Consider the following 56,179-nt stretch of genomic DNA (forward strand, 5'->3'; position numbering starts at 1 on the left):
AATAATCAGGCCCCATCTTATCTTAATGACCTTGTAGTACCATATCACCCTATTAGAGCACTTCGCTCTCGCTCTGCAGGCCTACTTGTTGTTCCTCGAGTATTTAAAAGTAGAATGGGAGGCAGAGCCTTCAGTTTTCAGGCCCCTCTTCTGTGGAACCAGCTTCCAGTTTGGATTCAGGAGACAGACACTATCTCTACTTTCAAGATTAGGCTTAAAACTTTCCTTTTTGCTAAAGCATATAGTTAGGGCTGGACCAGGTGACCCTGAATCCTCCCTTAGTTATGCTGCAATAGACGTAGGCTGCCAGGGATTCCCATGATGCATTGAGTTTTTCCTTTCCAGTCACCTTTCTCACTCACAATGTGTCAATAGACCTCTCTGCATTGAATCATATCTGTTATTAACCTCTGTCTCTCTTCCACAGCATGTCTTTTATCCTGTCTTCCTTCTCTCACCCCAACCGGTTGCAGCAGATGGCCGCCCCTCCCTGAGCCTGGTTCTGCTGGAGGTTTCTTCCTGTTAAAAGGGAGTTTTTCCTTCCCACTGTCGCCAAAGTGCTTGCTCATAGGGGGTCATATGATTGTTGGGTTTTTCTCTGTATCTATGAAGCGCCTTGAGGCGACTTTTGTTGTGATTTGGCGCTATATAAATAAAATTGAATTTAATTGAATTGTCCTTTGCCAGTATATCCACTATTCCTCCTCTGCACATGTCCAAAGTATCTAAAGGTTACCACTTTTACATTGTCTCCAAACCTGAGCTGTCCCTCTGCTGTGCACATTTCTAATCCTGTCCATTCTGGTCACTCCCAAGAAAAATCTTAACATCTGCAGCTCCTGCCTCCTGTCTTTCATTAGTGCCACCATTTCCAAACCATACATCTTAGCAGGTCTCACTACCGTCTTGTAAACCTTCGCTTTCACTGTTGTTGCTTTCCTTATCTCACCAATCAACCCTGATACTCATCTCTGCCCACTCCACCCTACCGGCATTTGACCCCAGGAATTTAAACGACTCCTCGCATTCCACCCGCTCCCCTTCTATTCACATGCATATTCTGTCTTGCTGTTACTGACCTACATTCTTCTTCTTTACAGTGCATACCTCCACCTCTCTCTACTCTCACTACAGATCACAATGTGGTCTGTTATAGTTATACTCTAGGCCTGACCTAATCTGTCATCCTGCAATCAAGAAGGGCTTCAGAGCTGAAAGTTGAAGGCTTTTATGTCATCATTATGGTAATACAGTTCCCTTCTTACTGGAATACCAATAACAATAATTATCACAGGGATCTGTGAGGGAATTCTGCTCATTTTATGTCACACTTATCTATATTTACTTTAAAGAAGTCAATAAATCCTTTATTTTAAAAGAAAAAGATCCTTTTATAAATGTTCTGTACAATTTTCTATTTACACTGCAACACAGAAGTCAATACAGTAAATACTTTTCACATTTCAGAGTATCATAAGCTTATCGAACATGTGCATGAGTGTGTTTGAGGTTGACACGCAAAAAAAAAAAAAGTATAAGCAACAACAAACACTGACATGTAGGCTGGCCATTTAAAGCATGAAATGCCTCTCCAACAATCTATGAAAGTCCATAGCAGGAAATGTGCAGGTGCTTCCAGTACAACAAGACAAAATTATTAGTACTGTTAACCCATGCGAGGGCTGTAACTGCTCAGTACCAAATGCTATAGCATGAAGGCGGGGTCATATAAGCTGTGATCCATCGCTGTTGCACTGGTCCCATTTGCTTGACTTAAAGAATCATCTGACAAGAGAGGCGTATCCACTGTTGCAGCTCTCGGGGGCGCACTGGAGGAAATCACCACCACATAGCGATCGCTGCCATCATCCTGGTCATCCGCCACGCTCCCGTGAATGTCCGCGGTAACTACTGTATTTTCTGCTGCCATGCGGCTGCAGCAAGGTGAGGAGCTCAACACAGGAGGCTCTGCTTGAAATGCCTCTCGATCGGGGTCCTCCTCAGGAAAGCTGGTGTTGATATAAATGATATCATCCCTGCTGGAAGACTCTGGAAGCTTTTCGGCGAGCTTTTCCAACATTTCTCGCAGCTGGGGAAAGAAGGGTCGGTCTAGCGGATCGGCTCTCCAGCAGCTGTACATGATTTCATACCTAGACCCCAAGTATTGAGAAATAATTAGACTGGAACCTCGATTTTGGTACATTTCAATGCGCATATTTTCAAGGTTGTAAAATTTAGCAATTTATTTTTGAGGTTTACTGTTGTGTTAATATGTTTTTAAAAAAAGCTAGCCTCCAATATAAGATTTAGACCAACAATATTAAATGAAACTTTTATAGCGTCAATATTGTTACTTTCAAAGCAATCAAACCCAAAGTCAACATCTGTGTGAAGAACGACACTCACAGTTCATCCAAACAGTCTGGGGGCTGCTTCAGTCTGTGTCCTTCAACTAGATAATCATAAATTTCATGGTTTTGGACTCCAGGGTATGGCGTCATGCCTCTTGTAGCAATTTCCCACATGGTGACACCAAACGCCCACTGCGTGAGAACAGAATTTCAACTTGAGATTATATTTCATCACAAACTGGTATTTTCCTGCTGATAATACATAGAAATACCATGTATTATCCCAGGTTTAGCTGTACGATATTCTGCATTTTTCAAACAAAAAAGTTTATTTTTTTAAATCTTTATCTGACACTTAAGATAAAAGTGCAAAAGAGGGGGAAAATCGTACAAGTTGAACACACTGATAAATATTGAGACAGAGACAGTGCCCTGTGTAAGTCTAAGACCAAACCTTTTAAAATGCCACTTGTAGCACAAGAGAAAGCAGCAAGAAAAACAAAGAGTGCAGAAAAGTAGTCAGTTCTTTTAGTGACTGGATTTCATAAACAGGTGTGTTACTGGTAAAGCTATGTTTCTACTCACCACATCACTCTTTACAGTAAAAACTCTGTCTGCCAGACTCTCTAATGCGATCCATTTTACAGGCATTTTTGCAATTCTTCCCTGCCTGTAATAATCACCACTGTAGATCTTCTTAGATAGTCCAAAGTCTGCTACACACACTGTCATGTCATCACGCAGCCTGTAAGACAAACAAGGCGTGGACTTCATGACTAATGGAAAAAAAGCAAATTTGATAAACCTCTGAAATAATAAATCATAGTTCTTTTATTTAAGAAGGCTGCGAATGTTGCCAGGAAAAGTTCAATCAATGCCTGCTCTACTTTGAACATAAATCAGAGGAAGGAACCTACATGCAGTTGCGTGCCGCCAGGTCTCGATGCAGAAAGTTACGACCACTGAGATACTCCATACCCGAAGCAATGTCAACCATGAACTTCAGGAGTGTCTGAGTGGGCAAGAACTGTGCAAGAACACACAATACAGCAGACAGTTTAAATATTGTTTAGTCTAATCATAATCTATTCGTTTCAGGGTCGGGATCTGGAGTGTATTCAAGCTCACATGGGGTGTATTTGTCCAGGTAACAGTCCATCACAGGTCTAACACAAAAAGACTGACATTCACACACTCTTACATAAACGCAGACAGGCACCAGGAAAACATGCAAAATCCACAGAGAGAAGTCCAGCCGACCATGACATTTAACATCTATCTTTCTTACGATAAGGTGACAGTGTCAACCACTACACCACTCTGTCACACTCTAATAAATATGATATTGAATTTGAAAGTTAGTGTTTGGGTAAAATCTTACCATTGGAGTCTCTCTATGGCGTGAACGCAGCAGGAAGCTATGCAGATCTCCGTGTTTCATAAACGGCAGAATTACCATGGGTTTAGGAAAGTGTGCTGAGCCTACTTCCAAGCATACACCTAAAGACAAGAGGATAAGTCAGCACAATCAAAAATAAATGCATGGATATACAAAAGAAAGCGACTAAAGAAAGAAGCAAAGAGAACGTGCAGTAAGATAAGAGGAGATCTCCTACCGAGCAGTTTGATGACATTAGGATGGTTGAAATCTTTCATGCAAGCGGCCTCATTCAGGAACTCTTCAATCTCCCTTTGAGAAAAACTATCCACTGTGTGGTATAATTTTTTTTACATATTTGTTAGTTAAGACATATTTTTTAAAGTTAAGTTAATCTTTACATAACACAAGCACTTACATTTCATTGTCTTCACGGCAACCTTTTCTGAAGTGCCATCTGGTTGTGTGAAATGACCTTCCACCACTGAACCAAACTCACCTGGTAAAAGTTAAGACCAGTCGTAAACCTGCGCACATATACTGCATTTTACTGTAATCGTTTGAACATGTCACTGTAGTTATGGATGCCTACAAATTTAGATACATGAAACTAATTACTCACCCTCTCCAAGAACCTTCCCCACTGAGAGCAGAGTTCTCATTACCATCACATCCTGAAGTTTGGCCTGCAGTTCCTCACTGATCCCAAGGTTCTCAACTGCAGACCAAAGACAAGAACATCATTTTTTTGATAACACGTACATGTTATATGCGTGTTAATCTTCCTGTAGTAGCATTCAAGAACATACGAGTGACTCCTATGGCTGATCGGTTGTAGGACCTCTGTTGCGTGTACTGTATGACAGGCGGCAGCATTTCTTCATCTCTGCACCGCTGCCTGCAGGGGGAGACAGGGTTAAGAAAAAGCAGGAAATGTTGGTAATCCTCTGTCTGATGCTGTAAGAGGTCAGAAATAACATACAGGCTTAAAAATTCAACTAAAGACAAGGTCATAGAGAGGAAACCCTCTCTGTTGCCTTCCAGACTTTGAGGTTGGAATAATGTTTTTCTCTCTGAAAAGCTGCCTGTGAAACATTCCTATCCATATCCTGAGTGGAAACAGTGAGTCATGGACTTCATAATGAAGAATTCCAGAGAATTGACAGCTGTTTGTTGTCCATCTCTCCAGCTGCACAGTTATTACATGACCTACTGTGCAGACTCCAATGACTAAGAGGAAGATAAGGAAGTTTACAAAGTGAATCCGGAAGTTACTACTACTGAAGAAAACATATATCGCAAAGCAGCAGTTTACTGTTAGCTGATTAAAATCAAAGTAAATACAGTTGTCTCATGAACACACTAACCAGCAGCAAGTTCAAAGATCAGGTTATCATACTAGGATAATTACTTGTTAATTGTTAAGCCTACCCAAAACAGGAGTCATAAGCCTTGTTCCGAAAATAGAGAACCCCAGAGAGGATGATCAGCAGGACAAAGACGGTACAAATCACAATCCCCACAACATGGTTGGTGTGTGCTACCGCTGTCTCAGGGCCGGATGAAGGGCGTACGGTGGATTCTGAGATAAGAAGAAGAAACAAAGGAGAACACTTAGAAATCTGACATCCAGCAATTTAAGTTAAGGATCAGTTATCTGAAGTAGAGTTCGTCAGCTCACGCAACACATCCAACATTTTTTATTCTGTGATGATAGTTTTCAACAGAAGTTCTTATTCAAATGTTTCCCCCTTTTTTGAAACTTTAATATATTCAGTCAGTGTTGCATTGAGATGAAAGCTAGCAGCTCGTTAGCATGCTTAAAACTGAAACACCAGAGTCTTGATTTTTGCCATGTTCACAATTTATATTTAGCACTGATCCCAAAGTACACCTGCACCTGATAGTAAAGTCAGTACTTTTGGAGGATTTTGGTCAACATTTTGATGAGATGAAACTCTAAATTAACAGCTCCACATGAAAGACCAGGAAGCCAAAGTTATTTAACTCTCTAGGGACCAAAAGTGTGTGTACTGTATTTCATGGTGATTCATCCAAGAGTTTAAAAGATTTTAATCTCAGATGAAAGTAGCTGAAAAATAGGCAGTATTTCAGTCCTGTGAGCTTTCCTGCTAGTGTTTCCAAAAATACTGCAACCATAATAGGCACTGGTATCTATTCATAAGGCAATAATGGTATTTTAGTACAGTAGTACGACATCAGCTGAACAATGCTGTGCAATTTATCAAATTATCAGCTCAAGATGAGGAAATAAACAGAACGAGCCACTTACTGTCCTCTGGCACAAACAATTCAACTCGTGGGCTGACCATGCCTCTTCCTGCCTGCGTGCATGCGGCCACCTCCACACTGTAGGTTTTGTTGAATTCCTCCACAGCCACACGTGTCCAAGTGGTAAGACTATGGACCTGAAATAACATACAATAAAAGACAAAGTGAATTGCGTCTACTGTCATAGCTGACTGAACAAAAAGAAAAACATGCTATGGTAAGGTTAATCATTATCACCTTGGAGAGAAAAGTTCAAACAGAAGGCTATAGTTCACAAGAGTTTGAAAGTTACATTAGGTTAAGTTGAACTAAAAGAAGAAGCAGATTTTAAGGAAAATAAAAGCTTGTTGGTGCAAGAAGACGCTGAGGAACGTCTTGTGCATTTGTGCAACAGCACAAAATCCAGCTCAGCAACTTTTTATGCATGCTCTCATTTTCTCTCCTTTTTTTCCTCATTTCCACTAAATGCAAAAATTAATTGATTAAAAAAACCCATCCCAAAGCGCATGCATGCTGATTTCACAGAGCTGCTCCCCTTTTGGGAAATCCAAAGGGAACCGTGTAGTAGTGATTACTGTATATAATAAAAGTCCCCATTTAAAAAAAAGGGAAGGACACAAACTTTCAGGATAGGCTCATGTGCTCAATGGGAGGGAGCATGTGACAGACTTAACCCTGTATTTCACAACACCATACGCTAAACGGTACATCTCAGTCTGCACTGTTTTGTGCTGACAGGCAGTTCTAAACCCATGATTAACACCTCTCATGTCTGTGACAACAAAAAAGGGCAACGTGAGGTTAAATATTCCTTCAGAAATAAACAATCAGAAAATGTTAATCTCAGATTCAAGAGAAATAATTGGCACCATTGATTTCTAATGCCAAAAAAATCACAATTACGAGCATCTATTTATTCCTCTGATTTAAAACTGATTGACATATTTTAACTATTTACCCTGACTTTGTCTATCCTGACAGCGGATTGGCTGTACTGTGTTTGTATGTATTTCCAGTCAAAGTTACAGTAATGACATAATCAACTGAATGAACAATACATAGGAATATCTGGAACTCACATTCACGTCCTATTGTTTTCATACCATAGTTACTTTGTGATGACTCACGGGCACATGCCAAATGGAGAAAACTACCAATGGCCAGTTTTTACACCCTCAGCTTCCTTTAACTACAACACAGACGGGAAGGACGGAGTCACTCTATTGTAGGTGAGCGCACTAATACAGGAAGAGAAGTGTGACTACATGCAAACAACATTATGAGCTATTAAAGCTGATCTAAAGAAACTAGTTTCCTTCGAATCCCTTTCCCGGCCTCGATGATGCCTTGTGGCAAATGAATAAACTGTTGTTCGCAAATAACTGACCTGTGGTTCAGTAGAGAAGACAAAGGGAGGGTCAGCTATTCCCAGTATGCAGCACTCATTCTTTTCATATTTTCATACATTAGTCATTGTTATAAAAAAAAAAAAACACCCTCTTAAATAGGAGCATCAGAGATAACACCTTATGTTTTCAATATGAACCTTACATAAGCAATTCTTCATAATATTTCATATTTGTATTGTACGAGGAGAAAAGGCTCAAACAGCTTCTACATCATTAGACTCCTGAATGAAACAATAAACACTGCACAAGCATAAATACAATCTCTTCTCTTTAACTCTTTGATCTCTTTAACTCATTTCATTGTTTGCACATTTATTACTTGGACTTTCTCTTGGATACTTATTTTGTGTTTGTGTGTCTATTTCTTTCTTATTAGAATTTTTATTCTATGTTGTTTATTATATAAAAATTCTTATGCTGGAATTGTTAAAGATATGCCCTCTCTCTGAACTCGCTGAAAGCCAGGAGTAGAAAAACATATCAGAAACTGAGCATGAACCAGAGAAGTCTACTCAAATGCACACTTTGAAACTATTTGAAACTGTCTAGTATGAATATATTCAACACTGAAACTGTAACAGTCCATAGAGTGCTTAAAAAATTCTTTAGAACACCTGTCATAAAATAGTAAAATGTAAATATTTTAGAAACATCTCAAAAACCTATATTATTAAATTAACCAATATTGTTAATTTAGAGTAGCTGTGGCATAAACCTTACACTGGGTGGTGGTCTAATAATTTTTGAAGCGCTGTAAAAGGAAAAATTAAATAAAATAAGGAAACACATGATGGATCCCTTGTAAGATTTTCATCACTCGTAGTTTTCACCTGTTTTTGATACAGTTTACAGTTAACCTTAAGCCTGAATGACATGCGTTTCGGAAGAATCCTTTGGTTGTATTTAATGTGAATGGTTGGGAAACAGAAAGTGGTAGAAAGCTTAATTTTTTAGGAATGTACAAAATACAACAGCCTTTCCTTCATTCGCGTAAGCACATCTTTAATCCTTTAAAGCTAAATATATCATTTTTAACATGTGATTTTTGTGAGTTTTTGAGGCTTCTACATCATTCTTCTCATTCAATTTTTTATTTTTTTTCTTTTTTAAAAAGCCACAAATTCAGGGTTTAAAGGTTTAAACTTTTCTTGAGTTACCACTTTAGGTACAGGTGTTCTGAAAGAGCAAGTTTAAAGTTGAATGCGTACATTTCTTTTCTTTTTCTTAAAATAATAATAACAGTTAGAAGAAGAATAAAAGAAACGAGAATTGTCAGTTGTAAAACAATAAAAAATAAAAGATTATATTTAATTACTTTATCGCAGATAAGCTCACCTTTTTCTGGCGTGTGCCATATCTAACAATGACATCATAACCACTTAGGATCCCGTTTATCTTATCGCTGGGCGGAGGTTTCCACTCGATCACCAAGCTCGAGCCTTCAAGCTGCACTGTGACATTTCCGGGATGAATTGATGGCACTAAGAACGCAACGAGAAATGGAAAATGGGATTATGACATAATTCACAGTCATTGCAAACCTATAAAGTGAAAGAAAAATTAGTTGGACTACTCTTCAAAAAAAATCTTTGATTACGGTTTGGTATGCGGTCACTTCTGGTCACAGCATATCAAATCATTCAACTAAAATATCCCCTCTGGTGGATTTAGGAAGGAAGTTGAAAGCAGCTCCACCCAGTAAGAACTTTGTGTTTTCTCAGTGAAACCACCCCTATTTCCTATGTTACTCTTCAGGAAAACAACAGAGGTTTTTAGTGGATAAAACATTTTTTCTGAACAGGGCTTGCTGTGGGCAGATCAGGTAGTTGTGCAAGTGCAGAAAATTCCAGTTATTATTGCACTGCAACTGTGAGCAAGCTTACATTAAGCACATTTTGGATAGTAAAGTAGTCAGTTAATTACACAGTGCTCCTGAAAGCTAAACAAGAATGATGGGAAGGAGGCAGGAGCACAACACACAGGTCCTGTATTGTAAATATCATCATCGTTTGTAAGACAAACACAGACTGAGCATTTTTATATGCTGGGTTTTAAATGCTGGGATGAGTTTAATTTCATTTAGGAATACTTTGCATTGTTAAAGTTTTCTTGGTGTGCATTATAATTCAACCTTCAAATCGTTCCTGTAGCATCAACACACCTCCTTCTGTGGTGTTGCTCTCGACCCACTTGCTGTTTGGAGAGGCGCCCTGTTCGTTACTGCAGGAAACACTCAGGTTGTACTTCGTCATAGCCTGCAGTCCAGGGACTTCACTGTGAAAAGGCGGCACTGTGACGTTGATGAACCTGGTGGTCGTCACTTCCCCTTCCCTCCGACTGACCTCTCTAACCTTAGATCGGAGAACATGTGATCAGTATGACGCTGTTAAACAATGGCACAGTTTGGATTAAACATGGGGCTTACTCTGATTCGGCACGTGGTGAGTGGAGAGAAGCCATCGTGCCCAGGAGTCCAGCTCAACGTCAGCTTATTGGACTGCCTCTCTGTCACAGTAACATGAGTGGGAGGTCTGGGATGAACTAGAAAATACCACAAAAACCAGCATCAGCTACCATCTTCTAAAGCAGAAAAATCATCTGGAATATTATTAGACCTGGAAGCTGCCAGTTTTACCTTTAACATTGACGTGTGCTTCTCTGGATGTGGTGATGCCCTTTGTGTTGTTAGCTTCACAGCTGAACCGAGTGTATTTATCCACACCTGCAGTTGAGATTTTTGAGTGAATCATGTAGCACTTCAGGGCAGCGTGAAACAAAAACAACCAGTCTTCAAGGTTATGACAGCACTGACTCAGCCCTGCTGTTATTAATCTATAACACAAAGGCAGAGCACAAACCAGCAACACACATCGTCACCACTCTCAAACTGATTTGTTTATGTGTCAAAGATGAATCTGGGGCAAAACTGGCATGTCATTCTGAATCAAGAAGTGAGAGTGAGGCCCGGCTGAAACATCATAGGAAAAAAAAAGTCTCATTTAAGAATGATTCACTCCTTTATCATAATTCCAAATTTCACAAAGAAGTGCCTCTTACAATAAAAGATCAAACTGAGCCTCTCCAGTATGATGGACTGTAGTAACAATCCTTTTCGATGGGTCTGTTTTCCTCAGCACACAATTTCTGTCTTTCAACAGCAACAGATCTGCCCAGTTAGAAAAGGACGGGGACATTGAGCGATAATGAGCCTTTTGTGCTCTGCTTCCATCTCAGAAACTTTTCCACAAAGCAATTCACAGTCCAGCTTGTGAGAGATAACTGGAACTGATGTGAGAGGTTGCCTTTCTATGCTCAGGAGAACCAGGGTTAAGTGTGCTTCACTTATCACCTAAACACAGGCTACAGTAGATTTGTTTGCAAAAAGACAGAGAGCTGTACTTAGATTAAATTAAATAATCAAGTTACACGTGAGTGAAAATGCGCAAATCTAATTTTGACATAGCGCACTGCAAACTGCATGGCATACAGACAGTAGCAGCATAGTAGGAAGTAAGCAGGTTCAAAACAACACGTGCTTGCTGTCTATACTAACCATATGAGCAATCAGGAGACTTCCCAGAGGTTTCATGTTAACCAAACATATGAAAAAAAGTATTGGGTTACACAGCAAGGGCATTTCATAAATAACAGTGCAAACTAAATGTACACAATAGGTGTGTATTTGCTGGAAAGGGGAATTGATTAAAAAGGTGGAGAATTATCGTTTCTGCTTTTATTCTACTTGGAAATAAATCAAAGTGAAAATCAGCAACACAATAGGAAAATTAAATTCAAGAGGAAATGTAAAGTTGCGAGTGGGATGGAGAAACCAAAATGCATCATGTAAGTCCTGCAGTGTGGTTCTCCCAACCTCTATTTATCCGGTTTGGAGTTGCTCCAGGTTACTGAGCTGTATGAGATGTATGTTATTTTTCCAATTTCTTCTCAGGGAGTAAATATAGCCAAAAGCCACTCTGCCAGACTGCAGCTAATCCAAGCATTTCACTCATTATTGCTTTGTGTGCCAGATTTACTCCCTCAGTTTCTTTCAAGCTGAAGTGATAAACTTGTTGCTTCTTCCTTAACACCAGAGACTGAATCTTATGCAGCTTCTTGCCGCTGAGCCAGATTAAATATTGAAGCATAAAATGCTTTCCAATCTCAACTTAATTCCTCGTTAGCCTGTACTACTGTTTAGGAATATCATTTCTTTAAATACAAGTAGCAATAGTTTACCACAATTAAGCAACAAAAAGCACTGTGATGATACCCTGGAGTCCCAAATTTAGCAAACCAAGACTCATAGTATGCATGAGATGACTACACAGAGATCTGGGTTTACGTGGTTCTACTGTAGCAATGTTTGGTCCTGCACAGGGACCTGGTAGCCTGCAGCCCTCTGTGTCTAGCCCCTCCCTACTGGGTAGTGAGCCGTCCTGTGAATGAGGTCTTTGTCCCCGGAGCCAACCCCCGAACAGGCTCCCTATGCAGCTCCCCCTCCTCCTTCCCTTTACTGCCCGGGCGATTGCACATGCTGGACCAAAGCACAACTCTGAACCTTTAACCCCCTCAGCTTTGGCTGTATCACTACGCATTGGCTACTGCAGGGGTGTTTAGCCTGTGGCAAAGTCAAAATGAAGGATCAGGGCATAAAGAGCAAATGTTGTACTTCTAATAACAAATATTGTCTTTTAGGGAAGAAAGAGGGGGTCATAAACTTGAGGTGATAAAGTGAGAGTCTACTTATAAAATGTTATACAATTTCTGTACAACATGGGACTAAAACTCATTTTACAACAAGCCTTGATATTCAAATACCTTCCTTTAAATACAAGTAGCAATAATTTACCACAATTAAGCAACAATTAATTGTCATTGTTGCTTAATTGAGAAACATGAGAAAGAATAAGCTGACATTGATGTTAACATTAATGTACAGCTAAATAATCAGTTAGTCAGTCAAGACTTTGTTCCTAACAAATATTATAATGATTTTTAAGACAAAATGCCTGAATTCTCTGGTTATTTCTGTTTTAAAACTTAAACTAATGTCTTTCAGTTCTGTCCTGATCTAACACATAAAGTGATATGAACATGAAAACTTTAGGGAACATTTCGTACTGGGTGTTTTATACACAGTCTCCCATTTTCAGGGACTAAAAGTTTACTATCAGTTGAATGATAAGAACTTTCATGGTCAGGGTAGGCCTTTCATTTCATGACAAATGAAGCAAACATAATATCTGGAGTTGATTTGATGTATTGTTGGGGGGGGGGGGTTTATAGCTTTTCCTGGTAATTTTAAATACAAGACCAAAGAGATGTCCATACCGGTGAGGGGGGCCATCATTAGGTTGATGAAACAAAATGAAGCTATTAGAGAGACAGCACAATTCTTAAAAAGAAGCAATAAACTGACCAGTTCAGGACCAATGAAAGCCCTGAAAGACCACAGAGAACTAAAGTGCGTGATCACAGAATTATTTCCATGGTGATGAAAAACAGCTTCAAAACTACATCTAATCAAGTCAAGAACACTATCAAGGAGGTAGACGTAACAATATCATGATCTACGGCCAACAGACGACTTCAAAAATTAAAATACAGATGGTTTACAATGAGCAACGAACTACTGGTCACACTCAAAAACAAGAAGGCCAAATGACACTTTGCTAGAAAACATCTAAAAGAATCTGACCAGCTCTACAAAAAGTTTTGTACAGATGAAACCATGGTTAACTTATACCAGAAAGACATAAAGTAAAAGTATGAAGAAGGAAAGAAACAGCTGATTTACAAGCACTTTAAGGGCTTAAAATCCACTAGTTGCTCTTAGAACTGAAGAAGCTTCTCAGATGAGAAGTGAAACGTCTTCAAGGAAACTTAAAGTAATCCAGATACTTTTCTTTCGAATCTCCTTAGATGGTCCAAAGTATTCTATAATATCTATCCAGGACGGTGGAGATAACCAGGAACCGGTAATTGGGCTTCAGTTTTAGGGAGCTGTTGGGTCATCAATGTTTTCTATAGTCACTGAGTAGACTGATCACTAGTGTTTACTGATGATGTGACTGCTGACAGTAGTGGGATTAACTGTGAAGTTTAAAGGATTATGGTCTCGGTTCAGATTCTTTCAATTGCTGCAAAACTGATCAGAGAGCTCATCACACTACAAATGGAGTGAAGGCCCAAAGCACAATAAAGGCAATCCAAGAGTTTCTCAAGCAAAAGAAATGGGATATTCTTCAATGTGCAGGTCAGTCACCTGACCTCAACACTATAGAGCATGATTGCTCTTATTAAATACAAATTTAAATAATAAAACAGACCCACAAGCCTTGAACCTCTGTAAATGGACTGGGTATATATTAACTGGGTATAAAACTGGTTTTATAACCAGTTAATGCAATTTTTTTGTAAAAGCAGTAGAATTAAAACTGGATGTCTGCAATTGTTTGATTGTTTGATAAAGACATAATGACAGTGTAGTGGTGTACAGAGAAAAAACTAAAAATTTGTTCAACAAATTAAGAACCTAACTCTAAACTGTTTGTTTGTTCATAGAGAAACCAAAATGCAGCGTGTCTCGTGGCCTGTTGGTTAAGGTTCAAAACTGAAACACTGTCAACCAAATCTTTGCTGCCCTTATTTTTCCGATCACTTTCAATGGTCATAAGAATCTGCAAAATGTGGTGTTTTGGGAAAATTTACAGTCTTAATGCTAAACTAGCCTAACCAGCTGCTGTCTCCAGCTGTTTGCTGGCAACAAGCACGTTTCTGTCATTATTGAGCTACTGCTTAACTGAAGCTTACAGCAAATGTTGTTTTTTCACATTTAGCACTTTCTCCAGTGCATTCACGATACAGTCAGCAGAGCATTGTTACAAATGCGTACTAACCATGCATGAATGAACGCTGATAACCATTCAGCAGTACAGCAGACAGCCCAAGTGACACAGGACATGGTGACAAATCTCACTGCAGTAAGCAAGGTACAGATGCTGAGGCAGCATAGATGAGTCAGAATAGAATCTACCAACGGAGTGACGATACCCTAAATCAGACTAACTCCATACTTTGTAGCCATCTGAGCGCCAAATACTTCTTTATCTTTGCTGGTAAATGCTTCCACCCTTAGCCTCAAAAGGCAGGGATAGCTCAGTAGGTAGAGTGGTCGCTTGTTCAAAAAGCAGTTTCAATAAATTTGCACAGATGGAGCAGACATCAAGGGAACTCTTGCTCAACAAGAGTTTACAAAAAAAGGCAAAGAAGGTAACAAAGTATTGCTGTGACAACCCATAATGTGCATCTTCAGCCTCTTTCTGTCTCACTTAAGGTGTCTTGCAGACTTGATTATGCAGAGTCATATGTCTTATGTACGTTCATTCTGCATTGAGTAAGGAGAAAAACAAGAAACAACACTTGTTTTAGGAAGCTTTGTTCCCCCCAAGAGGAACAGGCAAAGAGAAGGAAGTGCTAATAGATAAATCCTTGTGAAACAAAGTCTTTATGTATGAGGTTGTGATACAGAGATAAAGATTATTTTGGGTGGCAACACTCACCTGGTACAGAGAAGTTGCTGGGAGAGCTGAAAACCTCAGTATAAGGTGATCCATCACGGAACCAGCGGATATGAACAGGGCCTGGTGGTCCCACCGCTTCACAGGACAGGGTGAAAGGTGTGTATATTGTTACGTTCTTGTCCTCTGGTTGCTTGACAAATGTTGGCAGCCCTAAGTCAGATTAAAGAAGTGTGAAAGAACTGAGAAATGTGTGGACAAAGAAGTTTTGAATACTCTGGATACTAAAACTCACCTTCTACCCGCATGCTGATCGGATCAGACTCTACCAACATGTTGCTGATACTCAGTCGGCATCGATAATCTCCAGCATCCACTCTCTGCACATGTTTAATGCTGTAATATGTAATGCATAAGGACACATCAGTTTATGTACCTAACCTGTCATATCACACACATTTCACCTTCATGTAATACATACATGACAGTGGAGAGGAGAGTTGATACCCCATCTGTGATGGAGTGGAGCTCATTCATCACCACATGGATGTTTGGCGACAGCTCCTTACTATCCTTCACCCACAGGATGGCGGGCTCCAGTCTGGTATCAGGAATTTCAATGGAACAGTTCAGTTTGGCTTCATGGCCCTCTGACAGCTGAATGGTGCCTACGGTGGGCTTAAAGCGGAGTTTCCTGAGCTCATCTGGACTCAGATACATCCGAGAAACAACTCGAGGTATCACAAGAGGCTCCGAGGTCCTGGAAGGTTGTGCTGTTTACAAAAGGCATGTTAGCTTATGTTAGAATGAATAAATGGTAAAATGGAAATATACTTGATAAAGATATGGTATTGATTTTACAAGAAAATATTTCATGGAACACTGCTAAGCTTTAAAACAATGTAGAGTAGGTCTGACAGTAAGTAAAGTAAGATTTGAAGTTTGGTGGGAAGGGGTTTTCTCAAACAACTGATTATTAATTTAAAACATTCCAACAACATCTGGATGTTTCGTTTTTTTTTTGTTTTTTATTTTATTTTATTGATTAGCATTCAAATTCATGGATGGATGTTTCGTTTTCACTGTGAGAAACGTTTCTTCACCCATCCCAGTGACTTCTTCAGACCGAAACTAGTACCATTGCCTAACAATGACCTCACGACCTATTGTTAGTCAGTGGTACCATTTTCAATAGATGAACTGTTTATAAGGTTGGGGAAACCTGCAGGCAGTTGAGACTGAAGAGGTCACTTAGGTGAAAACGCACTCTCCCACTGAAACGCAACGTGTTTGAGCATGCATCGGGACAGTTAGAAACATTATAAAATTTCAGAGAAAAAAGTGGAAATTATCGTAACAATTAATCAGGGCAAGGGTTATTTACTGCATATTATTTAACAGAGTGGAAAAAGAACACATTGGATTTGCTTTTTAAAGAGCACGCATAGCATAATTGGGCCACGCAAGGAGAAAAACAAGGTGATTTACGCAGTCAGCATTTTTGAAGCTTTTCTATGAATTATAACTCACGGGATTTTTAATTTATAGCTATCCTGACGCGCTCTCACTCCCACCGTTCCGTTTATGCCACATTTTGTGACTTAATTAAAAAGCAAAATGCTACAAAAAGAAATCCAAAGAAACCTTCTCGGTTTTTCAGCGACTGATACAAAACTATTTAATCAGATATTTAAATCTGTCCCAGCTGCGGTCCGTCATACTTCTCTCTCTGCAAAGTAGTGGACAGGAGACCCGGACCGAGCTCTGAACTTTATGAGAATGATGTCAGTGCAGCAAAACACAGTCTTTGAAAGAAAATTAACAACTTACCGCTGACAGGAATCCACACAAGTATTGCTATAGTCGTAGAAAACAAAACCACCCAATCGGGTTTTTCTGATTTCTTTGCCATGACCGGTCCCGAGAACTTAAACTGCTTCTTTTCGTCCCACAGCACAGGTCCGCAAGCGTTTTAAATATGACGGGATTGTGCCAAAACGCACAATTCAGCTGCGACAATATCCAACATCACCCAGCAGAGTGGCTTCAGCGTCGCTTGTGTAAATAGTTGCAACACCACGTAGCTGAAGAGGGGGAAAACGTTTACCATGTGGGACGTCACAGATGGAATCCCACGAAGGCGGGACTGCGTGTGGAAATACTAGAGACTATAGAACATATAGATGATATATCTTTATGCTGTCTGTGGGAAATACTGAAAGTCAGCCTGAAGTCAGCTGTAAAAGCAGGATTATTACAATCACTCAATAAAACTAGATAATATAGTTAGTATTTATTTTTCTGTTATTTCTTTTCTATTGTTTTCTTAATTTCTATTGAAAAAAGTTGCAAATAATCTATTACCTAATAAGAAAAACTTATATGAAACCTACAGAGGAACACAAGATCTCTTTAATCTTAGAGTTACAAAAATAACAACAAAACAAAAGCTACTACTAAATCAAACTACTCCACCACGTGGTCACTTTTGCTACTGATCTTCCACAAATAGAATAAGAATCCAAGGTCCATTTAGAAGCTGTTGTTGAAATTTCAGTCATGTTCTAGGAACGCTGTTCAGTTACTGTTGGAGTTTAGGTGCTTGTTTTTATCACATTACTGTATTTTCTCGTGAACAGTAATGTTATCTTTTTGTTATTATTATTGTGTATTTTATTTTATTTTCAGTTGTTACATACGTGACAGACATGACTAGGGGAAAGGAAAGGGAGCAAGAAAGACAGGGAGTAGAAGAAAAACAGCGGGGAAGAGGAACCGTGCGACTCTCTCGGAAAGAGCTGAGGAGAGCCTGAGATGAGGGGTCACCCAGCAGCCGAATAACAGAAGCCAGAGGGGTTTGCAATGACGTGCCTGTGAGCTCCGCCAGCAGCCACCTGTGCCAGAGTGGACCGAGCCCCAGGTCCAGAGGCAGAGGGTACCCCACCCCCAAAGGGGCCTCACCGACAAGCAGTCACTGGGAGTGAGCCGGTGCGTACCTGAATGCCCAGCCCCGAACACCAAGAGCCACCAATGCACCGATGTCTGAGGGCACCAGCATTGGGAGTGGTGGGCGGAGATAGCATCCATACCTTGGAGGGCCTGAGATGTCCCTAGAGAGGTGGCGTCTAATACCGGACCTGACATATAGACACAGACAAACAGGCACACACAGATACGAACATCCATTCCGACCCCCATGCACACATATGCAAATATTCAGCACTCACCCAACCTAGAGACAGACATAGAGAGACACTGTACACACAATCACACTCCCCAAACTTACTCTGCACCCCAGATCTAGGTACCCTTACCGCTAGAGGGGTAAACTGCACCCAGAACCAGGAGGTGTTACCCTTTTCCCTGGGGTGGAGAGAAGCAGACTGCCCCCAACTCCACAGTAGCAGGGAGGCCCCACATTCCAGACCCCAATCGGACAGCCAACTCCTCCTCCCAGCACCCCTGCCCCGACGGGCAACAGAGAACGGGGGTGTAAAGACTCCAAACCTCCCTCCGCCCATTCATATGTAGTGTTGATGCATGTGTGTTCTAAGGTGCATTTAAAACCACGGAGCTACCTGCCAGAGAGCAGTAGGTTCAAAATGTATTCTTGAGAGGAGTCGAAAAAGCAACACTTCAACGTCCATCAAGCTTTCTTCTGTAGATTCTTGTTTGGCATTATTGATTGATGGCCACATTGCATTTCTCATTGTAAAGCTTCACCAAACATTATCAGTGTTAACGGTTACATTTTAACTTTCTCTCTCCTGACCAGTCAGCACTCTCCTCTGGAAACACCTGTGGAGTGGGTTTAAACTCAAGCAGGATTTTTGAGACGATATCATATACTAGATATTACTCAGTTCTTTGTGCAACTTCACAGAATGCAAATTCACAAGTGCTTATACTTTCTGATAACAAATCAGACCATCTCCAAAAGTGCATCAGCATCTTCTTGACAGATGTTTGTATCTCCTTCCTCTTTCAGGTACGAGGTTTGACACAGTATTACATGCAGTTTAATTCCTGTGTAGGATCACTCATTCTCACATCCCGATTGCCTTTTCCGTGGAATACTTACTTGTGCAGTCCAGATATGGAAAAGGAGGAAAACAAAAACTTAAAGTAAATGTTTGGTTTTGAAAGTTAGATCCATAATTTGCTGGACACAGACACACATGTTGTAGTTTTGTCCCTGTACACCACTACAGTGGATTTTAAATCAAACAATCAAGATAAGATTCAAGCACAGACTTCCAGTTCAATTGTTTTTCAAAAAACAATAAAAAATCAGAGGCTCAAAAGTAATTGTACAAAGTAACATAAACCTAAACACAAGGGATGTTTTAATACTTTAATCATTTATAATTAATGACTGCCTCCCTTGAAATACTCTCCCAGGCCTTTACTGCAGCTGCTTTCAGTTGCTTCTTGTTTGTGGGTCTCTCAGTTTTGTCTTCAGTAACTGAGAAGCTGACTTGGCCACTGAAGAATATCCCATTTCTTTGCCTTGAGAAACTCTCTCTGCTTGTGCAGTGTGCTTTGGGTCATTGTCCATCTGTACTGTGAAGCACTGTCTGATTGGCTGTGCAGCATTTGGTTGAATCTGAGCAGAGATCATGGCCCAGCACACTTAACAGTTCATTCTGCTACTTATATCAGCAGATACATCGTCAATAATCACCTCTGATCCAGACTCACTGACAGCCATACATTGCTATAGCGCCATAACATTGCCTCCACCATGTTTGACTGATAATGTAACATGATTTAAATCATAAGTCTCCCTCATTTGCACACACATTAATTCTGGCCTCATTTTTAAACAGTGAAAACCATGCATTCAACCTGTGCATTAGTATGAGTACTTTAATTTGTCATGAAATATCAAGGGAGTAGGCATCACCTTGTCAGTCAACTGTCCAATTATTTTCTGAACAGGGCTTGCTGTGGGCAGATCAGGTAGTTGTGCAAGTGCAGAAAATTCCAGTTATTATTGCACTGCAACTGTGAGCAAGCTTACATTAAGCACATTTTGGATAGTAAAGTAGTCAGTTAATTACACAGTGCTCCTGAAAGCTAAACAAGAATGATGGGAAGGAGGCAGGAGCACAACACACAGGTCCTGTATTGTAAATATCATCATCGTTTGTAAGACAAACACAGACTGAGCATTTTTATATGCTGGGTTTTAAATGCTGGGATGAGTTTAATTTCATTTAGGAATACTTTGCATTGTTAAAGTTTTCTTGGTGTGCATTATAATTCAACCTTCAAATCGTTCCTGTAGCATCAACACACCTCCTTCTGTGGTGTTGCTCTCGACCCACTTGCTGTTTGGAGAGGTGCCCTGTTCGTTACTGCAGGAAACACTCAGGTTGTACTTCGTCATAGCCTGCAGTCCAGGGACTTCACTGTGAAAAGGCGGCACTGTGACGTTGATGAACCTGGTGGTCGTCACTTCCCCTTCCCTCCGACTGACCTCTCTAACCTTAGATCGGAGAACATGTGATCAGTATGACGCTGTTAAACAATGGCACAGTTTGGATTAAACATGGGGCTTACTCTGATTCGGCACGTGGTGAGTGGAGAGAAGCCATCGTGCCCAGGAGTCCAGCTCAACGTCAGCTTATTGGACTGCCTCTCTGTCACAGTAACATGAGTGGGAGGTCTGGGACGAACTAGAAAACACCAAAAAAAACAAACAATAACAACCCAGTATCAGCTACCATCTTGTAAAGCATTGGCATGGGCTTCATAACACTGACGTGTGCTTCTCTGGATGTGGTGATGCCCTTTGTGTTGTTAGCTTCACAGCTGAACCGAGTGCATTTATCCACACCTGCAGTTGAGATTTTTGAGTGAATCATGTAGCACTTCAGGGCAGCGTGAAACAAAAACAACCAGTCTTCAAGGTTATGACAGCACTGACTCAGCCCTGCTGTTATTAATCTATAATACAAAGGCAGAGCACAAACCAGCAACACACATCGTCACCACTCTCAAACTGATTTGTTTATGTGTCAAAGATGAATCTGGGGCAAGACTGGCATGTCATTCTGAATCAAGAAGTGAGAGTGAGGCCCGGCTGAAACATCATAGGAAAAAAAAAATCTCCATTAAGAATGATTCACTCCTTGGGGGCGCTAGTGAGGCATGTGCGCGTGAAGTCCCCCAGGATAGCTGGTGAAAATGTGTTTGACGTGCTCAAACACATTTTTTCATCAAATTCATAACCTGCTGAATACTGTGGATATATTTCTTGGAGCTTCTCGACAATGGTGAAGCCCAAACTTCGAACGTGAGTGAAGTTGGCCCCCCCACCTTCTTCAAATCCAACAAAAGTGGTATCAAACATTTGTGCTACGTTTGTGCTGGTTTGTGCTGCAAAAATTTCATTTGTGCCGCTATCATTTTAAAGATATTAATAAAAATTTCTAGAGGTCATCAGAGGTCAACCAGCCCCCCCACATTACCCAAATCAAACAAATTTGATGTCAAACTTTTGTGCTACGTTTGTGCTGGTTTGTGCTGCACCATGTCTTAGATTTTAATGATGATTTTAACCATGATTTTAATTGTGTGTTGGACCCCTACCTTGACAGGTCTTCTTTAACTAAGTAGGTCAGGAACAACTCCAGTGCTTTTCTTAACACTTTTACTGATAATTCGAATGTGTCTGATGTTTGGAGAATTGCAAACCCCACTGGTAGGGATTACTCTTTCTTTTCAACTAGGCATAATTCATATAGTAGAAGTGACTACTTTCTTTTGGATGCCAAATTAATGCTGTATGTCATTGACACAAAATATCACAATATTGTCATCTCGGACCACTCCCCTGTCACATTAACCTTAAACATCCAAAATGCAACTAGACCACAGCAAACATGGAGGCTTAACTTCGATTGGCTAAACCCTCTATAGGATTTTCATGAATATTTCGAAACACGGATCTCTCTGTATTTTGATGTAAATGACAACTCAGAAACTAAGCCTGCTACACTTTGGGAGGCCTTTAAGGCCTATTTAAGGAGTGCTATTATCTCTTTTGAATTAGCCAGAAGGAAGAGAAACCGGGCTAAGCTCCTTGACTTGGGCAGGCAAATTAAAGATTTGGATAAAGAGAACGCCCAAATGCCATCCACTATGCTACATAAATAATACTGTCTTTAAAATATGAATATAATAATCTACTCTCAGCAAAAATCCCACTACTGTTGATAGTAGTGGGATTAACTGTGAAGTTTAAAGGATTATGGTCTCTCCTCAGATTCAAATGCTGCAAAACTGATCAGAGAGCTCATCACACTACAAATGGAGTGAAGGTCCAAAGCACACGAAAAGCAATCCAAGAGTTTCTCAAGCAAAAGAAATGGGATATTCTTCAATGTGCAGGTCAGTCACCTGACCTCAACACAATAGAGCATGATTGCTCTTATTAAATACAAATTTGAATAATAAAAGACATCCACAAGCCTTGAGCCTCTGTAAATGGACTGGGTATAAAACTGGTTCGAATTCTTAGTTAATGCAATTTTTTTGTAAAAGCAGTAGAATTAAAACTGGATGTCTGCGCTTCAATCTCATCTGGATTGTTTGATAAAGACATAATGACAGTGTAGTGGTGTACAGAGAAAAAACTAAAAATTTGTTCAACAAATTAAGAACCTAACTCTAAACTGTTTGTTTGTTCATAGAGAAACCAAAATGCAGCATGTCTCGTGGCCTGTTGGTTAAGGTTCAAAATTGAAATACTGTCAAGCAAATCTTTGCTGCCCTTATTTTTCCGATCACTTTTAATGGTCATGAGAATCTGCAAAATGTGGTGTTTTGGGAAAATTTACAGTCTTAATGCTAAGCTAGCCTAATCCCCAGACTTGTAAAACTATATTGTTACGTTCTTGTCCTCTGGTTGCTGGACAAATGTTGGCAGACCTAAGTCAGATTAAAGAAGTGTGAAAGAACTGAGAAACGTGTGGACAAAGAAGTTTTGAATACTCTGGATACTAAAACTCACCTTCTACCCGAATGCTGATCGGATCAGACTCTACCAACATGTTGCTGATACTCAGTCGGCATCGATAATCTCCAGCATCCACTCTCTGCACATGTTTAATGCTGTAATATGTAATGCATAAAAACACTTCAGTTTATGTACCTAACCTGTCATATCACACACATTTCACCTTCATGTGATACATACATGACAGTGGAGAGGAGAGTTGATACCCCATCTGTGATGGAGTGGAGCTCATTCATCACCACATGGATGTTTGGCGACAGCTCCTTACTATCCTTCACCCACAGGATGGCGGGCTCCAGTCTGGTATCAGGAATTTCAATGGAACAGTTCAGTTTGGCTTCATGGCCCTCTGACAGCTGAATGGTGCCTACGGTGGGCTTAAAGCGGAGTTTCCTGAGCTCATCTGGACTCAGATACATCCGAGAAACAACTCGAGGTATCACAAGAGGCTCCGAGGTCCCGGAAGGTTGTGCTGTTTACAAAAGGCATGTTAGCTTATGTTAGAATGAATAAATGGTAAAAGGGAAATATACTTGATAAAGATATGGTATTGATTTTACAAGAAAATATTTCATGGAACACTGCTAAGCTTTAAAACAATGTAGAGTAGGTCTGACAGTAAGTAAAGTAAGATTTGAAGTTTGGTGGGAAGGGGTTTTCTCAAACAACTGATTATTAATTTAAAACATTCCAACAACATCTGGATATTTCGTTTTCACTGTGAGAAACGTTTCTTCACCCATCCCAGTGACTTTTTCAGACCGAAACTAGTACCATTGCCTAACAATGACCTCACGACCCATTGTTAGTCAGTGGTACCATTTTCAGTCATTATATAGATGAACTGTTTATAAGGTTGGGGAAACCTGCAGGCAGTCATGACAAAAAAAAAAGCCTACATTGATGTTAACATTAATGTAGAGTGAAATAATCAGTTAGTCAAGACAAATTCCCTGAATTCTCTGGTTAATTCTGTTTTAAAACTTAAACTAATGTCTTTCAGTTCTGTCCTGATCTAACACATAAAGTGATATGAACATGACAACTTTAGGGAACATTTCGTACTGGGTGTTTTATACACAGTCTCCCATTTTCAGGGACTAAAAGTTTACTATCAGTTGAATGATAAGAACTTTCATGGTCAGGGTAGGCCTTTCATTTCATGACAAATGAAGCAAACATAATATCTGGAGTTGATTTGATGTATTGTTGTTGGGGGGGGGGGGGGGGGGGGGGGGGTTATAGCTTTTCCTGGTAATTTTAAATACAAGACCAAAGAGATGTCCATACCGGTGAGGGGGGTCATCATTAGGTTGATGAAACAAAATGAAGCTATTAGAGAGACAGCACAATTCTTAAAAAGAAGCAATAAACTGACCAGTTCAGGACCAATGAAAGCCCTGAAAGACCACAGAGAACTAAAGTGCGTGATCACAGAATTATTTCCATGGTGAAGAAAAACAGCTTCAAAACTACATCTAATCAAGTCAAGAACACTATCAAGGAGGTAGACGTAACAATATCATGATCTACGGCCAACAGACGACTTCAAAAATTACAATACAGATGGTTTACAATGAGCAACGAACTACTGGTCACACTCAAAAACAAGAAGGCCAAATGACACTTTGCTAGAAAACATCTAAAAGAATCTGACCAGCTTTACAAAAAGTTTTGTACAGATGAAACCAAGGTTAACTTATACCAGAAAGACATAAAGTAAAAGTATGAAGAAGGAAAGAAACAGCTGCTGGTCCAAAATGTCTGTGAAGGTTCTCAGTCATTTAAGTCATCGTAGTCTATGGAGCTTGGAAAGAAAAGCGTCTGGACTTCTTTAGGTTTCTCTCACATCCTGGGCCATTTGATCTCAGTAAATCACATGATAAAGTGGGGTCAGGTTTTGCAATGGGTTAACTCGAAACCTTGGCTGATTGTGACCCACACCTTGGCTTGTGTGATTGGGTAGAGGATCAACAGGGGATCAATAACCCTCTTGGGAATTAGCGGTTAACAACATGGTCACTTTACTTGGACGTTTTCTAACTGTCTTCATTGGAATCTGCTTTCAAGGTGAGTAACATTGGTCGTAACTATAAGGAAAGAGAGCTACAAAAGTTGGAACATGTTTTGAATTTATGGCATGAGGCGTCTTTTTCTATTTTACCAAAATGTTTGCTTTAGCTAATGTAACTTTAGCCGACAAGGTCCAGCTTGTGTGTCATGACAAAACTTAACCTAATAAACTGACATGTGGCCTTTTTTATGGGTTTAATGTAGCACGGACAAAATCAAAAGTATTGTGCCTCTAGCTTTAAGGTTTCACATTCAACCACTGTTGCGATATTAGCAAGCTAATTCAGCTAATTAATAAAGCTCATTTCATATTGTACTTGTAAATTTCTTTCAAGTTCACAGGCTGTTGTATTTTGGTGGAAGTTCATTTTGGCAATATTTCCAATAACTGACTGGGTTCAAAAATAACTTTTGGCAGGACTGCTATGCTTGATGTCATCTGTTTACCCCTATGTAATCACTTAAGTTGTTATGTACTGCTGCATGCTAAGCTGCAAGAGTGCACTGAGGATTGAGACAAAATATGGTCTGCAAACCAGCATTATATTAGTTTTTATCAGATTGTCCTCCAGTGTGATTATTTCTTGCAGTAATGATATTGTACAATTATTACTTTCCCTGAAATACTTTATGCTTAACAACAGCTCCATATTTTTGAACTCTTGTGATCAGTATGACCAAATTGTGTGAGTTTCCATACTAATAATTAATAATGAATAATAACTAATAATTGGTATCAGAGACACTGATTTTTGGCATGGTATACTGCAGAAGTCCCTTGGGTTGTTTCTGATTGTGTGTGTGTGTGTGTGTGTGTGTGTGTGTGTGTGTGTGTGTGTGTGTGTGTGTGTGTGTGTGTGCATAATTTAGCTTTTAATTTAACTGCATTCCCTGTGTTGTAACAATAATAACATTGTTTATATACAACAATATAATTATAACATATATCTTTATTTTATTTTAGGTCTGTGAAGCCAAACTTGATGCTGGGCATTTATTTTTGTCAATGGAGTCAAATGGTAAGTTACCTTTTGTGTATTTTTTCATACGGGAAACACCACAGATTATATTGTAATTTAATAGCTCTGTAGAACAAATGATATAAAGATTGTAGTGTCAGGGTAACTTCTGAAGAAGTAATATTGCGCTATCGATGATCACATGCAGGTGGCATAAACTAAATATTCAGAAACGCTACCAACAAATGATTCATTAACAAAAGCAATGGAGCAGACTTTTTAGGGTCTTGTGGTTGTAATAAAATCCATAACTGAAGGTTTGTCACATAAGAGTCGTTTTCACACTCATTCTACTTTAAAAGATTTCAAGACAGAGCTTGTTGTTCTCTGAACATGCTTGTTCGCTGAACAGCAGATAACGTGCATCTTTTTGTTTGTTTGCTTATGTGTGTGTGTGTGTGTTTTCTCTAATGGGCCTCAGATGACAGTTTGCTTAAATTTAGGTCTCAAAGCATTTTTAAAAAATTCTGCCTGTACTCCCCACCCCTCTTCTTCCATTGCTCAGGCTGAAGCAGAATTTGCCCAACTCACATCTGTTGACCTGAAAGGGTCCCGCTTTGCTGTGCTTGACCAATATGGAGAGGTTCATGGAACTGTACAAAACCAAGAGCGGCATAGCAGGGCTATAGGCTCATAAAATGCTTCGATGATGATGTAAGTGTTCAACTGCTAAATGTTCTCCTTTGTTTAAGTTTTAGGTTATCCAGTTCAACTGATGAACTCTTTCAAAGAAAGCTGATAAGTAAAGTCTGTCATCATATTTCACAACTGGACACTTAGTGTGTTAACTTTTACAGAATCGGTGTATATTGGTGATAGGTTGGGTATCATATTCTGCTTGAATGTGCTGATCAGCCTGACTCAAATTAAAAGATATCAAAAATATTAAAACAAACAAGACAGGTGTAATTGACCCAGTTATCTCCAATGATAATCATATATTGATGGAATTATTTAGCAAAAAGCTGTGAATTTGTAGCTGTCTACATGCTTCATAAATACTGTTTAAAAAGTTTTATTGTTTTCTTTTTGACTTCTTTGACCAGAGCTCTACACAAAGGAAGAGGACAGAGGACCTCATTTTCTTAAGGAAGATCCCTCACACACTTTCAAGACTGTGAAGGTTAGCATCGTTTCTTTTAGTTAATTCAATAATTACACCACCAGAGTGGATTTAAATCAAACAATCAAGATGTGATTGAAGTGCAGACTTTAGGCTTTAACTCAAAGGGTTAACACCCTACTCCCTGTGGATGCCACAAGATAACATCTATACTCTTTCCTTACCAAATGTATTATTATGAGATCTGTGACACTGGATTTGGTCTGGGTTTCAGAGATACTAACTGGCAAACTAGCATTAATGTTAGTTTCTTGTGTTTACTCATGTCTTCACCAGGGTCTTTGACATTTCGCTGCTGTACTGTTCACTACAGCTTTGCGTTTGATTTCTCACATTGTATATTGTAATGGCTGAGATATTAGGTTATTTAAGGGGTTGCAGTGGCTACTACAGCTGTCGGGGGCAATACTTGGGTGAAATGTCCTGGACCCTGGAAAAGAGATTGTGTAGACTGGGTAAGCAGTTAAAGGTCACTGGCCCAGGGTCATTGGACAGCTGGGTAAAGCTGGATGTTGATATTCAGTGCCAGTTATGCAACCTGTCCAGCCAACCTGCTCTTTTTTCATGCTGATATAAGAGGAAAAAAAATCTGTTACTGATTAAAGAAGCATTGTCTGTGGAGCCACATTCTGATCCTGCAGTTTAGCTTCAGTTTTCACATTTCATGTATTCTCAGTTACATTTGACTCAGAGCACAGCCAATATTTAGCACAGGTAAATTTAAATTTAAATTTTTGTTTGCATTCTGCAAATGAAGACATGCTCTGTTAATTATGAACATGGTCTTTGTTTAAAGCAAGAAATGGATTTGTAACATGGGGGTGCATATCTCATTCTGAAAAAAACTTCAACAACTAATAAGTGTTACCCAAAGTCAATCACCATCATCCAAGGCATCAGTATGGCTCTTCTTTGGAAAGACATGAATTCTAAAGCACAAGGGACATTGTGTATTTTTCTAAGTCAAGTATGGTAAATATTTTTTTGTTCTTTTTGTCTTTGAACCCTTTTATAACCCACAGATATTGAAGACACGTTTACTAAGAGTTGAAAGTTGGCATTGTGATGGTGAAAAAAAAAGGCATCATCGATGTGTTGGTTGTCCTTTATGCGGCAGTAATCCTGTCTAATCTGAGGGATGTCCTGAGTGCCATTTCCATGCTGATGGGTCTTCTTTTTGCCCTCAACATAGACTATCCAAAGGAACTTAAGTACACCTTTGAAGTCATTCAGAAGGTCGTCATGAACATTGGTGGAAAGCAGTGCTCCTCACTTGTGCATGGTCTAAGAAACAGACTCTTGCGGAAAGTCATGCAGACATGTCCTCTGGTTGCTTGACAAATGTTGGCAGCCCTAAGTCAGATTAAAGAAGTGTGAAAGAACTGAGAAACGTGTGGACAAAGAAGTTTTGAATACTCTGGATACTAAAACTCACCTTCTACCCGAATGCTGATCGGATCAGACTCTACCAACATGTTGCTGATACTCAGTCGGCAATGATAATCTCCAGCATCCACTCTCTGCACATGTTTAATGCTGTAATATGTAATGCATAAGGACACTTCAGTTTATGTACCTAACCTGTCATATCACACACATTTCACCTTCATGTGATACATACATGACAGTGGAGAGGAGAGTTGATACCCCATCTGTGATGGAGTGGAGCTCATACATCACCACATGGATGTTTGGCGACAGCTCCTTACTATCCTTCACCCACAGGATGGCGGGCTCCAGTCTGGTATCAGGAATTTCAATGGAACAGTTCAGTTTGGCTTCATGGCCCTCTGACAGCTGAATGGTGCCTACGGTGGGCTTAAAGCGGAGTTTCCTGAGCTCATCTGGACTCAGATACATCCGAGAAACAACTCGAGGTATCACAAGAGGCTCCGAGGTCCCGGAAGGTTGTGCTGTTTACAAAAGGCATGTTAGCTTATGTTAGAATGAATAAATGGTAAAATGGAAATACAGTTTATGCAGTCAGCATTTTTGAAACTTTTCTATGAATTATAACTCACGGGATTTTTAATTTATAGCTATCCTGACGCGCTCTCACTCCCACCGTTCCGTTTATGCCACATTTTGTGACTTAATTAAAAAGCAAAATGCTACAAAAAGAAATCCAAAGAAACCTTCTCGGTTTTCCAGCGACTGATACAAAACTATTTAATCAGATATTTAAATCTGTCCCAGCTGCGGTCCGTCATACTTCTCTCTCTGCAAAGTAGTGGACAGGAGACCCGGACCGAGCTCTGAACTTTATGAGAATGATGTCAGTTCAGCAAAACACAGTCTTTGAAAGAAAATTAACAACTTACCGCTGACAGGAATCCACACAAGTATTGCTATAGTCGTAGAAAACAAAACCACCCAATCGGGTTTTTCTGATTTCTTTGCCATGACCGGTCCCGAGAACTTAAACTGCTTCTTTTCGTCCCACAGCACAGGTCCGCAAGCGTTTTAAATATGACGGGATTGTGCCAAAACGCACAATTCAGCTGCGACAATATCCAACATCACCCAGCAGAGTGGCTTCAGCGTCGCTTGTGTAAATAGTTGCAACACCACGTAGCTGAAGAGGGGGAAAAACGCTTACCAAGTGGGACGTCACAGATGGAATCCCACGAAGGCGGGACTGCGTGTGGAAATACTAGAGACTATAGAACATATAGATGATATATCTTTATGCTGTCTGTGGGAAATACTGAAAGTCAGCCTGAAGTCAGCTGTAAAAGCAGGATTATTACAATCACTCAATAAAACTAGATAATATAGTTAGTATTTATTTTTCTGTTATTTCTTTTCTATTGTTTTCTTAATTTCTATTGAAAAAAGTTGCAAATAATCTATTACCTAATAAGAAAAACTTATATGAAACCTACAGAGGAACACAAGATCTCTTTAATCTTAGAGTTACAAAAATAACAACAAAACAAAAGCTACTACTAAATCAAACTACTCCACCACGTGGTCACTTTTGCTACTGATCTTCCACAAATAGAATAAGAATCCAAGGTCCATTTAGAAGCTGTTGTTGAAATTTCAGTCATGTTCTAGGAACACTGTTCAGTTACTGGAGTTTAGGTGCTTGTTTTTATCACATTACTGTATTTTCTCGTGAACAGTAATGCTGAGAGTCAACATTTTTTCTTTTTGTTATTATTATTGTGTATTTTATTTTCAGTTGTTACATACGTGACAGACATGACTAGGGGAAAGGAAAGGGAGCAAGAAAGACAGGGAGTAGAAAAACAGCGGGGAACATGGCATTTAGTTGTTTAGGAAGGGGGGAAGTTTTAGGAGTGATGTGAGAGATTTTTGACGTTTAGCGAAAATCTTGTGTAGTTAGTGTGTAGTGTAGTCAATAGTTTTGTTGTGTGTGTCAGAACAATGAGGTGACTACTGAATGTTACAGGTGTTACAGGAGTGCTAAATCTCCTGTTGTCAGGCCTGCAGGTATCAGGCTGTTGTTCTCCTTTATCGCATAGTGGCACAAATAATTTGTGTGGCATCAAATTTGATGGAGAACACCTGATTGTTCTGTAAATATTTTAAAATGTTTATTTTAAAAAACAAAACAAAAACCCACCTTGGCTGCATTTTTAGTTAAATAGCACACATTTCAGTTCAGTTCATTTTTATTTCAAACATGTCTTCACAATCATTACAAGATATCATTCCATTATTTGTTTGAAAAGGAGTAGGCAGAAGTATATACTTATCTTTCCCTACCCAAATTTGCAGATTCACAAGTTATGGAAAAACAAACAAACAAACAAAACAAAAAAAGAACTACAACACCGTTACCAGCAACATTACCGTCCTGGGTTAACCCTGTTTGCTTCATTCTTATACTTATTTAAAATTAGGTTTTTATATTTTAATTTAAACTGGTTTATGTTTTTGTAACACACCCAAAGAAAGACTCTAGGTCTGACCAACCGTCTCAGTCGTGGGCAAAAAGATGACAGTCAATAAAGTTCTAAAAGATAATTTGACAAAAAATATCAAAAGATAAAAGATCAAACAGTCCAGTGTTCCATTTATGAATCGTATAAAAACACACAGTCCCAAGGCCAGAGCCAGCTATGCCACACGGCCAGTTGCACTCCACGTGTTGCCTTTAAAAGGGTTAGAAGTTGTCTTTGGAGACCCACCACCCTGCAAGCATATAGCCAGTGGTCACTCTAGCCTCTGCAACTCTGCTGCCTTTAGGCTGTGGCATATAATAAGCCCTGGCCTGCACAGAGAGACAAAACGACACATTCACTATAGAATTCATAGCACAAAACCCATCCATCTCAAACATATCTGATTTCATCACATTACATACCTGCACAGAGAGACAAAACGACACAGCAGTGTTTGTAGTGTGGGCTATAAGTAGACCAGTGTATCAGTGCAATCAAGTACACCTGCCTCTAATTAGTCCAACCCCATTCCAGCCATTGGCTCACCAAAAATGTGACACACACACAAAACCACTCCCAACCCAGTGCAACTTCACACAATAATATGGAGCTGAATTAACACAGGCACATTAGTCTACCATGTTACATTTTTACTTTCTTTTATTTCTTCTGTTAGACTGTTCCATAATTTAACTCCTGCAATTGAGATAGACATAGTTTTTAAAGTTGTTCTAGCACTTTGTATTTTTAAATTCCATTTCCCTCTTAAGTTATACCCACCTTTTCTTTTTATGAACAATTTACATTTCTTACATACATTTCTTTTGGAAGCAATTTATTTCTTACTTTATACATTACAAAAGACTTGAGACTGGTGTGGAGGTTCACCTTCCAGCAGGACAACGACCCTAAACATAAAGCCAGGGCAACAATGGAGTGGTTTAAAACAAAACATATCCATGTGTTAGGATGGCCCAGTCAAAGTCCAGATCTAAATCCAATCGAGAATCTGTGGCAAGATCTGAAAACTGCTGTTCACAAACGCTGTCCATCTAATCTGACTGAGCTGGAGCTGTTTTGCAAAGATGAATGGGCAAGGATTTCAGTCTCTAGATGTGCAAAGCTCGTAGAGACATACCCTAAAAGACTGGCAGCTGTAACTGCAGCAAAAGGTGGTTCTACAAAGTATTGACTCAGGGGGTTGAATAATTACGCATACCCAACTTTTCAGTTATTTATTTGTAAAAAATGTTTGGAATCATGTATGATTTTGGTTCCACTTCTCACGTGTTTGCCACTTTGTATTGGTCTTTCACGTGGAATTCCAATAAAATTGATTCATGTTTGTGGCTGTAATGTGACAAAATGTGGAAAATTTCAAGGGGGCCGAATACTTTTGCAAGCTACTGTAAGCTTCGACTATTAAAGTGAACCATTGTTATACCCTTTTCTACCTTGATTTTCTTTTTAAATTGAATTCATTTCTCATTGTAAAGCTTCACCAAACATTATCAGTGTTAACGGTTACATTTTAACTTTCTCTCTCCTGACCAGTCAGCACTCTCCTCTGGAAACACCTGTGGAGTGGGTTTAAACTCAAGTAGGATTTGAGAGACGATATCATATACTAGATATTACTCAGTTCTTTGTGCAACTTCACAGAATGCAAATTCATAATTGCTCATACTTTCTAATTACACACCAGACCATCTCCAAAAGTGCATCAGCATCATCATGACAGATGTTTGTATCTCCTTCCTCTTTCAGGTACGAGGTTTGACACAGTATTACATACAGTCTAATTCCTGTGTAGGATTACTTATTCTCACATCCTGATTACCTTTTCCGTGGAATACTTGCTTGTGCAGTCAAGATATGGAAAAAGAAGAGAAAAAAAACCTTAAGTAAATGTTTATTTTTTAAAAATTAGATCCATAATTTGCTGGACACAGACACACATGTTGTAGTTTTGTCCCTGTACACCACTACAGTGGATTTAAAATCAAACAATCAAGATAAGATAAGATAAGATAAGATAAGATAACCTTTATTAGTCCCACACGTGGGAAATTTGTTTTGTCACAGCAGGAAGTGGACAGTGCAAAAGTTATGACGCAAAAATTAGAATACAATAAGAATAAATACAGTACACAACTGTACAGAATAGAATAAAATAATATACTATATACAGTAGAATAAAATAGAATAAAAATATACAATAAGATAAAAATAGAATACGAATGCTATATACAACTGAGTAAAAATACAACGATGCCAGAAAAGATTATTGCACTTAGTGTTATTGCACATGTGTGGATGTGTGTGTTTGTTCAGTTAAAGTCTTTGTTGTGGAGTCCGACAGCAGTGGGGAGGAAAGACCTGCGAAATCTCTCCGTCCCACACCGTGGGTGCCGCAGTCTCCCACTGAAGGAGCTGCTCAGTGCTGTCACAGTCTGCTGCATGGGGTGGGAGATGTTGTCCATCAGGGATGACAGCTTAGCCGCCGTTCTCCTGTCACTCACCACCTCCACTGGGTCCAGAGGGCATCCTAGAACAGAGCTGGCCCTTCGGATCACCCTGTTCAGTCTCTTCCTGTCCCCAGCAGAGATGCTGCCACCCCAGCAGACCACGCCATAAAAGATAGCAGAAGCCACAACAGAGTCATAGAAGGTCTTCAGGAGTGGGCCCTCCACTCCAAACGACCTGAGTCTCCGCAGCAGGTACAGCCTGCTCTGCCCTTTCCTGTAGAGGGCGTCTGAGTTATGAGTCCAGTCCAGTCTGTTGTTCAGATGAACACCAAGGTACCTGTAGCTGTCCACAGCCTCAATGTCCATACCCTGGATGTTCAGTGGTTGCAGTGGAGAATGCTTGTGCCTGCGGAAGTCTACCACCAGCTCCTTGGTTTTACTGGCGTTGATCTGGAGGTAGTTCAGCTGGCACCAGTCCACAAAGTCTTGAGTCAGTCCTCTGTACTCCTTGTCGTCCCCATCAGTGATGAGGCCGACTATTGCAGAGTCATCAGAGAACTTCTGCAGGAAGCACTGGGTGGAATTGTGGGAGAAGTCTGCAGTGTAGATGGTGAAGAGGAACGGAGCCAGAACCGTTCCCTGTGGGGCCACCGTACTGCAGACGACCCTGTCCGACACACAGCCCTGAGTCCTCACATACTGATGAGATTCAAGCACAGACTTCCAGTTATTTTTTTATTTTTACAAAAAAAAAAAAAAAATCAGAGGCTCAAAAATAATTGTACAAAGTAACATAAACCTAAATACAAGGGACATTTTAATACTTTAATCATTTACTATTAATGACTGCCTCCCTTGAAATACTCTCCCAGGCCTTTACTGCAGCTGCTTTCAGTTGCTTCTTGTTTGTGGGTCTCTCAGTTTTGTCTTCAGTAACTGAGAAGCTGACTTGACCACTGAAGAATATCCCATTTCTTTGCCTTGAGAAACTCTCTCTGCTTGTGCAGTGTGCTTTGGGTCATTGTCCATCTGTACTGTGAAGCACTGTCTGATTGGCTGTGCAGCATTTGGTTGAATCTGAGCAGAGATCATGGCCCAGCACACTTAACAGTTCATTCTGCTACTTATATCAGCAGATACATCATCAATAATCACCTCTGATCCAGACTCACTGACAGCCATACATTGTTATACAGCGATAAAATTGCCTCCACCATGTTTGACTGATAATGTAACATGATTTAAATCATAAGTCTCCCTCATTTGCACATACATTCATTTGGGTCTCATTTTTAAAATGACAGTGAAAAGCTATAAAATTAAGTTTCAACCATGCATTCAACCTGTGCATTAGTGTGAGTACTTAATTTGTCATTAAATAACAAGGAAATAGGCATCGCTTTGTCATTGAATCACTTGTCAGTCAACTGTCCAATTATTTTTGACCATCTCAAAATGGAGTACTGAAATTTCTGTAATTCTTAATCAGGAAATGCAAAAAAATAAAAAAATAAAAGCCAAAAATTTTCTGGTCAACAACTGTCTTAGTCCAATAAATTATTTATCTAACTGTATATGTATGGCTAGTCTCACTTACATTCTTATGCTTATGAAAGTGGCTCCTTCTGCATACTCATGCAACAATGAATTACATATGAAGTAAACAAGATGATGGAGCAGACTACTTTCAAGAGTAAGTCACAGTATTAGACTATATATGATCAGAGATGGGCAGTAACTCGTTAGTTGTAATGCGTTTCTGTAATACGATTACTTTTTTCAAGTAACGAGCAAAGTAAGGGATTACTATTGCAAAAACGGTAATTAGATTACCGTTACTTTCCCGTAGGAATGCTGCGTTACTAAGACCGTTATTTTAGGCAAACCTCCGCCTACCCCACTCCTGCTTTATAGGTGAAAATAGAGCAACAGGACCGCTAGTCTTTGACTTTATTTATTTTCTGCTGTGTTTTAATGGCATCTATTTGAAAGACTGAGTGTAAACACAAAATAATATTTTATTTTATGTGCTGGAATGTGCAGAAAATAGGTTTAAATGTTAAACAAATTTCTTCCAGTCAGAGAATGTTGCATATAATTAAATTTTTGCTTGATGCATAAAGTTAAAAGATTAAAACTAATAAAACAAGAGTTCAAAAGACACTTTTCCATTTGATTACACTTTGTAAGCTGGATTATGCAGAAAAAGTAGAATTGGGCTGAAAGATCCATCGCTTTATCACCTATTCAGGTTGTAAATCGTGTTTTTAAAAAGTAACTAAGTAACTAAGTAATTAATTACTTTTGAAAATAAGTCATCAGTAAAGTAACGGGATTACTTTTTGGGGGAAGTAATCAGTAATTAGTTACTGATTACTTTTTTCAAGTAACTTGACCAACACTGTATATGATGCTGATATATATAATACAGACATTTACTGTTTGATGCAATTGGAAATTTGTATGCATTTCTTTTCTATTTCCTTTCTGTATGAGCAGCCTTGTTTATACAGCAGCCTATGGTACTCATGAGTTTATAAGCATCCTTTCTGAAAGCTTTAGTGAAGATAGCATAGAGGAAGGGATTGGCACACGAATTGATGGGAAAAAAGAGGACCAACAGAATTTTGGAGTTGGTAACTGTGATGAGGGGAAACTTAAAAGCAGCAGAGATGGCAAAGAAGGAGATGGGTGCCATGCACAGAAAATCCGTGAAGATGAGTACCGCCATGCGCTGTGCGATCCTGGTGTCTGCACTTCTTCTGGGTAAGTCAGGGTTTTTTACAGCCAGGTAGATCAGCACATAGCAAACGCAAACAACGAGGAAGGCGCCCACATTGAGGAGCAGGATAATTATGACAAAAGCCTGAGCCAAAGGAGTCTCTATGTCCATGGGTAAGCACATGCTGACTTTGGTGTAGCTACTGACACCAATCAAGGGCAGTATCCCCATCCCCAGACAGATGAGCCAACCTACTGCCATTATGCCTGCAGCTTGCATAAGAACCAGGTGGCGCTCTACCTGCATAGCATTGGTGATGGTGTGCCAACGCTCCAGGATGATGGTAGAAAGTGTGTAAACTGACAGCTCCCCACCAAAAACTGACAGGAAGCCAGCAGCACTACAACCAGGTCCTGTCTGCCATTCAATGGCGTGCTGACTGTAGCTACCACGAGTACGCAAGTCTACAGTAGCTATCATCAGAAGGTAGACCCCAATGCAAAGGTCTGCAAAAGCCAGGTGGCACATGAGGAAGCGAGGTACTGTCAGCTTGTTCCGGCTGCTGAAGAAGACCAGCAGCACTGTCAGATTACCTGTAATAGCCAATAAATTGATGAACCAAATAGCTACTCTGAGAAAACTGAAACCCGCGATGTCTTCACAGGGGTTGAAAGCATCTGCCTCAGGTGTGCAAACCAGAGTGAGGGTGGTCTGGCAGAGGTCCAGTTCTGGATAGTGGAAATTCACATCTTCATAGCTTTCATCTTCAGCAAGCAGGTCACCTTCCGAGAAGTACGGCACGCCCGTAAGTAGAGATGTGTCTGTTAACCCTCCGATTACAGGCTGAACCCTGCTTTTGAAGGAGATTTAAATGGAAAAAAAAAAGAAGATATTGTTTAAATAAAGAGCTCAGAATGAAGATATCTTAAAATAAGTGAAGTATGGTAAGTAAAGTAAACCAAGGGGCAAATCCATTTCAAACACACTTGTAAGTTGATTTCAATAAGGTGTAAAGTTTATTAGAGTAAAAATAAAAATGAGATTTAGGACAGGTAAATATTGCTGAATCAAATGATTTACCTGCCGGCTGGATCTCTCTCAATACAGGCTGTAGAGCTGTTATTCCACACAGGATTAATTGGTAAGTCTCTGTAGAAAAGCAAGAACATAATAAAAAGTTATGTCACCATTACATGGCATATTTCAGGTGCAGATGTTTGTGAAACCTGTGATATATTGTGTAACGCAATTCAGCATGGCTTAATAAGCAAAGGATTCTGATTTTGATGGACTTAAATTTAGACTACTGCATGGAAATTCAAAGAGTCATGGGGTAGGGTTGAGCTTTGAGCATGCACAGTGTAAGTTACCTGTGAGTGTTCCAGTTCAGCAGTGCACAGCAGTGGCTGTTGTAGGTGAGATGAGCTTCTCGCAGACTCCACAGTCCCTGCAGAGGAGGCAGACTCTTCAAGGTGTAGGCGGACTGAGCAAACAACACTAGAACTGACTCCAGTCCCTGTGATGGCAGCTTTGTGAGAGCTGTGGCAGAAACATCCCTGTGAAAAAAATAACCGACATTAATACAGTGTGACAGAGTTTTTGTGTCCACTGTGCTGTTTTACACTGCCATTGTTCATCAGACTGTTACTGTTTCTCTCTGCTGAGCTGAAGTCCACAGTGTGTTCTTTGAAGATTACATGAAAATTATGAAGGACATAAAAGCAATTCGGGAGAGTAAGACCATGTCCAGACACTGAATACAGCCTGTGTCGAGTCTTAAAGTTTAACTGGTGTGTTTAGTAAGCATCTTCCTCCTTTTGCTTCCCTATTCTTCTTCCCCCATTTCTTCTTTCCTTTCAGCTGCTCGCTTTAGGGGCCAAAACAGAAGATCATCTGCCTCCACCACACCCTTTCTCTAGTACCCTCCTCTGTCACACAAACTCTGCTTAAATGTCCTTCTTCACCATATCCACAAATCTTATTCTTCTTCTCCTGCCTGGGATCTCCATCTTCAGCATCCTTTGTCCAATATATTCACTGTCCCTCCTCTGCACATGTCCAGACTACTTCAGCATTACCTCTCTAACTTTCAGAGTAGCCATCTCCAAACTATACATCATGGTGCCATCACCATCTTCTGAACCTTCCCTTTCACTGTTGCTATCTTTCTGTCACATGTCCCAACCATGCCCTCTCCTGACAACCCACTCCACCATGCCTGCAAGTTCTTCTTCGCCTCTCTTGTGCTCTGTCCTCATGATGAGCCCAATATTTGATGTTTCAAAGATTCTACACCGGATACCCGCCCTGACGCAAACTTCTCATTTGTTGGCTCTAGGCTTGTTGAACACCCTACCCCCCACCCTGGCTGGGTTTCCTTTAGCTTTCCTCAATAAATCAAAATAAACTTAGCACAAAGTGACTTTTAGGAGTATACAAATAAAAACTTACAAGACTCCAGGGCCCGTGCCTCCTGTGAAAGCATCTTTATGGATCACTCTAAGGTTTCGATTATTTTTTAATACCCTAAACATAGCAGAACACAAGGAGCAAAACTTTAATGGTGCAAAAGAAGAATTTTAAACAGAAATTAGACATAATGTGGTAAAATGAAACAAATACAGCTTATCTATCTTTGTTCCGTTGAAGGCATGCTCGTGTATTTTTCTTATGCCATTGTTGTACAGGTTCCTGAAAATGTAAGAAACATTTGCATGTTCAAACTTTCTGGACTGCTATAATACAATTTCAAAATAAGTGAAAGTGTCCTATACATTGCAATACTCACATTGTAACATATTCCTTTGACATTCCAGTGAAAGCGTTTGTGGGTATTTCTAGAAGGAAGATGTTGTCGCATATATCCCTGCAAAAATAGTAATAAGTGTAATAATAAGTTGAAACTGGACTTGCAGTAACACTGAAGATTTCCTTTGTATTAGTCTCTATGAATATAACAAGAAATTTACTCACAAGACGAACTCAGATTCAAGTGAACTGATTGATGTGACATCAGGAAAAACTGCAATACCGGTATTTGAAATACTCCTGTAAATAAAAAGAGCAATGTGTCACTTTCATTTGACAAAGATGAAAAAAAAAGTTTGTTGCAAGTCAGACTGCACTGTAGGAATTTTTAAAAACTGACAAATGAATAAATAAATTTTAAGTTGTCTCACAAGTAGCGAAGTTTGGGGAGGTTGTTAAATGCTCCTCTGCCAATGTGCATGAGACTTCTTGTGTTCTGGATTGAGCTGCAAAGCAGTACAGAGCATACAGTCCATACCGGGGTGCACTACAGTAATCGTGACTTTAATGGACTGGGAGAATCACAGAAAAGACTTACATTTCAGAGAGGCTGAGGAGGTTGTTAAATGCTAATGTCTCAATGGTTTTCAGGGTTACGCTTTGAGTAATCTCTCTGTGTACAGCAGAAAATAAATAGTGAGATTCTTCTTAACATTTACGTCACACTGTCAGACTAATGTGCAGTATAAACACACTGCAACCATTTTTATGAGATTTGCCACAAAAAACAAAGCAGAGACACTGCAATAATTAGTTTATCTGATGCAAAACCCAAATCTTCTTATATTTGGAGCATGAATTTTCATCATATTGTTCCTCACTTAAGCAGTATCACAAGTGAGTCGGAATTTTTCAGCAAAAGAAATGTGATACGTACATCCTCTGGACTCCTTTTAAACCTTCAAAGGAATGGCTGGAAATTGTTTGCAAAGACAGATGATAAAGAAACCTGCGAAAGGAGGCATAAAAAGATTGGGAGGACAGTTTAATGATGTAATAGAGACGTAGTGACATCTTAAAATCATCTGAGGCTCTGTGACAAAAAGGTAAGTGTAGCCATGGCACAGGTTTTGTCATAGCAACTATTTAGTGTTCAATTAGAACGAAATTTTCCTAGGTTTTGTTTACAGCCTGTCTGGACACACTGTTTTGTTTTTTTTAGTTTTGTTTTTTATCTCTAACAGAAATGCACCATTTAGGTTGTTTGAGGCATTCATAATAAGCATAGAGCAAGTTCTCTTCCCACCAGTGAGCAACATTTCCACATCTGCAACATATACATTATTCCCAGCTAACAGAAATGGTCTGTCAATATCATAAACAAATAGAAGTTGTAATTTGGTAGAACAGAAAGTTCCAGGAGCGAGTGTATAGAATTACTGGCAGCATTTGATAGACACACAAAGCTGCCAGCCTTGGTGTTCACAGACGTTAATCACAAGAGGGTCAAGGTGTTGTGTACTCTGTTACTGAAGAGGAGGTCAAGATTACCCACCTTCAAGGCTTTTGACAGTAAACTCAACAAGTGAGCTGTAATGTCCAGAAAAGCATACAAAAAGAGGTGTACTCACAATGTGTGAGAGCAACTTGACATTTGCTTCATCGGTAATTAAGCTGGACACATGCAGGGGACTGTGTTTTTAAAAAAAAGAAAAAAGGGTGTGATGTACTACTTAAATGAAATAAATACAGTCCATGCTTGGAAGCAGACGTTCTTCACTCTCCAGTAGGGATCGATCCAGATTTATCTCTCAATATTATGAAGACTTAGAGTGGTCTGAATGTAAAACATAAAAAGTTCTCACAGGAAGATGCACAAGAAAACAAGAACACAGCTGGCCTTTGTTTTATCTACCAGAAAACGCATGCACACAATACTACTGACAGAGCAGGTGTGTATGTTTGGATGGGGTCTTTTTTGTTCTTGATGTTTTTTAATGAAGCAGACTTTATCATACCACTGATGCTTAAATTAGAAACATACAAAGTGCTTCCATGGCTAAAGTTGAGGATAAAAGAAAACAAGAAAAAGATACTGCCACTTGGTGAAACTAGATGCAGTGTTGGAATAATGTTTGTATGTTAAGACTGATTTGGAATACATTCAGAGTGCAGAGATTGCTTCCAAAAATGTTTTTATGCCAGAGTACTGGTAATGGTTGTTGAATGATCAAAGGTTACACCTGAGACCCCCCCCAAGTGTACAATAAATACTGGAACCAAAATCCGTTTTAAATGGGTGCTCAATATTAAGGCCACTTACAACAGGTTTAAAAATGTGATGAAGCGTGATTTGATCACTGTTAACTCTACAAACAGCACAGCAGAGCTAAACAAGAAAGACGTTTCAGTGCGGATCTTAGCCCCGTGCATAAATACGCGCGGAATAATAATGGCAATTGCTTAATCACACGAATTAGCTGCCTTAAAAAAAAAAAAAAAGATCCACCCTGTAAGCGCATTATTCCACATGTTGCCAACTTACAATCTTCTATCCCTGTGGTCCATCACTGGAGCTGCCCCTTGTGTTATATTGTTGCACCTGATTGCATTGGAGAAACATCGGCAGATCCTCGGGCACACGAAATTCCTGCATCCATGGAACAATGAGAGGAACAGGAGCAGGGATACTGACGGCGATGTCCACATCGTTGGTGCTTTCTGGAAAACTTCGCAGAAGCTGAGATGTCGACTGAATGTCCCTTCATCAACAAGAAGTTGCTTCCCTTTAATCGCGCTTTGAATCTCAATCACCTGACCTCCAGCTTCCTATCAAGTGGCTCTTGTGTCGCAAAGAGATTTTTTATAAGCATCCGAAAAGGAAAGTGACACGTGATCGCAAAGTTGAGCCCTGTAATTTTTTTTTTTCTTTTTATGATGACGATTCATTATTAGGTCTATTCTAAGTAAGGTTAATGTAGACATGATTGCGTATTAAAGCACCCCAAAACAGAGCGCAGACGTTTTTAACAACTGGATACATTATTACCGGATTTATACGTTTTCTATGAGCACATCTGCTTGTAAACACAATCATCTGGATCCCCAGTTAGACTTGCAGCAGTGACCTTGGTTAAAAGAACATACGTAGATCATTGTGACGGTGTATCGTTTAAGATAGGCTAAACTGGCGTAATGAGAAAGTATCTGAAAGTAAACCGCAAACATCCAAGAGACAATAACCTTTGATGTTCAATTATCTTCCTCCCCTGGCAATGGTTTTGCTGTGATTGGATGCTTTCAGAGCCACTTTTCCCTCACTGTTGAGTTTGCTAACCCTTGTGTCTGTAATTGGAGTGTATTTTAGGATAGTTAAAATGAAGATTTCGTTTGGCATGCACATAAAGATCCAAAGTCGATGACTGTGTCCCTCGGAAGAACAGTGTGACCCATAGTCAGAAGCCTCCCATAACTGTATCTCGTTTGGCGCCCGTTATAGGGCTGTTGCTGATAAAGGCAAGGCAACATTGTGTAGCCTTGAAACACAACCTGTTTTAAGTCGTTATACTGAAAGAGTATATTCAGTATATATTAAATTAGAAACATGGTAATGATCTAGATGGCTGTTTGAAAACTGAGCATAACAACAAGGTATTTGAAACTCCACTTGTTCAAACAAAATTTTTGATGGAGACATATCTGCGAAAAGCGTAGGATTTAATTAAAAATCAGTGTATTTTTTAAAAGTTTCCTTACTTAACTGCTCAATCAGTGAAACGTGTCGGATGATCTTTCTTTTGGGCATGGTTGAACTAATGCTAAAGTTATTGATGGACTTAATTCCAAGCACTCTTTCCACAAGATAAACCAGTGCGACGACCAAAGAGGGTCCGTTGCTTCTCTGCTGGGAAGACAGTGCCAGGTTGTTGTTTGTTTTATTTAATTGTATTTTTTGCACTGTCGTAATATCTCTACTGGGTGGCGACAAAGCAACATCATTGAGAAAAACAGTAAGAGCGCATTTTCTCAGGGAACAGACCAGAAATCCTTCGCTAATACTGGATATATTTATGTGACTGTAAATCTGTGTTTCTCGTGTTGGTTTTAAAACAAAATAATTAAACAGGATCAGAAATGTCCTTGAGGTATTACTAACCAATCAGCTACGGAGAGGCAACAGTAGCAATTCAAAGGAAGTGGCGTTAAGGAAGTCGCCTTTGAGCTGATCTGGGGTCAGTGATAGAAATGCCAGCCCCGGAAATGGTAGCAAATTGACTGCAATTAAACCGACCCCAAGTCAGTACGTACAAAGGGTAGTACACAGGAAGTCAAACTTACAACAGCTGCGGTTGTTGTGGGTATACAGTTGTGGGTATAAACCACATAGGTTACAGTCTGAAAAAGAGAACAAGGGTCCACTTTTTTTCTGGCCAGTTCGCCAGCTAGCTCGTAGCGATGGACAAGCTTCGTCGTGTGCTAAGCGGTCGAGAAGACAACGAGGAACTGGGTCTCACTGCACAGGTAGGAACTGCTTGACAGGCTACGCTGCTAATGCTAACGGACTGTCAAGAGAACGGATAACATTCAAACGCCTAATAATAAAGCATCGCTTTCGCTGCCTGTTTAAAATTCTGAGCTAATGTTAAGATACCGTTGTCTGCATGCGATTTTATATTCACTGAGTTAGCGGCTTGTAGCAGTTAATAATGAAAAAATGCTATTTTGTGTTAGCTCCGGTTAACTAGCGTCCTCTGGCCGTTTAAAGCCAGCTGTCTTGACTTTCTGTTAGCACTTAACTTTACTGAGTCATGTGTATTTATTTGTACCTCTTTTTCACGCGTTCACGATAAGGAGGAAATAAGGTAAGGTAATGCTTTCGAAGTCAGTTTATTGGTGTTTTGTATTCTACACTTTTTTCCTGCTTTTGTTTTTTATTCTTTGCAGATTCTACTTCAGTTATGTTCTGTATTTCTTAACATATGCTAGCATAATCCCCGTTTGTGGTGTGGCCGCTGTATGATTGATTAGCAGGAAGCCCGTGGGCTTTTTCTGCAGGTCACTGGGTCTGTCTTGTGACATCCTCCCATTGTTCTCACCAGGTCCTTGATGCCAGCACTCTCAGCTACAGCACCAGGGTGAAATGGTTTGTCATCTGCTTTGCTGGAGGCATCCTGTGTTCAATACTTGTGAGTGTATTTGTCAGGCAAAATTGATGTTTTTGTGTCCTTTTTGCCTTCATACTGACCAAAGGAATGTGGAGAAGGCTTTTTTTTTTTTTTCCTCCACTGCCGCCAAAGCGATTTCCTCTGTTACTCCAGCAGATCAGTACGATCAACTCCTACTGTCACTTATACTTAAGTAACCCACATCGGGTACATAAATCTTACTTATCAGTTTGTAGCCTTGCAGAAGAGAAGGCACTGTCAACTGTTGCTGTCAACAGTTTGAAGCCACTGCCATTTTTCGCACCCATTGTAAAATGCAGGTTTTGTTTATAGGTGGTAACATTCACAGTTACCACAATCGTTGTAGAAAATCTAGTGCCATGAAAACTCGTAATATTTAAGTCTTTAAATGCCCTTTTTTCAAAAAAAAAAAAAAATTTTCTGGCTGCTCACACACTGCTAGCCATCACCGTGTTTGCAGCAATAACTAAAATACACATTTACAAACCTATTGCTGCTTGTCTGATTACATAAATATCACTAAATGCAGCAGTGTCTTTCCAGAATGAATATCTATCCAGATTTTTTTTTCTTTTTCCCAGAATCTTAGCTGCTTCATCTTATTAGAAGCTTCTTACAGCTGCTCCCTTATTCACATTTGATTACCTTCCTGACGCAGCCCCAAAAAGGGGATTTGTATCTCCTCCTGATCTTAAATGTGTTAGTCTTATGTGTGAACCACCACACTGTAGAGCCACCGACTATTTTATCTTATTAAAATTATTAATCATAACTTTAGATAAGGCTGAAACCCTCACAACTTATCAAAAGAAATATATTAGTGTTTTATAATCTCTTCCTATGGCTAAACATAAGCTCTGTTTACAATTGGACTGCAGCCAGGGGTGTTTCCAGGATGTTGTTTTTTTTTTTTAATTGGGCTTCACAGGGGAGACCGAGAATGCAGCGGTGGCAATAGGGGGGCACAGGAGATTAGAATGTTTAGTCGGAAATATTTAATGAGAATCGTGTATAGAAAAAGTATTTAGACTGTTTGCTTAAGTAAAAGATTAAAGTAATGTAATAATTCATATGATGTTCAACCAAATATATTTAAAGTACTCGGGGGGGGTGGGGGGGGAATGACACTTTTTAGAATTATTTACATGATATTATTTGATTTATGATTTATGTATTGAAGCGTATATCTTTCTAATGAATACACTTGTTGATTATTTTAATTATTTATTAGTTGGTAGACTGGTACTATATAATAGTGTAATTAATCTGCAAAATAATAAATAACTGAAGCTTTAAAATGGATAGTCTGGCATAAGAATAGTAATAATCACATTCAGAATTTAGTAGAGTAAAAGCAGAAAACGGCGTAGTACTAGTAAAAGTAATTAAGTAAATATTTCAGCAGCACTAGTGCCACCCATGGCCCCTTTTAGACACGCCCCTGACTGCAGCACTGGTCCAGTAGTACTAAAGTCTATTATAATCCAAACCAACCTTATGGGCTTCTAACAGTAGGGGGAGACAAACGTTTTTCAGTACAACCACAGGACAGCCACTTCTGCTCTTTTTCTTCTTTTTTTTTCTCTTTTTTTCAGCAGGATTTTTAACCGGGTTATTAACAGTTAACCCTTTAACCTGGTTAAGTTCTAGGTCTCACTTAGTAGCTATTATATCTGTTTATTTTTGCCCCCTACCCCTTGCTGAAAAATGATGATATGAATTTGTGTAGCTGAATTATTTTTTTTCTTTTTTAATCTCTTTACCAGGGCACAGCACTGCTGTTCCTTCCAAGTGGCTTGAAGCTCTTTGCAGTCTTTTACACACTAGGGAATATTGCAGCTCTTGCCAGGTAAGTCCAGTTTAATTTTAAGTGTTACTGGTATTGTACTGTATTATCATCAGCATTTTGTCATCAGTATGACACACTGCAAGAAAGCAACAAAAAAAAAGTCATCTTAAAGGTTATATTGTCACTCATGGCTGGAGTATCTTGTCACAGTCATAATTCTTTAAGGTTTGGTGTGTGTGTGTGTGTGTGTGTGTGTGTGTGTGTGTGTGTGTGTGTGTGTGTGTGTGTGTGTGTGTGTGTAACATTGTCCTTGTGTTCATTCATAACCTGCTGCTCTGTGTTTGCAACACTGTGCCTGAAGAACTATGAGATGTTTTCAGCTCATAATGAATGACATTGTTACATATTGTCAGTATGAGTTATACAGTTTGATGCAAGTAATCTAATCTTGGTGAAAGCATTGTCATTTATTAAAGTTGTCACGCCTGTGCAGCTCTGATAGCCATTTTTAGGTTTTCAAAATCTGAACCCAAGGATGAACTGAATAAATCTTTTGTGCTGTTGAGTATGTAAGAACGCACTTTGTACAACTTTTAGTGTTTGAAACTCAAAGACCTCTAAAGTCTTTGAGTTTCACCATCATCAGTCATAAATACAGATTTGTAGACACATTTTATTACAGCAAACTTGCGCTGTGCTTTCAGACCTCTTATCAAATTTGTACCCATTTTATTTGAATTCTATTTCTTCAGTTAATATTTACTCTCAATCCTTGAAACACTACAGAGTTTGCTGCTTAGAGTATACAAACTAAAACTATTGGGAGCAGGTCATTGGTGTGGGGCTGCCTTGTTTTTACTGATTCTTTTACCAGCATCATATTTGAAGTATAATGTAGATTCTCTGCTGATATTGTAAACGTATAAGTAGACCAGTTTAAACTTTCAATGCTTTAGTTATCAGTTTAGGAGTGAAAACCAGTACAGAAAATGTACTCAGCCATAAAATAATTGACTGGAGTTAGAATGTTTATTTTACTGCTCTGTATGCTAAATCACCAGATTGATGATTTTCTACAGCATTCATCTTTCATATTTTACTGGTGTTTACATAGATGTTCTTTATAGATTGTTAATCACCTAAAGTCTCTAGAGTGGGTGGCATTTTCTCTCGCAGAAGATTCTTAAGATCTGTGAAACACCCCTTTTAGATTGGTCAGATCCTGCCAACATCACTCCTTTCATGTGAACATGCAGGGGAAACCCTGGGTTAATTTAGTGAGTTGGAGAACTAGCTTCTTTTGACCACTTATCCTGAACGCCAATGTTAGGGTAAATGAATCCAGATAACCTGGTTATGTTGCACTCACCCAGGAATCTGTGAGTCCTTACTGACACTGTTATAATTATTCCTTATTTTGAGGCCATGAATATTATTCTTCTAACTGTTAAATTAAAAAAAACTGCGGTGAAAAGCTGGAATGCATAGGAGCTGTCAGCGGAGGTCTGCAAAAGAGCTGCATCAAAGTGTTGTGCAGTTACGTAGGCAAGGTGTACATCAGGTTCTGACATAAGTTAATTCGTAGAGCTTCAGAGGGGTTTGCAGTTTACATCCTACCTACAGGATAGGATTCCCACACAGACGAGCAGGGGCAGCATAGCTGTGTGTCTCCTCTAGAGTCCTTTTTTTTTTTTTTTTTTTTTAAATAGGAGGATGTGAGTAAATGAGCTCCTTCTTTGTATAGGAGCAAACAGCTGTTTTCTTTCCTGTCACAGGGAACCAAACTTGCAAAGTGTGGTTAAAACTTTAGTTTTACTTATTCGGTACCAGTTTATAAATGGATCATCTTGGGGACCTTCACATAGTTAAGTCAAGACTTTCCAGTAGAGAGAAATCTAAACTAACCCCCTTCTTAAAAATCACCAGCAATGTAGGCGAAAAAAACTCAATATAAAGTTCAAGATTAGAAATGTATCTTTATAGATGTCACCAGATCTACAACATTTAGATTTGTATTTGTAGGTGAACTAAGGTCTAAATCTTACAGTAATGTCTTTGACTTCTTTTGACAGACACTGAACGCTTGATTTGGTGATTGTTATCAGACTGTACAGTCTCTGTTTTCAGGTATTAAATATCCATAAGGTTAGATGCATCAAGAAACTAGGTCACCTTCTTCATAGCTCAGGTTAACAGTCCAGTGCAAAAGAGTATCATATTATTTTACAGAGCTTAACCTACTTTATAAAAACGGTATGCTGCTGGTTTCTTCTTGACGGCCACAGGTATGAAAACAGGAGGCACTATGTGCTGTGTTTTAATGACAAAAGAACACAATTATGTAACACAACAAAAGCTCAATTTAGCTTAAACTCTGATTTCAAATGTCTATTCAGTGATCTGCCAAAATCTTAACACCTAATGTGTTAAAATTACGTGATCAGTTTTACAGTCAGCGACACACTCTTTTAGGAGCCAGATCTTTTTCCCAGCATGTGCGCCAATCATTAGTGTCTTTGACACTCTGAGGAGAGAAAAAAAAGCCTCCCTCTCAACAGACCAGCAGAGAGAGCCTGCGTCAGCCCACATTACTCTTGTGTCTCATCTAACAGATGTGACGCTCCACGGACTCCCTCTGCCCAAAGCTGCGTGCCTCGTCAGTGGGGAAAGCCTTTGTCTTGTTAAATTCACTGACGTAACACATGCATCATGTAGGAGGTCTTAAGTGTTGGGAATGAAACATTTAAACTGTAATTATTGCCACATGTAGTCCAAATTTGATTTTGTTGGTCACGTTTTTCAGATGTTACTCATACTGTGCTGTATGCGGTCAGTGTATTACTCATGTTGTGGGGAACCAGTTTGTTTACAAAAGGGATCTGTCCCATTCTTGTGAATTTAGTTTGGGACTTCCCTGAGATTGTGGGGGGGGGGGGGGTTGTTTTTTTAACCCTTCAGTATTTATACATTTGTTTGTTTTGTCAACTTTTTCTATCAACGTTTTAGGCTTGGACGGTTACATGTACTGCTTTTCCACTGCAGACACATCTCTGCCCATTTACTCTTTTCAGTGAGCAGCTGCCCATCAGTTAACAACTACAGTTGTTACTACCAAAGCCTCATAACCCCCAAAATGCAATTCAAGATGGCTGTGAAAGCAACTACATATTTATTGTATTCAGCCTCTGCTGCACTGCAGAAAATCACTGGGGAGGGGAAATGACTACTTAATGCTATGAAGGCAAATTATAATTATAATAATGATTCATAATTCGAGAGTATCTGTGGAGCATGGCCACCTGATGGGCAGTTATCTGGTTTACGTTTTGTAGTCCACTTGTTGGCAAAGTTCCATTGGCCAATTACTTATCAGCAAGCCTCAGTGAATGCAGGTATACAGTGCTTAAGGACCACACTTACATAATCAAAACAATCAGCTATCATGTGACATGAGCTATCAGTTTTTACTCATCTGTAGTTGTAATTGTTGACCAAACTGGAAGTCTTAAAGTAGAGTGGTTAAACTGGAAGTCCTGATAAACTGACGCTGCCTTTGGAGGCAAATGCAGATGAGCCAGTGTGACTGTTGCAGTGGAAGGCTTGAAACTGAGCTTTTTGTTTGTTTTCTTAGCTTAAACTTCTATATTGTTCAAAAGTGATGCGTTGAGGGTGTGAAGTTTTTCCTCTGCTTGTTTGACAACCACAGCTATAACTGACCTGTTTACTGAGCTTAATCCATCTACTTTTTTTATTGTTCTCCCAAAGCACCTGCTTCCTAATGGGACCACTAAAACAGCTGAAGCGCATGTTTGAACCAACACGACTGATAGCAACCATTGTTGTGCTGGTAAATACTGTGTTTTACTATTTTGACTTAGATTATGCAAGGCACTGCACTTCCACTTACAGTAGTTGGTGGTTTATGAGTAACGTAACTTAACAACACATTTCACCTTGACAGTGTGGATGTTTTCTTGAGTAACATTTAAATGTTTTGGGGGTTTTGTTTGTTTTTTACGTTGTTTTTCTGATAGGTTGAAAATAAATAGAGAGAAATTAAAACTGAACTTTGTACAAGCAAGCAAAAAGTTTATGCAAGCTGATCTCTCCTTTCTTCTTACAGCTCTGCCTGGTCTTAACGCTTTGTTCAGTGTTTTGGGTAAGTATGTTTCAATACAAACAAATCAGTTTGCAGTTATTAATTTAAAGTAGTGTTATTAAAATTGTTTTTTTTATTGACTTTACAGTGGGGTAAAAAGGGACTGGCCATAATCTTCTGTATTCTGCAGTTTCTGGCAATGACGTGGTAAGGATGACTTAGTAGTCTAAACCATTTCAGTACAGTTTGTTCATTATTCACACTTACAGTGATCAGCCTCAGACCACTGACACTTGCAATGAATAACTCATTAACATCCAACAGTTTGCTTAGAAACCCTAGCTCTTATTTTATGTTATACTTATGTTGAAATAGCAACATAAGTTTATTTTATAGTATTTGTAGATACATCTGTAAGTGAGCCACATATTTGGCTAAAAGTGTAAAGGCGAATACACTTAATTTTAGCCAAGCTATACTGGATTTTATTGTTCAGGGCAAAATGATAGCAAGCACAATCCAAGTATATTGATTAAATTGGTTTACCCTAGTTTGCCAGAGCAGACAGTGACATCTGTTTGAAATGCAGGTTACAATTAAAGGTGTTGTAATAAGACTGATGGGCAAGAGGCCATGCCTGATTGTAGGTCAGCGTATGTTTGCCCTGTAAAGAAGAAGGCAGGATCGTGTAGTGCTATTTAGCTGTGGGGTTTGGGCAGACAGGCATGGATTGTTTACACACAACACGAAGTGGCTGCCAGCTCTCTGTGGAGTCATTACTATAATGAAAACTACATGTGAACAGTCCAGGGAGAATACATGGCACCTATTAGTCCTTAATTAGTTATCTGTTCTTATGCTAAGTGTGTAACACAAAGAGCTAAACAACCCATCTTTCACTTATAAGTTATAGTGTTTTAAAAACTGTGACTTTATAATGTCTATTTACAACGTCCACAATTTCTTTTGTCATTTAACTGCATGTCCTTTACTCAAATGTTTTAAAGCAGTTTTTTTTTTCTTCTTCTTCTTTTTAGTTCCTTTTTACATTTAAAATCTTCATAAGTCATGAATCTTTTTCGTCTGAGGGTAATGTTATTTTTACTAGAGCATTTTATAATATTTGGCCTTTTTAGTTTGCAGAGCTTAAAAGAAGTTTTCAGTAATTTTGCAAACGGATGAATTGCTTAAGTTTTTTAGCCTGTTGTTAAACTGACTTAAATGTATATCAAGCTTACAAGCTATTTGAGCTTTTATTTGACATCCACACAGTCAGTGGAATTAAGCTTAACCTTAGTCGTGAATGAATGATATGGATTAGCCTGTCAGTAATTTGTATGTTCACTTATTTGAACATATTTGCACAGCAGTAACAAAAGACAGTGTGTGTGACTGCATGGAAAAACAAGCCAGTAGGAACTATGGAGGAAGGGAATAGCCTGTGTCAGCCTTACAATCACACTGCTTTTACACCTACATGTCGTACATTCATTTCCGCTCTGCCTGCGTTCTCAAAGGCATCACCATGGAAACCACAAGTCACACATCCAGAACTCATTCTTAACAGACTGGGGGCATAGTGCACTCCCACGCAGCCACTCAGACGTCTGTGCGAAGGTGGTTCCGTAATAAGACGTCGCCACTGACCCGCACAGATGGGGTCAAAGTCCAGTCCTTGGGCTGAATTCTGTGAAATGACCATATGATCCTCAACCACAACTGACTGTCACAAGCTCAGGATAGTTACAATGGTTTTGTTATTAAACATCCTTCTTTGCTCTAACTAAATTAAGATAGTCAGAAGATTCACGTGTAAAAGTGTGTTACACTGCTTGTTATATTTGTTACAGCTCTGCTTAAGACAGATGGGGATTCTTGTCGTTATGCTTGTCGGTATGCTCATGTTTGCGCTCTAGTTGATTATTTAACAGTGTCAGTGCATTCCTCACATATTTAAAATACATCACTGGTTTCATCAGGAATCTATTAAGCTGAACCTTAGCCGTGATCATTTCCTGGATAGGGTTCTGTGTTTGTTTCAGAAGTGTGCCTGCTACCTTTCTGTCCACAATTATTTGTACAAAGATTACAGTATGTCCAATTAATGTACAATTACATTTTGTTAATCACTGCTAAGTGATATTATTTTTTATTTTTTTTTTTATTTATTTTTTTTGTCTGTCCCATTTGGTTCTTTTGCAATCAGAATTGTTGTCTAAAGGCAAAGAAAGATGCCCAACGGATTTACTTTACCAAATGGACCATCCCAGCCTTGCCTTATTGGTCTATTTGATTCACCTTTGCTTTGATTGTTTATTTTATTTTCATTTGCTGAACACAGCACAGACTTGACTGGGGAAAAGAAAAGAGAGAAAGAAAGGGGGAAAGGAAAAGAGCGGGGAAGAGGGACTGTGATAAAACTGCTAAGTGATATAAAAGAACCTTTGTCATAAGCATTATCGTATCGGATTTCAGTTCCTGGAAAGATTTAAAAAGGAATTTACAGGACAACTAGTTCAACGTATTTTGTTGTAGTGGCCTTAAATAATAAAATAAATGTAAACATTGAATCAAATTTAAAATGAGTTAAGGGACACATTCATTCATTCTTCATCAGTAGGTGAATACTAATGCAAAGGACTTTAAATACAGGTAATCTGCTTAAACTGGTACATGACATGCACAGTTCATTCGTAATTAGTATCTTCTTCTACAATCAATATCTGTCCTAAAAATATCCCACCATCACCAGTATTTTCCCTCATCCTTTTGTGTGTTTCTTCTCTTTCAGGTATAGCATCTCTTATATTCCATTTGCCAGGTAAGATGACAGGATTATACTTTGCAAGCTTTGCCTTGATATATGGATATGTGCTCGTACTCTCTGGCGTGCATGACCCTTCAATGAAAACATGTTTTGTTTTTTTTTGTTTTTTATTTACGTCTTTCTCTTGTTTGCGTCCACCATATGGCTCTAATCCCCCAGTACGATCAGTGTAGGCTCTTGGTGTCAAACAAATGGCAGCCTGTTGTTTTCACACCCTCCATGCTTTAGTGCTGTGACATCATTGCTAAATCCATAATATCAAAATTAAGTAGCTTTTTTTTTTTTTTTTTTTTCTAAATGAAATAATGCTCTTTGAATCTGATTTGCCAAAAATATTTTCCTTAATGTAGCTTTTACGTTGCATATAATGAGCTTGTGTTAAGCTTTACAGGGTTAAGGCACAATGCAAATTTTTGATTAGATCTGGCTAAGCTGTGCTGCATCAAAGACAAAAAGCCTGCAGTGTCATAAGTCGTTGTCACAGGTGTCTTAATGTTTTGCAGCTTTTCTGTAAAAGCAAAAAAATTCTCCACTGTACCAAAAGTGTTCACTTTGGTGCCATATGCTGTACCACCTCAGTGCTTTACCTCCAGGCCAGGCATGAGGTGTGATGTTGTTTTGTCAGTTCAGATGTAAGTTGGGTTATAGCTCATTTGGTCCAGAGCCCCCATGCAGCCCCCACCCACTAAGTATCTTGTGTGTTTGGGCGACCCTATAATCCATCCTGACAGCTGAGGGACGTCCTTTTAACAACCTCAAGCTCCCCCTCCCCCAGCCCAAAAGCTAACAACAAAACGAGGCCTAGACAAAGACCTTTTCCCATGTCACTCCCCAAAAAACAAATTCCTGTAGAGGAATGCAAATTTTATGGCCGGGCTTTGTTTCTTTTTTGGTCTTGATACTAAAATGCTGCCAATCAGCTGCTTCTTTGTTACTGCTGCGTTTCTTATGTTATTTGTCAACACATTTGTGTTCTGTCTCCTTAAGCCTCTTACTTTGAATTAAATGAAAAATGGATTAGACTTGATTGCTTTGGCCTCTGTTGTTTTAAGTTGTTTCTGCATATTTTGATCTCACGATTTTATGGGGTGACACAATGCTATAGTACTTCCCATCCCTGTCTGTGTTCCAACTGCCATAACACATGGCCAGTGGACTTGATCCTTTAATGTATTTTACCTTGTTTCCTATTTATATCCCCTCACACATGCAGAGAGAGATACTAAAACCTGCTGCCTGTGCACGTCCCACACCACTTTAAGGCTGCTTTTGGCTCAGACATCTAATCAGAAATTGGGGAAAGCCCTTGAGACTGATAATTTATTTATGCAGTGGAAATGACAATAAGCTTTAAGTGATATATTTTTAAAAACACAGAGGTTGGTTTGTTTGTTTTTTAGGGTTTTTTTTTTAAGTTCTTTTTTTTTTTTTTTTTGATAAAAACCAAAGCATTTAAGGAAGCAACCCTTCTCTCCAGCGGCCTCCCCTCCTCCCTGTCAGACTGCTCATGATCCCCCTTGTTCTTTTAACCTTGACTGGTTTCGCACCTCCTCCTTCCAATTTCGAACGTGTCTGCAGGCAAAGTCTGCATAGCAACCACTGATGGCAAGAACAAACTGTGTGAAGCGAAATAGAGTAGGCAACGATCTGTGGTCGCCATGGTGATGGATTGCATTGCATCATCCTTCAACTTGGTGTACCTGGGGGAAAAAAAGAAAAGGAAGCCCCCCATCATTCTGAGCATGTGGTCCCTCCCCGCCAAAACACGCTCACTTATTCATGATGAGCCCCACCCAGATCATCGTAAAAATGGACTCATTGTTGCTTTTAATTTTGTACGCATGGCAGAATTTTGTCTTTGCTATATTTAGTTTTTCCTTTCATTTCTTAATTGCCTTTTTTCTGTTTCTCTCTTTTATTTGTTTTGACAGGGATGCTGTGATCAAGTGCTTCACGACCTGTCTGAGTTAGGACTCCAAAGTCTACAGTTTCCTATCAAGACTGGTCCTAATATGCAAACTGCGAACAAGAGGCTTTGTAAAATATACATGATTCTGTATATACATTATATTTCCAAATTTTTATTATGGCTTTCATACTGTGAAGTCTTGCTTTTTAAGTGTAGCTAAAGGTCTATAACTATCACCAGATAATAGGTATCAGTCTTTTGCTTTTGACATGAGTAATGGGTGCCTTTAATGGTTAATATATTTAAAAATATTCCTGAATTTTCTGAGTGTATTTATGCCATTTAAGTGCAGAAACTGATGTTGAGTCTGGTATGTGGTCAAATACAACAAAAGTGCCTTCTGATTATATGCAGCAGGAAGAAACCAGTTCAAATTTAAGTCGGGTTCTATATTTGCATTTTGAGCAGTATACAAATTAATTGTCATCTGGCTTCCTACATGCAAACGTTGTCAGAGCATTATCTCTCTCTCTCTCTCTGTGTGTGTGTGTGTGTGTGTGTGTGTGTGTGTGTGTGTGTGTGTGTGTGTGTGCGCGCGTGCGCGCAAAGAGGCTCTGAGATGCTATTCCATGTTGTTGTTTTCCCCTTGGCAATTGTGTCACTGCTTCACTGATAATGCCTGAAATATGATTTTTTTTTCTTTTTTTTTTTTTCTACAGCTAAACAGAATTTAAAAAGCACTCAATCTTCAGTGCATCATGTTAAAAATGCTTCTCCTTTTAGGTTGATTTCCTGCCAGATGTAGCAGTGACCCAGTTAATTACGCTTTTCTGAGCATTGTGATTTTTTTTTTTACGTGACCTAATAACCCAATATAGCTGGCATCATGTTCCCCTATACCGCTTCAGCGTGATGGTGTAGCCTTTGAGGATGTGGTTGTCATGACAACCTCCTCCAGAACACTCATAACCTTTTCCTACCCCCATTTGTGGTGCAGATGTTCACATCCTACTAACAAAGGTCTTTCTGCTTTTTAGAGCTCCTTGGGCCAGCAGTCTTGATCCCTTTGCATTTTTTTGCATTTAAACTAAAATGTGTTTTTCTACGTAATAAGAGCACAGCTCAAGAAGTTTTTTTTTTTTTTTTCTTAATTGCTTTATCAGATTAAATAATTCCTTTTCTTTTCTTGCTACGCTTATGGGTTTTGTTTTTTTGGGGGGGGGGTAGACACTTGTATTTTTGTTGGATTACCATGGGCGAAATCTCCCCTCAGTACTTATTGTTATCGGACTTGGCAGAGACGCAGCAAATCCCTCTCGAAGTAAT

The 56,179-nt window shown here is 39.3% G+C and overlaps 3 protein-coding genes across 6 annotated transcripts; 1 reads left to right on the forward strand and 2 right to left on the reverse strand.

The window, feature by feature from the left end:
* Window positions 1–1,350: 1,350 nt before the first annotated feature.
* Window positions 1,351–29,742, reverse strand: mertka (c-mer proto-oncogene tyrosine kinase a). 3 transcript variants are annotated; one of them, XM_085478028.1, is made up of 23 exons: window positions 29,513–29,742; window positions 28,813–29,104; window positions 28,627–28,727; window positions 23,157–23,448; window positions 22,971–23,071; window positions 15,432–15,723; window positions 15,246–15,346; window positions 14,993–15,163; window positions 10,066–10,152; window positions 9,856–9,971; window positions 9,592–9,781; window positions 8,766–8,911; window positions 6,023–6,158; window positions 5,161–5,311; window positions 4,539–4,627; window positions 4,352–4,447; window positions 4,148–4,228; window positions 3,968–4,060; window positions 3,733–3,851; window positions 3,269–3,378; window positions 2,937–3,096; window positions 2,407–2,543; window positions 1,351–2,150 (listed from the first exon to the last, which is right to left on the reverse strand). In XM_085478028.1, the coding sequence occupies exons 1-23, from the start codon at window positions 29,592–29,594 to the stop codon at window positions 1,706–1,708; spliced, it is 3,588 nt and encodes a 1,195-aa protein (XP_085334154.1). In that variant the 5' UTR covers window positions 29,595–29,742; the 3' UTR covers window positions 1,351–1,705. The 3 variants fall into 3 exon arrangements, with proteins under 3 accessions (XP_085334154.1, XP_085334155.1, XP_085334156.1); XM_085478029.1 differs by lacking the exons at window positions 10,066–10,152; window positions 14,993–15,163; XM_085478030.1 differs by lacking the exons at window positions 22,971–23,071; window positions 23,157–23,448; window positions 28,627–28,727; window positions 28,813–29,104; window positions 29,513–29,742 and adding an exon at window positions 16,781–17,011.
* A 4,314-nt stretch (window positions 29,743–34,056) lies between these two features.
* Window positions 34,057–41,884, reverse strand: lhcgr (luteinizing hormone/choriogonadotropin receptor). Of its 2 annotated transcripts, none has more exons than XM_085478032.1 (11): window positions 41,589–41,884; window positions 39,981–40,052; window positions 39,642–39,716; window positions 39,475–39,549; window positions 39,269–39,343; window positions 39,084–39,161; window positions 38,918–38,986; window positions 38,747–38,821; window positions 37,666–37,851; window positions 37,376–37,444; window positions 34,057–37,145 (listed from the first exon to the last, which is right to left on the reverse strand). In XM_085478032.1, the coding sequence occupies exons 1-11, from the start codon at window positions 41,750–41,752 to the stop codon at window positions 36,050–36,052; spliced, it is 2,034 nt and encodes a 677-aa protein (XP_085334158.1). In that variant the 5' UTR covers window positions 41,753–41,884; the 3' UTR covers window positions 34,057–36,049. The 2 variants fall into 2 exon arrangements, with proteins under 2 accessions (XP_085334158.1, XP_085334157.1); XM_085478031.1 differs by having other exon boundaries at window positions 34,057–37,148.
* Window positions 41,885–43,190: 1,306 nt separating this feature from the next.
* sft2d1 (SFT2 domain containing 1) lies at window positions 43,191–55,028 on the forward strand. Its single transcript, XM_085478034.1, has 8 exons — window positions 43,191–43,564; window positions 44,143–44,229; window positions 45,996–46,078; window positions 49,784–49,865; window positions 50,142–50,177; window positions 50,266–50,324; window positions 52,909–52,938; window positions 54,876–55,028. The coding sequence occupies exons 1-8, from the start codon at window positions 43,499–43,501 to the stop codon at window positions 54,913–54,915; spliced, it is 483 nt and encodes a 160-aa protein (XP_085334160.1). The 5' UTR covers window positions 43,191–43,498; the 3' UTR covers window positions 54,916–55,028.
* The last annotated feature ends 1,151 nt before the right edge of the window (window positions 55,029–56,179 follow it).

Source organism: Copadichromis virginalis, linkage group LG13 (genome assembly GCF_057382275.1).
Source record: "Copadichromis virginalis isolate Kocher_CV1m ecotype Utaka linkage group LG13, C_Virginalis_male_GT1.1, whole genome shotgun sequence".
Taxonomy (NCBI): domain Eukaryota; kingdom Metazoa; phylum Chordata; class Actinopteri; order Cichliformes; family Cichlidae; genus Copadichromis; species Copadichromis virginalis.

Bases quoted from the DNA above. Each gene is read 5' to 3' on its own strand.
- lhcgr (XM_085478031.1), bottom strand. From the start codon at position 41,752: ATGTGGACATCGCCGTCAGTATCCCTGCTCCTGTTCCTCTCATTGTTC. The intron at 39,717-39,980 runs GTACGTATCACA...TGCTGTACACAG, and splicing joins TTAAAAGGAGTCCAGAGGAT to AGAGATTACTCAAAGCGTAA. The intron at 37,852-38,746 runs GTAAGTTTTTAT...TTTTTTTCACAG, and splicing joins GGCACGGGCCCTGGAGTCTT to GGATGTTTCTGCCACAGCTC.
- mertka (XM_085478028.1), bottom strand. From the start codon at position 29,594: ATGGCAAAGAAATCAGAAAAACCCGATTGGGTGGTTTTGTTTTCTACG. The intron at 29,105-29,512 runs GTAAGTTGTTAA...TTTTGTAAACAG, and splicing joins TGTGTGGATTCCTGTCAGCG to CACAACCTTCCGGGACCTCG. The intron at 6,159-8,765 runs GTGAGCTTATCT...ATGTTATTTCAG, and splicing joins ATGGCACACGCCAGAAAAAG to GTCCATAGTCTTACCACTTG.
- sft2d1 (XM_085478034.1), top strand. From the start codon at position 43,499: ATGGACAAGCTTCGTCGTGTGCTAAGCGGTCGAGAAGACAACGAGGAA. The intron at 46,079-49,783 runs GTAAGTCCAGTT...GTTCTCCCAAAG, and splicing joins AATATTGCAGCTCTTGCCAG to CACCTGCTTCCTAATGGGAC. The intron at 52,939-54,875 runs GTAAGATGACAG...TTGTTTTGACAG, and splicing joins TCTTATATTCCATTTGCCAG to GGATGCTGTGATCAAGTGCT.